Source organism: Rana temporaria, chromosome 1 (genome assembly GCF_905171775.1).
Source record: "Rana temporaria chromosome 1, aRanTem1.1, whole genome shotgun sequence".
Lineage (NCBI taxonomy): Eukaryota > Metazoa > Chordata > Amphibia > Anura > Ranidae > Rana > Rana temporaria.
The window spans coordinates 359,144,282-359,207,687 of record NC_053489.1 but is presented as its reverse complement, the minus strand read 5'-3'; the positions used below and the strand labels follow the sequence as shown (position 1 = coordinate 359,207,687).

General features: G+C 45.8%; 1 protein-coding gene across 1 annotated transcript; it reads left to right on the top strand.

Annotated features, from left to right (window-relative positions):
• Nucleotides 1-7,835: 7,835 nt before the first annotated feature.
• Nucleotides 7,836-43,394, top strand: NCLN (nicalin). Its single transcript, XM_040321739.1, has 15 exons — nt 7,836-8,220; nt 14,480-14,670; nt 15,918-16,062; nt 16,172-16,266; nt 19,044-19,124; nt 19,436-19,539; nt 21,581-21,669; nt 22,170-22,309; nt 22,556-22,734; nt 27,616-27,703; nt 30,069-30,107; nt 31,994-32,157; nt 37,946-37,999; nt 39,647-39,725; nt 42,924-43,394. The coding sequence occupies exons 1-15, from the start codon at nt 8,046-8,048 to the stop codon at nt 42,981-42,983; spliced, it is 1,683 nt and encodes a 560-aa protein (XP_040177673.1). The 5' UTR covers nt 7,836-8,045; the 3' UTR covers nt 42,984-43,394.
• The last annotated feature ends 20,012 nt before the right edge of the window (nt 43,395-63,406 follow it).

Sequence of the window (63,406 nt, the reverse complement as noted above, 5' to 3'; positions counted from 1 at the left end):
ATAGATCTTTTAGTGTGGGTCTTTTCAGCCTGGCGTAGTGAGACTCCATTCAGAACTTGCTGTCTGGATAAAAGGACCATCCCGCTGCTGCCAACCAATGTAACGGCTACCCACGTAGTGAGAGGGTATCAGCCATTGGAGACGTCCTTTTCCCTGGCAATTTGCGATATGCAAGTACCGCCGGTATATCCCTATCCACGAGATCCAGAGAGAGAGAGAGGCAGGTTCAGCTGTAAAATGAGCAGAATAATAATCCAATAGAATGCCCTTTCAAGAACGAGACGAGGCTACGTTTTGAAGGGTCAAGTAGGACTGAGAGTTTAATGGTACATTTTTCTGGTTTATATCTGGTTACAAGCTGTTACAGGAACAATGAAACTCTCCGCCCCCCCCTCCTCACACTCACAGATAATCCTATCAGCATACACCTGACAGGAGACTGCTACTTGTAGTACAATACTCAAAAGAGAGTCAATTAGCTGAAGAAAGGGACATTAGAAAAGAGTCACTCTACAATTAACCCTTTGTATGCCTCACTACATGATGATTATAGATGTCCAGGCAGAATACATAGTTCTGTTACAGCAAAGTTTCAAAAGCTTTACTAGAATAATTCAGTATCATGAGAAACACAAGTGCAGTCTTTTCCTAACATCCCTGGGGTAGATTTGCACATTTCTTACACAGCGCAGCTCAATTGCGCAGCGCAGCTCAATTGCGCTGCGCCGGCGCAATCGTGCGAGATTGCCACCTGATTCAGGATGCCTTTGTGTGTAAATTTGCGCCTGCGTAAGGTAAATTTGAGGGCGCAAGCCTGCGCAATTGAAAGTGGGTGTGCCCCTATGCAAATGATGGTCTGACCATTCAGCAGTGGCTTGCGCCCGGCGCATCCTCGACGGAGCATGCGCAGATCGAACGCTTCCGTGTGCGCATGCGTGCAACTGCGCCTGTCCTACTTCCTGGGCTACGCCGGCATACCTGCTTGCACTGAGCAAATAAATAGGGGCAGACATGCGCAGGTCCTGTGCAAAATTACATCCTGCTTTTTTCACCCCCCCTGAGCAAGGTAATTTTGCCCCTTATTTGCAATGGCACCTCCTCAGAGGGTAAAAAAGAGGAAAAATAACTTTAATTCCTCTGAGATGGAGATCATGCTGGCGGCACTCACTAGGCATACTGATGCCCTGTATGGTGCCCAGCGCAAACACACCACCATAGCCCAAAGGAGGGCAATCTATGATGCCATAACGCTGGACATCAATGCGCTCGGGAATGAGGAGAGGACCTGGGACGAGATACAAAAAAAATTGAATGACATGCGGCGTCGGGTCCGGGATAAACTTGTGCTAATACGCAAACATGCCAGGGGCACGGGAGGAGGACCAGCCTGCCCATTGCGATTGAATGCGGAGGAGGAGGTGATCGCCCAAAGTTTATCGCTGGAGCAGGTGGAGGGAGTCCTAGGCTATGATTCCACTGTTGGGGACTTGGGGACAGGTAAGTGTGTTTTATCTCATATTTGCTGTGTATCATGGGAGGGGGTAGAAGGGAACATGTGACAAGTGTGTGGCTCCACCAACATGTGTCATCCACAGATGTTGAGGATGAAGCTGGGCCGTCGTCGGCTGCAGGGCGACCCACGCCATCCCCACATCATCATGGGGTCCAGTCAGACCCCATGCAGATACTGGGCATGTTGGCGGAGGAGGAGAGCGCCCATAGGCCATCTATGGAGGAGGAAGTGTTGGAGGAGTCTATTGACCTCCACCAGGAGGACTCCATATACCTCCAGGAGGATCCCACCATCCCTGACCTCCCCACCACCTCCCCGACCATCACGTCATCGCCCTCCAGTGTCCCTCCCACCATTGTCGCCCCCTCCAGTGTCCCTCCCACCATTGTCGCCCCCTCCAGTGTCCCTCCCACCATTGTCGCCCCCTCCAGTGTGGCCCCCTCCAGTGTCGCCCCCACCAGTGTGGCCCCCTCCCCTTCTTCTCCCTCTGTCCGTGCCCCAGCCTCTCCTCCCAGGAAGGCTCTCTCGAAAACGAGGGGTGTCCCCTCAGGCCTCCGCTGCAGGAGGAACAGGGCCGGCAGACACGCCATATAGGGGCCATGGTGGGAGATTTGAGGCGGGTGGCGGACAGCCTGGCCTCCTCCTCCTCCTCAGTACAGCAGGCCCTCACCCTGCATGCGGAGCTGGGGAAAAAAGACTCTGAGAGCTTGCAGGAAGTCAGCTCCAACTGTCTGGACATGGTCACCTGCATGGTGGAGCAGCAGGGCACCACAGCTTTGCTGACAGCGGAGGTGAGCAGGTTGGCAGGGGCGGTTGAGGCCAACACTGCCGCTGTGCGGGAGGAGGGGAGACTTACCCGGCGGCACCAGCTGAACAATACCACCCGGCAGCTTTGGATGCTGGCCCAAACAAATTGTGTGCTCACCCGCCTGGCCAACGCCATGGAGGGCAGGCAGGCGCCACCTGCCAGGAGTGAGCAAGTAGGGGATGATGCTCCTCCCCCCTCCATCCCCATCCGATGCTCCATCCCCACCCCATGCTCCATCCTCAGACCAGGCTCCATCCTCAGACCAGGCTCCATCCTCAGCCCAGGCTCCACCACGCCGACTGAGGAGCCAGAGCCGGGGCACCCTTGGCACCAGGATGTCCAAAAGAAAAAAAAAATTTTTCCTGCGGATCTTTTTTTTTTTTTAAATATCGATTTGTGCTCAGATTAGGAGCTTTTTATATTTAGTTGTCTTATGCTCATATTATGAGCTTTTTTTTTAATTTGTATAATGCTCAGATTATGAGCTTTTTTTTTAGTTTGTATAATGCTCAGATTATGAGCTTTTTTTTATTTATTTTATGCTCAAAGTTTGAGCTTTTTTTTTATTTTGTAGTCCCTACACACGGTATACCTCAGTGTGACTGGTGTGTGAATGGGGGGGGGGTGTCACTCCTGTTGGAAAAGGGGTGTCACCCTCTGCCATGTGAAAGGTGTATGAATGGACAGCAACATAATTGGGGCCTTGGCGCAGCGTTTCTGCTCCCTAATACCATGCGGTATCCTTGGGTCTAATCCAATTTTGGGTGCATGTGGGGTGTGTGTGCTAGGGACCACAGTGGTGTGCACGCGTGCATTCCACTTGTGACATGATTAATGTGTGTGTTTAACGTGCAAAGATACGTTCCACGAGACCACTCCTGATTGCTCTTCCCTCAGTAGACTGGGTAGAGTTTCTTGGGGGGGGATTGTGTGGTTCGGGGCTCAGGTCATCACGTATGTCAATCTCCAGGCCCTTTCTCTCGGCAAAGTTGTGCAGAATGCAACATGCACCGATGATCTTGCATACAAAGTTTGGGGAATACAACAGGGTACCCCCAGACTTATCCCGGCATCGGAAACGGGACTTCAGGAGGCCAAAGGTGCGTTCCACCACTGCACGGGTACGTGCGTGTGCAGCATTGTATCTTTCCTCTCCTGGGGTTTGGGGGTTCCGGAATGGAGTCATAAGATGAGGTCCCAGTGCATATGCCGCGTCACCTGGAAGGGAAAAGACAGGAGGATGTTAGTCATGCATGTGCCCCTCGTGATGTCTGCATCATGGGGGGGGGGGGGACAGTCATACCTGACACCCATGTCACTCACCAACCAGCCAGCTGTCCCCATACACGTTCTGTTCAAATTCTGTTGGGATGGGGCTCTGACGGTATATGAAGCTGTCATGACAGGACCCGGGTGTTTGGCACAGACGTGCCATATGAGGCCATGGGCATCCACTATCACCTGGACATTGATTGAATGCCAATGCTTCCTATTGCAGTATATATGCTCTATGTCACGGGGGGGGCCGTAGTGCCACATGGGTGCAATCAATGGCCCCCACGGTGCATGGGAATCTTGCAATTTGGTAGAAATCTGTCACTGCCCTCTGCCGCTGGACCTCCTGGGTGGGTTTGATGAAGTGGTGGGACATGCGTCTCAGGATTGCGGGGACAACCTGGTGCACACATCTGCTCATGGAGGATTGTGACATCCCAGCCACAATTCCACCTGTGCGCTGAAAAGATCCACTTGCCAGGAAATGCAGTGTTGCCACTACCTTGACCAGTGGCTCCACTGCATGTCCACGATGTGTCTGGCTGGTGATGTCATCATGCAGGATTGTGGCTAATTCCAGGATGACTTCATGGCTGAATCTAAACATGCGATACACCTCCGAATCCCCCATGTCAAAGATGTTCCTGCGCACTCGGTATATCCTCTCCCGTGCCCTCCTACGAGTCGGTTCACTCAGTAGTATTGCTAGAACCATGGCTGCCCCTGGCATGTTGGCACACAGATGTGAGGTCCTGCAAGTGTGGGTGCTCTGCTTGTTCAGCTCGTCCGTATTGGTGCTGCTGTAGTTGCTCTCCAGCTGACCTGTGGACGTCTGTTGCTAACTTGCCCCTGCTTTTATAAGGAGCAAGTTTGCCCTGGCCGAACAGCTTGCGCGCTTTGTGCACAAACTGCGCCTCACACGCGCAGGTTTTTGAATCAGCGTTAGTTCCTCATTTGCATATTTGCTGAGGGAAAACAATGAGCAAGTTGCACCCTGCGCAAAAATGCACATTACATGCGCCGGGGCAGAGAAACTACGTCCGTAGGAAGAAGCCTAATTTCAGGCTTAGCTCTTTTTCTGGGTCACCCGCATAGTTGCGTGGGCGCAAATCCGTACTTACGCGGCGCATATCGAGAATGCGTGGGCGCAAGTTGTACCTGAATCTACCCCCCTATGTCTAAAAGTGATCTTGCGCTAAAAGTGTAAAGTCAATACATGCAAACTGCAAAACGGTGCAAATATGTGATAAGGTGCTATCTATGTAATACCAAATGGCTCATGTATAAAAATGAAATATATAATAGATAATAAATAAATAAATAAATAAACAATGCGCTTAAATATGTTGACCCATAAACAGATACTGATGCAATAATCAAGAGTGATCAAATATATATAAAGTGTCACTGTGCAGATCAGACAAAAGTGCAGAAAATGACGAAAAGTGCAAAGCTGCAAAAAACGTGCAAAAGGTGCAAAAAATGCAAAAAGTGCTAAACGTGCAGGAGTGTACCAATGTACACAATATGAATGGTTCAATAATGCAATGTGCAAAAATATGTGAATGAGAGTCAAGTTAATAAACGTCGCCAATTAATCAATAATGGGACGAATCCTCCAATGTCTCCAAATTCTTGATGATGGTGTTTCTTTAATTGTGTTATTGAACCATGGTGTCTCTCCTTCACCAGTCTCTCAGAACTCTCACCTTACAGATATAAAAAACAGGCACATCAATTGTTTATCTTCCACTACTTTCTGATGTTAAGTTACCAGGATTAATATATCACTACTTCTCTCCTTTATGCCCTACGTACAGGGATAAGCAATTAGTGGACCTCCAGATGTTGCCAAACTACAAGTCCCATGAGGCATAGCGAGACTCTGACAGCATCAAGCATGACACCCAGAGGCAGAGGCATGATGGGACTTGTAGTTTGGCAACAGCTGGAGGTCCGCTAATTGCTTATCCCCGCCTACGATCTCTCCGTTATGTAGCAAATCACTGGAAGAGGGGAGGGGGGAGAGAGGGGGAGAGAACTCCAACCTGTGTCCAGGGAAAATCAAGGAGGAGAGAAGGCTCCGATAGTGTAGTAATTTTAGATAAAATGTATTTAACACACATACATGTAGGCTCTTACAATAAATAAAACAATAGCAAGCCTGTTAGGGTAAACTGCAGCGTTGTCCGCTGTCTTACTGTTCCCTCCGCTCCTTCTGGTATGCGCTGGCCTCAATCTCCCTACGGCGAGCGGAGGGAACAGTATGACAGCGGACAACGCTGCAGTTTACCCTTACAGGCATGCCATTGTTTTATTTTTTGTAAGAGTCTGGGTGTAGGCGCCGGCATCCTTACTAAGGGAAACAGGAAGTGAAGTCTTACAGCTTCACAGTCTGTTTCCTACTGCGCATGTGTGAGTCACGCTGTGCTTTCTGGATGGTCCCTGCTGTCTTCTGGGACCTGTGTGTCTCTCAGAAGGCGGGGGGGAGAGACCAGACATTACGTAGGATTTGACAGGTATACGCTCCCCCCTGAAAGGTGCCAAATGTGGCACCGGAGGGGGTTTGGAATCAGATGCACAGAAGTTCCACTTATGAGTGTGTAGCGCCTTTCAGTACAGGTGCTATGTCAAATTTAGTTGGGGGGTGAGAGAGTTACCTTGCTCTCATCCGTGTTGATCTGTTAAATTGGGTTTCTGTCAGCCCTGGGCTGTCCTGTGGTGTCAGAGTGTGTTCCAAAGATACCTTCCCATCTTTGGATAGCAGGTGGCGCCAGAGGGGTCCAGGCAGAGCGCCTTTCTCCAGCAGCCAATGAGAGGAGTGTTTCCCTCTCGGGGGAAAGTATTTCTGTGACAGGCGCCATTTTTGGGGGGTTCTTCGCCCGTTCCTGGTTTCAGGTGCGGCACCCATATTTAGGGTGTGCGCACATCACGGGCCCCAGCGATATGGCCTACCAGGCCGGGGCGCACGTGCCACGCGGAGTTCCTGACTCTGGGCCCTTATGGCCCGGAGCAACTGATGCTGCCAAGGGGCCCCAGTGACTTACTGGGTCCCCCACCTCTTATGAAGAATATCCCAAGCGAGTTGTGCTGTTCGGTGGGGAGTCGGTCTGAGGTGAACCCGGAGGCAGGTGATCCAATAGGGCTTAGACAATCCATCGGGGATCTGGGTGACCGGACACTGACAGGTTGTATGCTGCGAACTGTCAGTCGGTGGCCCCAAGCTATCAAGTCTACCTGAGGAAGATTCAGGCAAAATTTTGTTTACTGGGAGGATTCGCTCTATCGTCCATGTTCATGAGCATTGGGCCTGTGGCAGAGGTCTCACTGCAAATCGAAATCTTACTAGAGCAAAGTCGGTGGCAGAGACTTGTTCCTTCCCAAAAGTTCTAAGTGACGCCTTGGCTGCCAGGCCTGTGAGAGGGACCTGTCCAGGGGCACTACACCCAGTGACAGGTTCCCTCCCACACTTGCTCTTAGTTTCGGAGCTCCGCCCTCCACTGCGAGTGACAGCCCCCTCCCATACAGTTCACAGTACAAGAGCTCCGCCCTATCATTGGTGAGTGACAGGTTCCCTCCCACATTTGCTCTTAGTTTCCGAGCTCCGCCCTCCACTGCGAGTCACAGCCCCCTCCCATACAGTTCACAGTACAAGAGCTCCGCCCTATCCTTGCCCTAACCTTGGTGAGTGACAGCTCCCCTCCCACACTGCTCCTAGTTTCCGAGCTCCAACCTTTCCTGGGACTAATAGCCCTCTCATGCAGTTCACTGTTCCCGAGCTCCGCCCTCTACTGTTAGTGACAGGCCCCTCTCATACGGTTGTATTATAGGGCGGAGCTCTTGTACTGAGAAATCTCAGTACAAGAGCTCCGCCCTATTATTGGTGAGTGACAGGTTCCCTCCCACACTGCTCCTAGTTTCCGAGATCCGCCCTCTACTGCGAGTCACAGCCCCCTCTCATACCGTTCACAGTACAAGAGCTCCGCCCTATCCTTGCCCTAACCTTGGTGAGTGACAGCTCCCCTCCCACACTGCTCTTAGTTTCCGAGCTCCGCCCCCTACTGCGAGTGACAGCCCCCCTCTCATACAGTTCACAGTACCCGAGCTCCGCCCTCTTATGTGAGTGACGGCTCCCCTCCCAAATCAGCTCTCATTACCAGAGCTCCACCCTATCCTGGTGAGTAACAACCCCCATGTACTGTGCCCTCGAAAACAAAGACCCAGCCTTTAGCTGCCCGTTTGCTGCCTGCGCAACTTTTGATTGGGTGTCTTTCAATGGCTCGTAGGCCCTCTCTGTTAGGTGTCCTTGTAGTGCCTGCTGGTCCCCAGCTGCTGAGGAAGCTGTAGGCATTGCGGATCCGCCATTGCTTCGGTTCCCGGACGTCCCTGCGAGTGTCACGCCGGAGCTCCCCCACATTCCCCTTGGCAGCTCTTCCATAGACCGGCAGCATGTTGGAGGAAGCAGGAGAGGTGTTTGATAACATGCTGAAAGCGTCATTCCCGCTTACCATCATCGTCTTCATCCCCGCCGTGCTGCTCCTCGTGTCCCCGCTGCAGGCCGAGGCTGCCCATGAGTTCACCGTGTACCGCATGCAGCAGTACGACCTGCAGGGACAGAGCTACGGTCAGTGACAGCTCATAGGCCTTCACTGCCACCTACGAGCCTGACAAGCACCACGTCAGCATATACTCATTCATATTATTGTACTAGGACATAAAGCCTAACTCATGTGGGGGGTTTAGTTTTGGATAGTGGAGGGAATTACGGTTTGTGTTACGTTTTTAATTCTGTCTGTGACCCCAGTGGGGACATTTCTATTACTTCCTGCCCCTATAATGCCATTACTGGGGAAAAAAAGGTGTGGGCAGCTAAAAAAAGAAGTTAACTTTCACCAAAATGTTCTAATCTCTGTTCCCATTTCCTGTCAAGAAATGACAGAGCCTATCTCCCCTCCCCCTCCAAGAGGCTCTAGATCTTGGCGGTTCCTTTCACCTTGGGAATGAAAACACGATGGCTGGGGTTGCTAGTTTCAAAATCTATTCACAGGGATGGCTAAAAATCAGTTCTTTATAATCCAGTGGTCATGATACAGTATAGAATTGTTATGTTGTGGAGATAGTACCTAGTTTACATGAAATTACACAGCTGTGTGTGTTGATCTGTAGAAGGGTATAGGGCAGTAATGGTGAAGCTTGGCACCCTAGATGTTTCCCATTTCCCATGATGCTCATCTATACCGCAGAGTGCATGAGCATCATGGGAAATGTAGTTCCAAAACATCCAGTATGCCAAGGTTCGCCATCACTGGTACAGGGACTTGTGTGTTGGTCTTAACACTCTTCCCATTAACATGCACTCTAAACCCTGGTACACACTACTATATAAACACAAGGGGTGCAACGGATCAGAAAACATGCGGTTCGGAATGTTCACCGGATCATTTTTTGGATCGCCATTCGCCACCATATATAGTCCCCACTGTACTGTCCACAGACATCTCCCCCACTGTACTGTCCGCAGACATCTCCCCCACTGTACTGTCCGCAGACATCTCCCCCACTGTACTGTCCGCAGACATCTCCCCCACTGTACTGTCCGCAGACATCTCCCCCACTGTACTGTCCGCAGACATCTCCCCCACTGTACTGTCCGCAGACATCTCCCCCACTGTACTGTCCGCAGACATCTCCCCCACTGTACTGTCCGCAGACATCTCCCCCACTGTACTGTCCGCAGACATCTCCCCCACTGTACTGTCCGCAGACATCTCCCCCACTGTACTGTCCGCAGACATCTCCCCCACTGTACTGTCCGCAGACATCTCCCCCACTGTACTGTCCGCAGACATCTCCCCCACTGTACTGTCCGCAGACATCTCCCCCACTGTACTGTCCGCAGACATCTCCCCCACTGTACTGTCCGCAGACATCTCCCCCACTGTACTGTCCGCAGACATCTCCCCCACTGTACTGTCCGCAGACATCTCCCCCACTGTACTGTCCGCAGACATCTCCCCCACTGTACTGTCCGCAGACATCTCCCCCACTGTACTGTCCGCAGACATCTCCCCCACTGTACTGTCCGCAGACATCTCCCCCACTGTACTGTCCGCAGACATCTCCCCCACTGTACTGTCCGCAGACATCTCCCCCACTGTACTGTCCGCAGACATCTCCCCCACTGTACTGTCCGCAGACATCTCCCCCACTGTACTGTCCGCAGACATCTCCCCCACTGTACTGTCCGCAGACATCTCCCCCACTGTACTGTGCGCAGACATCTCCCCCCCCCACTGTACTGTGCGCAGACATCTCCCCCTCCCCCCCCACTGTACTGTGCGCAGACATCTCCCCCTCCCCCCCCACTGTACTGTGCGCAGACATCTCCCCCCCCCCCCCCACTGTACTGTGCGCAGACATCTCCCCCTCCCCCCCCACTGTACTGTGCGCAGACATCTCCCCCTCCCCCCCCCACTGTACTGTGCGCAGACATCTCCCCCTCCCCCCCACTGTACTGTGCGCAGACATCTCCCCCTCCCCCCCCACTGTACTGTGCGCAGACATCTCCCCCTCCCCCCCCACTGTACTGTGCGCAGACATCTCCCCCTCCCCCCCACTGTACTGTGCGCAGACATCTCCCCCCCCCCCCCCACTGTACTGTGCGCAGACATCTCCCCCCCCCCCCCCCACTGTACTGTGCGCAGACATCTCCCCCCCCCCCCCCCCCACTGTACTGTCCACAGACATCCCACTGCACTGCACTGAAGATTGTCTGCTTGCATGCTTAGTCTTACCAGAAATACAAGAGAAGCAGGTAGACCCGGACGTCATCGCGCTGCTCTGGGTAGCTCACCTAGGCCGCCGCCGTGTGTACCAAGACGGAGCTAGGCTGAAGCCGTGGCCTTTCCTAAACTCAATCCGCGGATCGTGTGGTGTGCCGATCCGAACACGTTGATCTGTTCGGATCACTGATCAATGACGATCCGTTGCACCACTAATAAACACTGAGAGCACAGAGGAGCTGCTGCACTAACTATGTGATGTTAGTACAACAATCTCTCCTGCTGTGTTTTTGGTTCTGACGGGGACCAGAACACTCCGGTCAGGGCTCTCAGCCATTGGCTAAGAGCGCTCTGATCGGGAGCAGATTGGTAGACCTTATTCGGTCATGACCCTTCCACAGAAGCCACCTGAAAGGCTGACTTCTGTTGGACCAGCTGCAGTACACATGGGCCGAATGTCAGCCGTTTTTTATTGAACTTAAGGCCACATTCACTATAATGACAGGTCGCCAGTGGCCGCAGTTATTCGCAGCTCTCTGCACAGCCGCATTCCGTGTGGTGATCACTGCAGGACACACACAAAGTGCCTCCAGCCGCAGTCATCGCAGGTAATTGCTGGCTGTGTGGAAAGCAGTGAATAGCTGCACCTGCCGGCGACCTGTCGTTATAGTGGACAGGGTCAGCAGCTGCGGAATCTCTGCTTCCTGCTGCTACTGTTCGCACCGACCCTAATCACTGGTGCAAATGTAACCTTTGGCTCCATTCACGTTTGAGCGTTCCATGAACACGCAAAAGAAAAAATGCCCTTGTGGTGCCATTCAATGTTAATGGCACCCCAAATGTGCCATGCAGATGAGTGTTTTCATGCAAAGATAAGTGCCTGAAAAGGTAAAGAAGAGGCTGCTCTATGCGTATAGCACAAATGTGCGTTCGCAATGCACCAGGTGTAAATCTAGCCTTGGCATTCATTCACAAATGCGGCCATTATTGCTACCCCTCTGAAAAATGATCCGCAGTGGATCACATTTTAGACTGCTTTTGACAGGTGGTGTGGAGGTGATATGTCATCTCCTGTGTTAACCCTCTTAATGCCAAAAATACCACCCATGTGAACAAGCCCTTAGATTCTTACGCTTATGACAAGAGGCAGAAGTCCTCGTTAATTTGGAGAATGGTTGGTTAGGGAAGCATATGGGATATCTGCTGGTGCTCATACACAATGGGGATAGTTACCTGATTGATCCAAAAGCAGCCAGGTGGGGAGACGGATGTCTTTTCTGGTGTCTTAAGGCTGGGTTCACACTGATACTACATTATGGTCATACGACTGTCATCCTACTTTGCTCTGCGACATACGTCTAACATCCATCCGACTTAAATGAACAGGACACTACTTTGACCCAACTTTGATAGTCTGACTTGTCCTTCGACCAATCAAACCAATCCCAGTGCGACATAAATTCCCCTTTCCTGCCGCTGTAATCACCATGTCGCATGTCTGATGTTTAGGACAAGGATCCTACTTTCATCCGACTTCAATGATATTCAGTAGGATCAAAGTAGTGCAGGAACCTTTTTTTTAAAGTTGGACCGACTTGTGTCGGACCAGTTAAGACATCTATCATAGGAAACCATTGATTTACAAATGTCATAAGACATGAGCTTTCAAAGTCGGAGCGTATGTCGTACCAGTGGGATCTCGGGCTCCGTTCTCATCTAAGCGATCGGAATCGGCACAATTCAAAATAGCGGCAAATTGCAGGGTGCCCAAGCGATCCCCGTCACTTCGAATGGCACCCCAATCATAGCACGATTTTTGTAGCGAGTGTCGCCCAAGGAATCGCGGTAAAATCAGGCAAACAATTACGGGGATGCCTGTCATCCAAAGGAAGTTCTTGTACTTCATTTGGGCGACAGGCCTCCTATGATTCTGTTTGCACTAAGTTACAATTCGTCAGCGGGAATTGCAACAAAATTAGTACACAGGTTTCCCCCGAAATTATCCAAAGGAACAAACACAAAAAATGTTCTTGTACGATACCAGATCGAACGATTTTCATTTAATCTGTACAGTATTTGTATTTCCAGATGAAAACAATTTGTGACATCACTTCCGAATTTTTATTCTCCTACCAGAATTTTCGAACTGTAGTAACCACTTTTTTGATATGATACGATCATGCAAAAAAAAAAATTGATGATTATTCGTCCGATAATCTCATTGTCTGTGCCAGGCTTAACAAAAGTCGCATAAAAGGAGCTTAAGGGCAGCCTAATAATAAAAGATATACAGTAAAACCTTGGATTGCGAGCATAATTAATTCCAGGAACATGCCTGTAATCCAAAGCACTTGTATATCAAAGCAAATTTTCCCATAAGAAATAATGGAAACTCAAATGATTCGTTTCACAACCATTTATTCAGAGGTCCTTCAGTCTATAATCCACATAAAAAGATTATAGCAATGTGATAAGTTGTGTGACGATAAAATATCCATCCACAAATAGAAGCCTCCACAAGGTGATTAGAAGCAAAATCCAGCAGGAGCTCCAGAGTATTAAAGAGAAGAGAGGCGCCTCTAAGTGTAGCAATAAGTTGCTAAATGTTGTACCTTCATTAAATGTAACCATATTGCTACACTTAGAGGCACCTCTCTTCTCTTTTATACTCCGTTGTGACATGACGCTACTTGTATATCAAGACAAAATGTATTAAAAAAAAATGTTGCTAGTCTTGCAAAACGCTCTCAAACCAAGGTTTTACTGTAGCTTTTTATTTTTTTTAGCAATTATACTACTGCTGTATATTGTGACAGGTCAGGAATATATTCACACAAATGTGTAAAATTACTAAAAGGTCAGTTGAAGTAGACTTTCCAGAAGATCAACCATTTACACCCCCATATCTTTCTCTTGGTAGTCAGTTTTAGCCAAGACAAAAGTCAAAGGTTTTTGACATTTCCAGTGCTGCAGTGATGTACTGCTTGCTGCTGAGGTGCTTCATGGCTGCTAAATACTGGATATAAGTGCAGTCTTGCCTTGTAGACAAGGGCTACATTTGTTTTCTAAACACTGGATATAATCATTCAAAGTCTTCAAGTTACTAAACCCTAGACATTTATCCCACCTTGAAATGATTGTGCATGCCACCAGGGATTGAACAGTAAACAATTAAAAAAAATAGACCTAGTAATACATCATTAAATGTATTCCCTAGCTAATGTGACTAGATTTCTTCTATACAGCCCAACGATACCCAAATTGGGGGCTGGGCTAATGCCGCGTACACACGATCGGTTCGTCTGATGAAAATGGACTGTTTTCATCAGACGAACCGATCGTGTGTGGGCCCCATTGTTGTTTTTCCCATCGGTGAAAAAACTTAGAACCTGTTTTAAAATTATCTGATGGTTAAAAAACCGATAGGAAAAAAACAATCGTCAGTGGGGAAATCCATTGGTTAAAAATCCATGCATGCTCAGAATCAAGTCGACACATGCTCGGAAGCATTGAACTTCATTTTTCTCAGCACGTTGTGTTTTACGTCACCGCGTTCTGACACGATTGTTTTTTTAACTGATGGTGTGTAGGCGCGACGGATCATCAGTCAGCTTCATCGGATATCTGATGGAAAAATCCATCAGACCGTTTTCATCGGATGAACCGATCGTGTGTACAGGGCATTAGTCGTATATCCTGGTGATGTTGCTTCAGCTATTACACACCCTCCCTTCCAAGCCATTCAGATTGGAGTGCATCTTTAGTCGGAGATCTGTACCGTTTGCCACAGCGCACTCGATGCATTTGAATCATTAATCTTTTATTGCTTTATTAGAGCTGAGTCTTCCAAGTTCAGATGTAACATGATAAAGAAGAATAAAGATAAAGAATTAAAGTTCAATCTCTTTTCAGATTTCTAATAATTGTTAAATTCAGAATCCAAGTTCACTGATGAGGAGTGGCTGTTCGATCATATTCATAAATTCTGTAATCTTCTCTCTGATGGTTCTTATATTTGTGCAAGGAAGGAAATACTACCAGTTTTCTAATAGTTGAAGCTGTAAATTTTTATATGTGTTTTTTTTTTTTTTTTTTGTGTAGGAACTCGCAATGCGGTACTAAACACAGAGGCCCGTACAGTAGAGGCAGACCTGCTCAGTCGGCGATGTGTGATTATGCGCTTAGTAGACTTCTCCTATCAACAGTATCAGAAAGCACTTCGTCAGTCAGCGGGGGCAGTGGTGATAATCCTGCCTCAAGAAATGGCAGCCTTGCCACAAGATATTGTGCAGGTGAGAAAATTCCCAAGTCTCCTTGTCAAATTGTGCTGCATTATATATACACTTCAATACAGGGTACCCCTCCCCCCCCCTTTCTTGCCCAGACCAGCTTTCAGCACTGTCACACTTTGAATGACTATTGCGCGATCATGCAACACTGCACCCACCCAAACAAAATTTTTATTTTGTTCCCAAAATAGAGCTTTCTTTTTGTGGTATTTGATCACCACTGGAACAAACAAAAAAAAAAAAGACCAAAAATTTTGGGGAAAAAAATAAAGTTTTGCTTTGTTTCTGTAAATAAGTACGTTTTTCTCCTCTCCAGCGCAGACCCCCCCCCCCCCATTGAGAACAGCTGATCAGCTCTCCTCTACCCTCCTATGTCTGTCAGCACGAGTGGAGGAAAAGAAGCCGATACACGGCTCTGCCTATTTATGCTGTGATTGGACGCAGCTGGTCACACATGGTAAAGATCCTACGTCGGAGGCTCTTTACCAAGATCGGTGATGTGTCACACCTCGCCAACAATCGCAGTGCTGCACGCCCCCTCTTAGCTTGTCCTGCATATGGTTCTAAACCAGGGGTCTCAACCTGTGGCCCTCCAGCTGTTGCAAAACGACAAGTTCCATCATGCCTCTGCCTGTGGGAGTCATGCTTGTAAACCTGTCAGCAATGCCTCATGGGACTTGTAGTTTCCCAACAGCTGGAGGGCCGCCAGTTTGAGACCCCTGTTCTAAACCCTCACTTTTTTTAAATTAAAATCACAAACCTTTTATACTTACCTGCTTTGTGCAATGCTGTTGCAAAAAGCAGCCACAATACTCTTCTGCTGCATCTACTGAAACAGACAGTGGGATTCGCTGTGCAGGAAAGAACCTGTAAGAGCCCTGCTGTTTTCTATGGGAAGATCGAATGAAAATGGACAGCATGTCCGTTTTCATCCGATCCGCTGGACAGATGGTGAATTTATCGCTACCTGTCTGTTTTTAGTGGATATTATCGGTTGGCAGCCTGAAAAACTGACATTTCGTATGAAAGGGGTCTTAGTCTGCAAATAAACAGGTAGAATTTATGTAGGAGAATTTGTTTAATCTCTGTGTATCACCTGAGGCTATTCACTTCACTGGGTACAGGAAAGGGTTTACAACCACTTTAAGAATATAGTTCTGTAGAGTTTGAGAGCATGGGGAAATTCATCTTTTGTTCTAGACCTTATTGCATATGGTTCTTATGTCTTTCATGTCCTCATTGTTTTGCAGCAATTCATGGATATTGAGCCTGAAATGCTTTCTATGGAGACTCAAGTCCCAGTATATTTTGCAGTGGAGGATGCAGAGCTCATATCTATATACGAACAAACTCTTGCAGCTTCTGCAAATACGGGCACCTCTTCTGCTGCTGAAGGTAACACTGTTTTTAAGATGAAGTATTCATGTAAAATGTTTTATACAAGATAAACAGACAGATTTTTACATATTATACAATTCTTTTTCTCCCCCCCCCCCCCATACAGTGCTTCTCCATACAGCCACTGCCAATGGCTTCCAAATGGTGACTAGTGGAGCCCAGAGTAAGGCTGTTAGTGATTGGCTTGTAACCAGTGTGGAGGTAAGCTATTTAAAACTAATAATTAATTTTAAATTCCAAAAGTATATATAATTCATATTTTACTGTTGTGTATGAAATATTTAAAGGTCTTAAAACTCCCATGTTAAAGTATACCTGACACAAACCTTAAGAGGGATATGATCAACATGTATAAATACAAAATTGGTCCATATAGTGAACTTAGTGTTGTTCACTCTAAAGTCATTACAGAGGACAAGGGGGCGCTATCTTCATCCAGAGGAAAAAAGATTTAGGCTGGGTTCACACTGGAGAACACGATGACTCATGGCAGGGGTCGGGTGCATCTTCAGTCACTGTTTCAGATCAGATTTTTTTTCCCCGTTTTTTCGGCTGAATTTGGACCTAAAACTGACCAAAAAACGCACCGGAATCCTGTGCAGTTCGCACCGGGGCCGCTGCGGAGATGTGTGAACCGGCCGGCTCCATAGAGCGCCAGTCGCAATCCCTTTCTATGTAGGGAAACCCGCATCCAATTTGCAATAGTGTGAACCCAGCCTTCATCTTCAAATATGGCAAGGCTTCTTCACAGTAAAAGCTGTGAAGATGGGAAATAGACTCCCTCAAAAGCTGGTTCTGGCCAGCTTAGTAGATTGCTTTAAAAAAGGCCTGGATTATTTCCTAAATGTACATAATATAACTGGATACTATCTGGATGATCAGAAAGGAGCAATTTGGTTCATGCTTTTCTTTTTTGCCTTCCTCTGGATGAATTGATGGCATAGGATTGTGTATTATTGCTTATTAGTTTTTCTAAATGATGGGTGCTCCATCTCATAAAAGAGCAATAGCGGTGGTGAGAAAGTTGCGACAGGACCAAGTTCAGGTTTTAACAGTCAAGAACATAAATCTTCTAATGAGAGAATTATTTAGGCTGCCATTGTCCAAATGTAATAATAAATCCGGTAAGCCTGGGGAAAAAAGGGGGGGGGGGGCATGCATTTACCACTGTTGGCTCAATATAGATCTCCTTGTGACTCCTATTCAATACTTATGTCTTTGAGCCATTGCCTTGTATTTAGTGCATGGTGCTTTTGTTACTAAAAACATCAGTAGCTATAGTGTTTTCTCTCTTCTTTCCACCTTTACTACCCTCCTCCCTTCATCCCATTACAGTGTTGTATCACTATTGGCATGACAAAAGTAGAATGACAAATTGCAGGAATGGTGCTGTATTTTGTTGTAATACTGACAAGTTTTATGTACACCATACTTTTCCTGTCAGGACTTCAAAAATGTAAAACAAAGTTATGACAAAAAAAAATAAAGGGGCTTGCAACACAAGTGGTATCCAGGGATGCTTTGCAGGTGGTGTTATATTGTTTCTGTGGTGGGGATTTTCTGAACCATTATTGTCACTTTGCTTTGATCTGCACAAATGCTGGCCATAGGTCTCAGGAGTGAAAGCAGTAATGTGACCGTGGAGGTTTTTTTTTTTTTTCAAATAGTATGGTATTGTATAGTGGTGGGCAGTTTGCTCTAAAGACATTAGGCTGCATTCACACTATAGCATTTTGATCTGCCCGCAATCTTAAAGTGCTAATGTGTGAATGACAAATTGTGGCACTCGCATTTGAGATGCAATTCATTTGAATGACACCTCAAATCGTGGTGCGGGTCTGCTGCGATTGTCGCTCGATAATTTGCGCTGCAATCCGCATTGCGGGAAGCATGTCACCCTAACATAGCTCCTGAAATTGTTTTGGGCGACATGCCTCCCGCGATGCAGTTTGCCGTGATTGCAGCCTGAATTGTCGCACAACAATCGTGGCAGACCCGCACCGCAATTTGAGGTGTCTTTCAAATGGCATCTCAAATGCAAGTCCCGCGATTTGTCATATACACATCGGTGCTGTCAAATGTGCCCGCTAGGGGTGCACCGAATGTTTTTTTTTTTTTTTTTTTGGTGCTGAAACTGATAATGGAAAAATACACTAGGCTGAAAATTGCCGATACCGAATATGACTACGATAATAGTATTAGCAAAATTTCCATGCGGTGCACCTCTAGCAGACATGGTACAGGAGGTGGTCAGAGACTGGGGACAGGAGGTGGTCAGACTGGGGACTGGGTACAGGAGGTGGTTGGGGACTGGGTACAGGAGGTGGTCAGAGACTGGGTACAGGAGGTGGTCAGACTGGCGACTGGGTACAGGAGGTGGTCAGACTGGGGACATGATGGAAGAGATAAATGCAGCCTCACCAGTGCCTGTCAGATGCAGCCTCGCCAGTGCCCATCATGTAGCCTGGCAGTTCCCTCCCTCCTCGCGGCGATCTCAGTGTGTCACGGAGCTTAACTACACAGGCCATAGTAACAATGTCCCGCCTCCTGTGATCATGTCACACTGATTCAATGTCCCATCATTGGATTAGTGTGCCGCCTGTCACAGGAGGCGGGACATTGTTACTGTGGCCTGTGTAGTTAAGCTCTGTGACACACTGAGATCGCCGTGAGGAGGGAGGGAAGGCGGAGAGGACTGCGGCGCACCGCGCCCGAAATACACCCACGTAATGGGCAGCACCCGCCCCATTTTCGGCTCAATTATCGTCAATCATCTTTCGGCGAAATGCTTTGGCGGCCAAAATTTTGGTGCATCCCCAGTGCCCACGATTCAAATGCTGTAGTGTGAATGCAGCCTGAGCCATGAAATTAGCATTGTCCACTCCACATGGCAAAAACTCCAGTTATCTACCTGGTATTGTAAAGTATTATTTTTATATTATTATTAATTCATTGATCTCTTGTCTTTATTTATGCAGGGACGTTTGACTGGTCTTGGCTCAGAAGACCTTCCTACCATTGCCATTGTTGCTCACTATGATTCATATGGAGTTGCTCCGGTAATTCTCACACACCCATGCATTCTAATGTAGTGTACAAGACATTCTGTATGTGATCTAATTTTTACTGCAATATTAATGCAATATTGCGTGTTTAAGTGAAATTGGAGAAAATGGATAAATACACATACATATATGCATATCATCTCGGGTGAAGCACAAAACTCTAAAGCTCCCTTTTTCAAATCCTTTTATAGTTCCCTGGCTATGCTTTCATAGCAAACCTGTGAACATTTTAGAAGTATAGTTTTTTTTAAACATTTTAGAAACAGTTATGCTGTCGCAACTGATAACACTTTTATTCTATGCAGTGGCTGTCATATGGGGCCGATTCCAATGGAAGCGGGGTGGCTATCCTTCTAGAGCTGGCACGTCTCTTCTCACGACTCTACACTTACAAGCGAACACATGCCAGGTCAGATTCCCAAACATAGCACTCTTGACCTAGTCGTACCAGCCCTGCAACATGTTTGTTTCTCTCTGGCTGGGCCTGAATGAAGCAAGGCCTTAACCACAATCCATATCATGCTTGTAGTTGAACAAATGCTTTTTTTTGCAGAGTTTTAAGCCATTGTTTCTTGCATTGGCTACATTTTCTGTCATTTGAAGGTGTACATTTTTACCTTCCTCACTTCTGTACTGTTTTTTTTTTTTTAGGGACATGGAAAAAGTTTGTGTGTGTGTGTGTGTGTGTGTGTGTGTTTTTTTTTTTTTTTTTTATTTTTTATTTTTTTTGATAAGCCTGTAAATAAGTGGTTCAAATAGCCTATTTTTCTGTAAATACTATGTGTGCGCTTGTCTCCTAATATCCCAGTGGTGTAAAGGTCCAATGTACACCAATTAACTGTTTAAAGAATGTAATATACTGCAGTGGAGCAGTGTATAGACGGTGGTCTAGTGTATGTAATATGCAGCACGGCATACAGAATGCAGTGGTCTTGACTATTTAACATGAAGCAAAATGTACAGAGTGCAGTGATTATGATTAAGCTCCAGTGGGCGGAGCAAAACGTCATGGGGGGTGCCATTGGTGGAGACTCATGGGCTGAGGGGAGTGTGGCACTTGTGCATCAGTCTACGATATGAGATATAAGTATAGCACGATGTGCAAAGTGCAGTGGTCCAGATTATGTCACATGCATTACAATATAAATAGCGCAGTGATCAGGAGTATCTAAAGTGCAGATTACAGTGGTTTATAATATGTACCACACACTGAGGCATACAGAGTGTATGAAATCTCTGTACATATGTATGTGCTTGTATACTATGTATTTGTACAAAGTTTAATGGTCCAAAGTAGGGAACTTACAATGCAGCATACAAATGGCATACAGCATGGTGGGCAATAGTCTTCTTTACATTGGTGGTTAGTAGAAAGGTGTCCCCATATTTTGGTGGAAGAATGTTCCTACAGATGGCCAAAGATAACTTTTTATCTAGTTGTTGCTTGCATAAAAGGTGACTCCCCACTAGTCCATGGCTGCTGAGTGACTAGTAACCTCTGCATCTATGCAAGAATTATGCAGGCACCAACCATCACGTAATGGATCAATCCACCTGCACGTTTGGTGCATGGACAGGTGCAGTTGACTAATTTCTATAAATACCAATCAGTACCCTCATGTTGCATTATATGTATCCTCAGCAATATGGTGGCAGAGAAAGCCTTCGGGCTTTCACATTGAAGCCTGCAAGGCACGATTTTTCTAGTGCTGAACCGCCTGAAAAACTTGTCGGTGTGAAAGGGGCCTTAGAGACATAGTCAAAAGGCACCACTGAGCTAGTACAAAGAAGAACATGATCATAAATATCATTAATGAGAAGCACAACTAGAAGCTGGTATTTCTGCCAGCCTTGTTCACTTCACCACTGGTCAATTTGGCCACTCTCCAAAATGACTAAAGCCTGGTACACAACACTGTGAACAGTGCTCTCCACCATTGGCCGAGAGCGCTGATTGGGAGTCGGTTTCCAGCATGCTCGTCTAACAGCAGTCTGTTAGACAGGGTGGCATTCACACAGGCCGAATGATGCCAGACATTCAGCCCATGTGTACAAGGCTTTAGTAGTAAGGTCTGGGAGGGATGAGTATTTGCAAACTGAGTATTTGCATAATTTTGATTTTATTAGGATTTGAGCCTCCCTGGGTGCTCTAGAAGACAATAGAGGATATTTACTGACACCTAGAGGTGCCTGCCAAGTTATCACCGAGACAGTGTTTTAGAATAAGTACTTGAATTGCTCTGGAAGGAATCAAATGTTTTTTTTTGGACCTTTTGTATATGCAGTTGCACAAATCTGCTTTTTCCTTTTATTTACTGGATCACATAGTAACTGTCCAATTTGATATTGCCTGTGTTTTTTTATTTTATTTATACAATGTCCCTGTTTTTTGTGATTATTTTAATTGTTGGTGTCACCTGCCCTTAAATTCACATTTCTCCCATGCACAGTTACAATCTGCTGTTTTTCGCATCAGGAGGAGGGAAGTTTAATTATCAGGGAACAAAGAGATGGTTAGAGGATCATCTGGATCACACAGGTACTATAGCATGCTGACCTAGAAGCAGCATTGCAAATGCAACCACTGAAAATCAGTCAAAAGAAACCTGTCACAAGAGAATCCTGTGGACTGCTGTTGGCTGACCATCTCCTAAAAAGACTAGTTGAAATATTATTTATTATTTTTATACTAACGCATTTACGTTTTTAAAAGATCTGCACTAGTGCAGTAATTTTTTTTAAGGCCAAGTGTTCAGCCTGAGAGCCGGGAAACTGGCATTTTTAGAAGGAAGTCAGTAGTGGCAGCCCACATCTTTCTTTAGAGGTTCCCTGTAATGGCAGGGATTGTATGTGTTTGGCTTAGAACATTTTTATTTATTTTTTATAAAATATTTATTTTAGCTGATGGCAAACTTCTTCAATGTTCTGTTATCAGTTGCTTGTCTTTTCCACTTATATTTTGATAAGCAAATGTGGGAGGGGTTTTGGGACTGCATCCTAAATGTTTTGTTCTAATCCTTCTAATTTTATATATATTAGATTCTAGTCTACTTCAAGAAAATGTGGCCTTTATACTTTGCCTGGATACAATTGGAAGTGGAAATAGTTTGCACCTCCATGTTTCCAAGCCTCCCAAGGAGGGCACCTTGCAGCATGCTTTCCTCAACGAGCTGGAAACGGTAAATGACTAAAATTCAAAACAAGTGTACCTCTTAACCCGTTGGAAATAAGTTTACCGCTTTGCCATTATTCTGCCTAGAATTGTTTTTTCTGTACAAGCTTGAACTGAAACGACGCATATGATTGGTTGCTGTTAACAAAAGTGTGGGGGAACCAGGAGTGTGAACTATTGTGGGAGTGTGAAAAATGTTTTTTTCCATTCCTGCTAGAGTACTTTAATTTCTATACATTTATTTTTGGTAAAGATCATCTCCAATCAGTTTCCTGAAGTGAAATTTTCTATGGTTCATAAGAAGATCAACCTGGCAGAAGACACATTGGCCTGGGAGCATGAGCGATTTGCTATCCGAAGACTTCCCTCTTTCACCATCTCTCATCTAGATGGACATCGCAGTGGTCATCGTAACAGTGTCTTGGATCTCAGGTAAGATGGTCACCAACATTTTGGGAAAATAATGCCAACATTGTATTCTAAGAGAGTGTGTGCATGCTTGTTAATATGGTAGCATAGTACATTTCTTTTAAATGCTAATTGTCAGTTACTCCCCCCCGTTACAGAAAAAAAAGGGGGTCCTGTCTAGGGGGACAAAACACTGCTCCATCATAGATGCAATGCATTGTAAGCGTTTTTACCCTAGGTCAGGACAAATGATACTGGCAAGATACCCAGGTGGGTAAAAAGCCTGAAAAAAGGAATCTAAGGTATCGTCTACATTTATGAACTTGTAAAAGGTGCAATATTTTTGTACCTAGTTTTTGGATACACTTTATTTAAAAATGCATCTACTATTTATAAAGCTGTAATTAAACGAGGAACGTATTTTTTTTACTTTTCATCCATTAAGGGACACTGGAAGCCCTTAAACTTTGGGCTATGCTGCCACCAACATAAGGATTGGACACTGGCAAAAAACAAAAATACCCAGGATTTCCTCCCTTTAACAGCATGCCTCAGTATGTTGCTAGTGTCCTAAGAGAAAGTATTTTGTTTTCTGCAGCTCTGCTGTATTAAAAACAAACTTATGTTTTTGCTACCACCTTTTCCTTTTAATTTCTTTTTCTATATTATAGACTTGTCACTACATTGCTGCTGGAGCTTTGTCCTTTAAATTGCAGCTCTCTGATGCGGCCATCCTCGGTCTGGTTTTTGGAGTGCTGTAGGGCACTTTTCAGACTTTTTTCTGGAGAAATATAACTACAAAGTGCTTTTCAGGTCCAGAGCCATTGGTATTGCCCTCAACTCTTGCCCTGTCTCTGAGGACTCTCTTAATGAGTGGGTTGAGCAGCAGGAACTACCTCAATTACTTAGGTCACCATTCTTCCTTGTTCCTGCTGGTTTTACTGTAGAAAGTGGTAATGCTGTGGTACATCATATGCTGGGTGGTGTGTTTGTGTGCACATGGTCTGTGCTCTTTCCCACCATACAGCATCAGGGAAGCATCTCCTAATGTGGCAGAGAATCAAGTGGAGCTTCATTACAGCTTCCCTCCCTACAGTGACCTTGGTCACCTTTTGGCCATTCGACCCTCGCCTGCTACCAGCTGTCTGAGTTTCATGAGTACCTGAGGCCCTGCCTCTCACCTGCAACCTATAGGTTTCAATATTTCTGATTCTGGACACAGGGGACAGTGTACTGGGTTCCCCAGCTCACATTCTGCTAACATCTACAGTGCTTCTCGCAGTGCATGTACTGACTGCAAATATCTTCAGCCTGCTTTTTACAGTCTGTTCTGTCCTTGGAGATCTATTTTGGACTGTTTGGGTGTTTCTGGAGCCTCTTGGCTGAGATTTTTACCATAGTCATGCATGGCATTGGCTGACTCTGGTCGTAGAGGACACATGCATGTTCCCAAGCCCCCTCCTGACAATTCTGTATCTGATTTGCCCACATCCTTGGAGACGTCCGAGCCATAAATGAATCGGAAACTCTGAGTCCCTCCAGTCAACTGGTGGGATTTAACTAAAAAAAAAAAAAAAAAATTGCAATCTACAGCTCTCATCACTCTCAGCGTGACAGTGCTTTGTCACGCCTGGTGTGTTTGTTCTGGGCAGACAAGAAGAAACGCATCTCGTGGGGCAGCGTACTGTGATGTCACCACCCACTGAGGGTAGGCTAAACACACAGAAGCAGGAAGACGTGTGGCACACACCCCCCCCCCCCCCCCCAGGAAAAAAAAATTGACCACACTGCTTGGGTCTAAGCACTTTATTTGTGAGTAACTTGATTGGTTTTAATAAAAAGATACTTTTTTTTTTTTTTTTTTTTTTTTTTACACTAAGTCTTTCCTCCTCTTTGTGCTTTCCATGATGAGGCTTTTTTATCTTTGTCCATTAAAGAAGAAAAAAATATATTAAAGATCTACATCTGCATATATATCTTTCCAGTTCAGTGCTGTTTGACCATCTTATTTCATAGGAGGTCATTGGTATCCAATGTGTGTGGTGCAGCTGGGGGCCCTTGATTTGTAGATTCGTCAGCACTATGATTGATGCAAAAGATTTGGGTTTTTCTTCTCTTCTTCACATGTGATATTTTACAGGACACTGATATGGATTATGGACTTTTATGTAATTCACTTCATTGATTTGGATAATTTTTATTATTTATTCACTATATCACATATTCCAGATTTATTTTTTGTTATGATGATTGTTATATCTGTAGTTAGATATGTTCTAATGTTGGCGTATTTTGCAGCTAGATATAGATACAATGGGTTTAGGGTTATCTGCTAGGTAGAGTGCAGAATTGGTTAACAAATGGGGAATTTGCCCCATTTTGTACCTCAAAGCTCTAAATGTCTTTGTTCGAGTCCCGAATTTACACATGGAATCTACCAAAATGTTATCGGCGCCTTTCTTTACCATGAAGACTTTCGGATAAGATGCTTGCCTATATGTCCCCATTTTTCCAGTGCATCAGCAATTCCTACGTCATGACCCTACGTTTTGCCCTCTCGATTGCATCTTGGGTATTTACCAAGCTGCTGGCCACAGTACTAGTCCTGCATTCTCATGACACTTTCCTTGTGAGATACTTGGACAACATTACATTAACTGTCTACGTTTTACAGTGTTATGCTTTTGCATGAGAGTCCTAGGTCTGATAGTAGCCTCTATTTATTCAGTCTCATTTCCCCAGTTTCACTCTAGACCTCTACAATGCTAAATTCTGTTGTCATGGGACTAGTCAGTCCGGTCAGTTGATAGACTGATTTGTCTATCAATTAAGACCAGGTTATCCTTGGTCTGGCGGTTCAGCAATCTGGCTCTGTAGTAGAAGTCCTTCCTTCCCATTTTTTGTAAGATCCTCACAATGGATGCCAGACTGTAAGGCTCAGGAGGAGCTTTGTTGGAGCAGGGGACTAGGTTGTCTTTGGGGGGTGTATCGTGTCTCAATCAACCTTCTGGAACATCGTGTGCATTGGTTGTTGCTTTTAGCATTGGACCCTTCTACTCTACAGTCAGCCATCTGATCCTGATTTAGATGAACAATGCCACAGCAGTAATGTGCATCGAATCATGTCCTGGGCAGAACTTCACACTGCACCCTTGACAGCCAGGACCCAGAGGAGTGATCTCTGCATCCAGAGGTGCAGAGATCTCCTTGCAAAATAATGGATGCATGGCATCAGTACACCCTTATCTTTGCCTTTCTGCCACTGAAACTTTCCCTCATCTGCTTCACAGGATCGAGGTGGAGGGCTTTCTGGTTATCCTCTTTGCTCCAGACTCATTTAGGTGAATGAGGTACGCTGACCTGGTAAGGTTTCTGCATGATGTTCCGTGGTCTTTGCCAGGATCGTCAGGATCTTATGCCCCAGGGATACATTTACATTTCTACTTCATGTTTGCTGGCAGTTGAGGTCCATATAAATGATATTTTCAAATCTAAAAGCCAGGAAATCTACTTTTTCTCCAGTGTGTTTTATCAGATGTGAAAGACTTCCTTAATGGGGTTGTAAAGGTAGAGGGCTTTTTACCTTCTAGTGTTACTAAACCCACAACAATAAAATCAGTCTGTATAAGCGGTAAAGCATGCTTGTTATACTCACTGTGGAACCTAAGGGGCTAATCCTCTGCATTGTGTAAAACAAAAACAAAAAAAGGTTGTTTTGATCCTGTTTTCTCTGTTCCTCCCCCTACTTTCACAGTCCCCAAACCATCTCCTGATAGAACAGAGACAAAGCTGCACATGCCAAGTTTTGGTGTCTATTGCTAGAGGTTTTTTTTCTTTCTTTTTGTGGGCGAGTGCATGTGATCAGCATAGGGCTCATAGGACAGTGAGAGTAGAATGAAAACTCCTCCTACAAGCTTTAATCAGACACTGATAGAAGTCACAGGGCTGCTCTGACTGCTGATTAAAAAAGGTATTTAGCAGTTTATATTTACTAAAACTATTGCATTTCCATGTTTTGTGTACTGTGGAGCCCCAATATAGTAATCGCAGGATCCTGGGTTTAGTAGCACTTGCATGCTCTGCATTAAGGTAATAAACCTTCTGTGCACAGGATTGCACTACTTCAGCCTGGACATTGTTCTTCTGTCCCTTTTTTTTGTTCAGCTTTAGTTTATGAAAAGGAAATCTCCCTCCACTGTCTGGACATGGTTCGAGCTGTATGAATTCGCCACGGCTTCTTTCAAGAACTCTAATTTCCCTTTTTGTCATCCCATATAGACCCCATAAGGGTGAACCAACTTTTTGTTTCACCCTCTATAGGTGGCTTCAGCAGATTATTATCCAAGTTTTTTAGTATTTTCAGGTACAATCAACTGATTCTAAGATCTGCAAAGCCACTACAAGCTTCTACCAGGTGAACATTTGTAGTCTCTTCTGATACCAACCTTTTCGGGCATAGGGTCATTTGGGGGTCCCCAGTTTTTTTTTTTTGTTTTTTTTTTTCTCTTGGGCCTGTTGGCATTTGTTTGCTGTGATAACCAACCCCTCTTGAGTGGACTACTGTTGGACATCATGAAGAATAAATACTACCTGTGTCCATCAATACAGGTCTTGCACATCTGTGATCATGCTTTTAGTACTGCATGGCTAAATAACTGAGACATGCTGGTAGTAGGAGGGGTTATACTGGGCTCTCCTACATCTTTTTTTTTTTTTTGTTTGCCAGTGTCTGGTCCTGGTCCAAAGGTTAAAGACTCAATAGACTCCAAAAAAAAAAGATTTTATGGTGAATATGAATCCTAATTTTACTTTGTAACAAGATAGTGTTTTAATTCAGGCATTGTATATTTTACAAGGATCCAAGGCTTTATAATTTTAAATACATTGGTTTATTTGCTTTTGTAGGTGGAAAGTCGACACAGATATCCTGGCACGCAACACTCGTATTCTTGCTGAGGCTTTAACCCGTGTCATTTATAATCTAACTGACAAGGTATGCTGTTTTCAAACCTGTTATGATTTATATATTTTTTCATGCAAGTTATTTATCCATATGTAAAGTGGTGGTAAACCCTAGTATTTGTATTTTTACCTACAGGTAAGCTTGTAATAAAGCTTAATGAAATCCATCTTTCCAACTAGTACATCCTGACCAAACTGAGTTTATAGCAGGGAGTGAGGCCAGAGTCCATTCCAACAGGGCAATCCAGCTGATCCATTGGGTGAATTCGCAAGACACCAGTCCAACTTGCCATCTACTATCTACTGATACTGAGAAGGCTTTTGATGGGGTGGACTGGTTGTATCTACAAGCTGCTTAAATAAATAGGGGCCTCGTATATCTCTCAGAAGTTTGGGTCAAGGTGAATGGATCTCTCTCTCTGGCTGCTTTCCAATTCGGAATGGGACGAGGCAGGGATGCCCCCCCTGTCCCCACTCATATTTTTCCCTTATCCTCGAGCCTTTGAATATGATTCGTTTGAATCCTAACAAGGGAACACAAGCTGTCGACATATGTTGATCTATTTTATGTGGATGATCTGTTAATTTCCCTCACCAAAATTATGGCTGAGCTACAGACATTCCATTGACTTTTGAAATTTCAAAATTAACTATAGCAAATTGGAGATTATTGCCATCCCCTCTGAACTGCGTACCTTGTTACAAGCCTTTTTTCTTCACTTGGTGCCGCTCTTCCTTAAAATATTTAGGAATTCATCTCCCAGCCCAATTTTTCAAATTATACCCTAGTAACTACGCCCCCTTGCTTTCTACAATCTGATCAGACTTGCTAAAATAGGTACTGTACTACTTTCTCTCGGATGGGCCGAATCAGTATTTTAAAAATGAATGTGTTGCCGCGGATTCTTTTCCATCTACAGATGATGATCTATATCATTGCCCAGATCCTTCTTCTCGGTCCTCCACACTATGCAATTCTCCAAGCGGTCAGGGGGATTGGGGCTGCCTTCCCTCCGTAAATATTATGAGGCAATAGCCTTGCAGCAGACATTGGACTGGCATCATGTGCACACTAAAGTATGGGTCCCCTTTGAGAAATTCTTGGCAGGCTGCAACCTGTTCCACTCTCCTTGGTTCTCTAGAGAGCATCGTGGTTTTTCAGATTTTACGTTCCCTGTCACTACCCATGTACTAATATGAGATACTCTTAATGCTCAGGGGCTGTTGTCTTCTCCAGTATCTCCCATTGCTCCTTTGGGTGGCTTCCCCTGGTTCACTCCTGGGGAACATCTGTATGTTTTCATACATGGGCAAGGGATTGAGAGGTGTGCTGTGGAACGTTCATACAAGAACAAGGTCTGGTCTCCTTGGATTGGCTCTGTGACCAATCTGGTTGCTTCCTGCTGGATGACTGGCGCTTTAGACAGTTGTACCATTTTGTCTGCAGCTTACCTCAGGCCATCGGACCTCCCTGACTCCGTTTGAGAAACAATGCATGTCGGCTGCCCCAATTTCAATGCTATTCTTTATTAGATGCTGCAGTCAGCAGAGTCTAGGGGCAAGCCGGCCTGTATACGGGAGTGGGAGAGAGACTTGCAGCATACCTTAACAGAGGATCAACTTGACCATCTGTTTTGATCCCTGTTCACTGGAAAACGGCTCATGTTCCTGGGCGAGGAGTGGGTGGCAATGTGTAAGGGCCGACATGAAAAGTTCTATGGCATTTGGACCACTTGGATACATTACACTTCTAGTGCCTCACAGACCCCACAGCCATCGGCCTCTGGGTCCTCTTCATCTCTATAGTCGGAACTGATTTGGCTTAGTTCTGTTAAAGATTGTGGCAGACTTGCTCAGATTCATGGAATTTTTCTGAAATTCTCATTCATTCTCTTTTATAGTGCTGGTTGCTTTTGTTTTGGTATTTATTTTCTTTCTTTATTACTTTTATGCTTGACCTGCTCCCTCCTCCTCCTTTTATTTTTGTAAGCTAAAAGTTTTGTGAAAATCAAACTAGACTACTTAAAAATAAATATAAAAAAACTAAATAAAGCTTACCTGTAGGCAAAATGAATATCTCCTAAACGTGCACAGTTTAGGAGATGTTCTTGCGAGCAGCAGCCAGTGATGTCACCAGTGCATGCGCTCTGAAGGAACGGCATACGCATGCCATTCCTTCAGAGCTGTGTGCTGCGGCCGACATGTCATTGCAGCTTGGCCAATCGGATGCCCAGAGTCCCCAAACCCAGAAGGAAAACTAAGTTAAGATGGAAGCCCTAGCAGTGGTGACAGCGCACTGCTGGAGGGCTTCATTTTAAGGTAAGTCTTAATGTGCTAGTATTTTTTATTTGTTATCACTTTTGGTTGATTTATTTTGTTTTTTTCGTTTGTTACAGGGTGCCCCAGCTGACCTACAGATTTTTACACAGCAGATGGTAAGTTGGTAATGGTAATTTTAGCATTATCTGTGTCTTCCTCATAAAAGCAGATTTTTTTTTTTTTGTTTATTTTTACTGAGCCATAGTGTTTATGATCAATATTGAAGGACAACGATGTAATGTTTAAAGCCTAGCTCCATGTTACAAACTATTTCCTTCACTAACATATGTGCCTACTGGGCATGCTGTATGGGGATTGTATGTAGCTTCAGCTACATACAGTATACAGCACTGTGTTCTGGCAGTGGGTTGGGGTGACTTTCATGTCCCATTCTCAAAATAAAATCGAGTCTGGTTGAGCAGTGCTCAGCCTTTCACAGGAAGCTTAGTATGAATGAATGCAAAGCTTCCTCTGGTTGGCTGATGTCACAATCTCCAGATAAAGCTTTGTATTCATTCTTGGAATACGCATCTTTCTGTGAATGGCTGAGCAGTGCTCAGCCTGACTCGAAAAAAGACTTAACCCAAGCTGGACAGGTCGCCAGAAATCATTAAGGCCCTGTTCCTATCAGAGGATACCTGCAGCAGGAGATTAGTTTGTTCTGCCCACCTACAGAGCAGGTTCTGAGATGCACTCTGTTGCATGGAACTCTCCCCATGTCCAGAAGCTGCCAGTTGGGAAGAACTAGCCTGCAGGAGTCCCCCTTTAGAGGATTAGTGTAAATCGGACCAGAACCCATGGCACTGTGCGACACAGGAACCAGAGTACCTCTCCTAACGCCAACACATTGGTAGACCAAGAGACCTAACCAACAAAGAGGAAACACCTGTTCTGCATTTCTTAATGCAGCTCTCGGGACTATTATTTTACAGAGAGGAACACCTACAGAGATAAAAGGAGACATCTTTTCAGCCTTTTGATGGGGAAACTGAGTAACCAAGTTAGGAACTACCTGATTAATAGGGGTATAAACATTAATCTGCTTAGGAACTGGATCAGCAACTGCAGAGTAAGGAGCTGTGGTAGACAGAGAAGAAATCGGAGAAAGACAGATGCCTCTAACAAGAATGTCCCTTCACACCTAAGATTCCAGCAGAAGATGAGTGATGGGTAACTCCCTGTCTAAGGACAAAAGTCTTGGAGGTTGCCATGCTGTGGTTTCTTCCACCAAAGGCATACTCTGTACAGCCAATGACCTTGCATACCCCACAGGATAAGGTTGGTGGCCAGGCAGGGACAATGTTCCTAAGGTCACACTGACGCATGAAGTGGAGCCAAACTCCATAGGTTGAGGAGGCCCCAGGAGGCAGGGGATAGTCTGTTAATCTGTACCGTGGCACAGGGGAGAAGGGGAGCAGCTGAAGAGAGTGCAAGAGCCAGGGGATTCGCTAGTGAACCTTAAAGGGCACTCTCTGAACCCGAGTCCATGAAAGATAAACTTCCCAAGGACCTGCAAGAATTAGTGACTATCCTGCTTGGGAAAAGTGGGGGTGAACCTTCATGCTGAAGACCTCTTTGAGGGCTTACCAGGTTTCTTGCTTCCACCTTGCAAGCTGCCTGTAAATTGGGCTTAGGTCTGGGTGTAAAGGGACACAGAGTGTACACACCACTCCAAGCAACCCATAGTGAAATCATATGCTGGAACCACCTGGGTACCAGCCCAGGTCATAACTAGTCTAGATAGATGATGAAAGGGGTGGCACTCCAAGTTGGATTAAAACAAAACGTCTTTATTTATCAAATCCAGCTAAAATGACAAATGCACACAGTTTTTTTGAATAAAGAAGGAGTGGATCACGCTTTCGTTTATGCATGGAGCAACGATAATTGCTTGTTAACATTCAGCAAAATATACGTTGAGTGTACTTTTAAAATAAATATTGTATGCAGTGTACTTTGATTGAACTATGTCAATAGAATGTTGCTTTTTTTTTCCTTGTAGCAAGTCCAGAAGGAACAGCTAGATGCACTGATGCAGTGGTTGACCAGTCAGCCACGGGCTGCACAGCTAGTAGATAAAGAGAACACTGTAATCAGCACTCTGGAATATTATATGAGCCGATACTTGAAGGATGTGAAACTTTATCACGTGAAGGCTGACAAAAGGTAAGAAGTGTGGATTCGTTTTGCTGGTTATCTCTAATCTCTGCATGCCTTCTCAGAATCTATTTATAGTAATTCTGTCATCACATAAAATATATTTGTGGGGTCCTTGTCTAAATTGAATCTAGCAACCCACTGCTCAAATTTCAGCAGGAATATGCAGAAATTTGAGCCATAGATATCCCTGTTGACATCACCTGGCTCAATAACAATGATTGAGCTGGTTTGAAAATGATCAGCTAACAGATTTAGTCGCTGTTCTAGCATTCGGACAGTTGCTGAGGCTGTGTGACTACAAAAGCTAGCAGTGCAGATTACTCCATCAATGCTGTTTTAGCTTGAATGGCGGAACCAGTTTTTTTCTTTTTTTTCTTTTGTTCTGCCCACATTGGCAAGCTTTGTGCAGTGTAAGGCCCTGTTCACATATAGTGCAGTGACCTGTTTTTTACTGCAGCACTGGTTGAAGGTAGGTCACTGCAAGGACAAACTGAGAACAATTTGTTTTCTCTGTGTCTTTTTCACACTCCAATGCATCCTGGAGGTGCTGTGCCATGAGCTGCAATAAAATGCAGACTGTCCAGTAGTGCAACACGTGAATAAAGTTGACACAGAAAAAAAAAATGCGTGAAAGGCGCACCACCCCTAATGCTGACTCGCTGCAGCCCGTACGGAGTACTGATGATGTGATAAAGGGCGCTCCCAATACAATTACTAGGAAAAAAAAATATATATATATATATAATGTTTATAATTGCTCAAAACAAATCTGTCATAAAAAGGTCAAAATTTGAAATCTTTTTGGATGATTCTGCTCCAATTACCATGTGAAAAATGTAATTTCTTGTTCCATATAAAATTTGTGACCTTTCGCAATGACAAAATGCGCTCACCAGATGGCTCTGGCCAACAACTGACCATAAAGCATGAAGTAACTCTTCAATCCCTGGAAACAATTCAACGATCTCCTCCCAAATGATTGTTCACATGTGTGCTGAACCAGGTCGAATGAGCCTAGGAACAGCCAGATCAAATCCTTAGTATCTATCCTCCGCTTCAATCGTCCACATCTGCAAAGCAAGCTCCGCCAAATAGTGCCAGGGAAGGCAGATATAGTGTAGTATCGCTTGTTGTTAAACATGTCACTTAGAATTTTTTCAGCAAGGGAGTGCAGCAGCATGTAAGGAACAACCTAGTGTGGTGAAAGTCCGTTCAGACAGTGCAATCTGACCAGCAGTGTATGCTGTGCATTAGGCAACCTCTCAGCGAAAGTGACGTAAAGTGCATGTCAGACCTGGCTTCTATGCATTTCGTGTTCCAGCACGCGTCATCAGGAAGTGGGTCTGACACTAATGTTTGTAACTTAAATAGTGGACCAACCCCCATGATTGGTCCAATCCAAACATTGATTAAAACCTAAAATCCCTCTTAAAATGTTAAATGTTTGCTAATGTGATCAAATCACTTCCACAAATTTTAAAACTGTTTAATACATTTAAAATATCATTGAGGACAACAACATTAGCAAAACATTTTTTTTTAAAAAGATTACCAAAATAAACGCAGCTTATTTACAGGACCTTTTCTTATGAGAGTGGAACACGTCAATCCCAATACCACCTACATTCTTCTAAAAATTATACAAATGAGGATCTATAAAAAAACTTTCCAATACAATAGCTAGAGTATACATTTGTAACACAAATACCCCAAATGTAACCTTATCAAGATAGTAAATAGCACAGGGGGACATCTAGTGGTCAGATTTGAGTATGCAAGAACTATGTCCTAAATAGAGGAAACCAAACAATTTGATCAGAACAAACAGTTACATGTTGTGCCAAGAAAAAATGTAATAAAAGATTCCAAAGCAGAACCATAAACCCTATTGGGTTATGGATGTGTGTGATCATACATCTGCATGGAAATTAAAAAGTCAAATATTGGCCAAATGCATGCAGACATGCTTTAAAATGGGTACAATGCTAAGGCTAAAATCGATTGATCTCTCTACTAATAATCTGTGAGAAAACAATTCAGGTCTATGTCTGTTGAGGCCAGCTGGCGCAAGAGAGCCTATTTCAAAAATCCACTTGGTTTCGGCTTGCAACACCTGAATTTTCATGTAACCACCTCTCCAGTGTGGTAAAATCCTTGTCAATCCCATAGAATTTTAAAAGTGCTGGATTTTGGTTATGGTGGCTCCTGAAGTGATTGAAGACACCATTTCCTAAATCTGATTTTAATATTATTTAGGTGCTCATAAATCCTTTTGTAAAGACCTCTTATGGTCCTGCCCACATAGAGTAAACCGCATGGGCAGGATAGGAGATACACCACATATTTTGTGTTGCAAGAAATACTTTTTTATCCACAATGTACTCCTTTCCATTATAACCAAAAAAAGCTTGTTTTCCTTTTCTTATCTGCAGTGGTTTGGCAGGAGATACATCTCCCACACCTATAAAACCCAGTAGTTCCAAAAAAAGTTTTCTTTCTCAATTATGGGGGTCCACTATATTTTTGGCAATCATGTTCCTTAGACCGAGAGCTCTCCTATAGAGAAAAGAAGGCTTTTGTGGCAAGATTTTCTTTAAAGTGTCATCTTTTAGGATAGGCCAGAATTTTTTGGAAGGATTTTCCCATCTGTTTATAGTCTAGATTAAATCCAGTGACAAAGGCTGACTGGTATTTGATTTGCTTTTTTTTTATTTTTCTTATCCAATAATTCTTCTTTATTTTTATAGAATACATCCATTCTGACCTTCTCTAGGTCGTAGTGTCTGTATCCTTTCTCCAGGAACCTATTCAATAGGATTTCTGATTGGACCCAATAGTCGTCATCCAAGTCGCAGTTTCTTCTGATTCTGACGAATTGGCACTTGGGGATGGCCTTAATCCATCCTGGATTGTGGCAACTTCTAGTGGAAATATACCCATTTTTGTCCAACTGTTTAAAAAAAGTTTTTGTGTATATCCTATTCTCCTTAAATATCTCCAAATATTGAATTTTCTCATAACTAAATTTTTTTTGTCAATTTGATGTTATAGCGATTGCTGTTCATATGGGACATGAATCCTTCTAAATCTTACAGGGTAACCTCCATATGAAAAACACATCATCAATGTATCTTTTGTGGAGTTTTAGTTGTGGCCTCTCCCCCGTCAAAATGTATTCATCCTCCAATTTATTTAGAAAGATGTTAGCCACACTGGGGGCATACTTGGCCCCCCATGGCAACACCTTTTACCTGATTGAAGCAATCCCCACCATACCAGAAGAAATTGTTGGACATGGCCATCTCTAGCCCCTCCACCAAAAACCTGGTCTGGGAAGATCTCAGGTTAGTGTGTTTATGCAGGGACCATTTGATTGCGTCCAATGCATCAACTTGCCTTATGTTGGTGTTGAGGGACTCCACATCCGCTGTCACTGGGAAGGATGCCCCATCTACACAAACAGCCTTTGGCTGCCAAGGGTTGGAAGAAAGTGTCAAGATATTCTCCAATCCGGGAATATAGAGAATTAATGCCGCTGATCACGGGTCTACCCGGTGGTGAGACCGGGTTTTTATGGATTTTAGGCAATTGGTACATAACGGGGATTTTTGGGGCGCTGAAATTTAATGGAGTGCTGCCCACACACTAAACCACAGCACTTATGGAGATATTATCATAGATGCCTATTTGTATGTCAGATAATCGTTCCAACCCCACACAGCTCTCAGCTTAATCACTCACGGAAGTTATTAAAGGAGAATTCCAGCCTGAGCTAGTTTGGCTGGGCTCCTCCTTGGGGTCACAGGGGTGCAATTCAGCTCTCCACCTCGGATTTATTAGAAACAAGCTATTGGTAGTGTTATGGCTCAGTTCTCGTGCAGAGGCGGCGGAGGACAGATTCTGCATTCACCTAGGTAAGTATGATTAGGGAAATAAAGAAAAAACATACTTCTCTTTTAATCTGACTGCTTTTGCAGTATCTCAAAGTGAGTACACCCCTCACATTCTTGTAAATATTTTATTATAGCTTTTCATGTGACAACACTGAAGAAATTACACTTTGCTACAATGTAAAGTGTTGAGTGTATAGCTTGTATAACAGTGTAAATTTGCTGTCCCCTCAAAATAACTCAACACACAGCCATTAATGTCTAAACCGCTGACAACAAAACCAAGTACACCCCTAAGTGAAAATTTCCCTCCCCGGTGTCGTGTGACTCAGTGTTACAACGTCTGAGGTGTGAATGGGGAGTAGGTGTGTTAAATTTGGTGTTATCGCTCTCCTTCTCTCATACTGGCCACTGGAAGTTCAACATGGCACCTTATGGCAAAGAATTCTCTGAGGATCTGAAAAAAAGAATTGTTGCTCTACATAAAAATGGCCTAGGCCAGTGATGGCGAACCTTGGCACCCCAGATGTTTTGGAACTACATTTCCCATGATGCTCCAGTACACTGCGGAGTGCATGAGCATCATGGGAAATGTAGTTCCAAAACATCTGGGGTGCCAAGGTTCACCGTCACTGGCCTAGGCTATAAGAAGATTTCTAAGACCCTGAAACTGAGCTGCAGCACGGTGACCAAGACCATACAGAGGTTTAACAGGACAGGTTCCACTCAGAACATGATCTTTTTGGCTCGCCATGGTCTATCAAAGAAGTTGAGTGCACGTGCTTAGCGTCATATCCAAAGGTTGCCTTTCGGAAATGGTCGTATTAGTGCTGCCAGCATTGCTTCAGAGGTTGAAAGAGTGGGGGGTCAGCTGTCAGTGCGCAGACTATACGCTGCACACTGCATCAAATTTGGTCTGCATGGTTGTCGTCCTAGAAGGAAGCTGCTTCTAAAGATGATGCAAAACAAAGCCAGCAAACTGTTTGCTGAAGACAAGCAGACTAAGGACATGAAATACTGGAACCATGTCCTGTGGTCTGATGAGACCAAGATAAACTTATTTGGTTCAGATGGTGTCAAGTGTTTGTGGCGCCAACCAGGTGAGGAGTACAAAGACAAGTGTGTCTTGCCTACAGTCAAGCATGGTGGTGGGAGTGTCATGGTCTGGGGCTGCATGAGTGCTGCCGGCACTGGGGAGCTACAGTTCATTGCGGGAACCATGAATGCCAACATGTACTGTGACATACTGAAGCAGAGCATGATCTTCCTCCCTCCCGAGATTGGGCCGCAGGGCAGTTTTCCATCATAACAACCCCCAAACACGCCTCCAGGACAACCATTGTCTTGCTAAAGAAGCTGAGGGTAAAGGTGATGGAATGGCCAAGCATGTTTCCAGAACTAAACCCTGTGGAGCATCCTCAAACGAAAGGTGGAGGAGTGCAAGGTCTCCAAGATCCACCAGCTCTGTGATGTCATGGAGGAGTGGAAGAGGACTCCAGAGGCACCCTGTGAAGCTCTAGGGAACTCCATGCCCAAGAGAGTTAAGGCAGTGCTGGAAAATAATGGTGGACACACAAAATATTAACACTTTGGGCCCAATTTGGACATTTTCACATGGGGTGTACACACTCCATGTACACAATCTTTAAACAGCAGTTTAGAGATTAATGGCTGTGTTTGAGTTATTTCGAGGGGACAGAAAATTTACACTGTTATACAAGCTGTACACTCACTACTTTACAATGCAGTGACATTTCTTCAGTGTTGTCACATGAAAATATATTTACAAAAATGTAAGGGGTGTACTCACTTTTGTGAGATATTGTATATTCTACATATTTAAAGAGCAACCTATAATATGGACGGCATATATTTATCAAGTTTTTCATTTTTTTTTCCGGCAGAGACCCTGAATTTGTGTTCTATGACCAGCTAAAGCAAACCATGAATGCATACCGGTGAGCCTCCTTGTTTTATAATTTAAGATTTGTCAAAGCCATTTGAGTTATTTTTATTTTTTAATGCATTCTTTATTTTCGAAAGACGAAAAAAATCATCAGGCAACAATACAATTTATACAGTCTAGAAATGATGACTGTGATACAGGTTACACTTTATAGTAAAAACTTTGCAGTTTAAAGACATTCCAGTGACAGATTAAACAAAAGTGTTAGTGGTGGCAGTGTAAACCTGGCTTAGATGCCATGACAGCAAAGCCATGACAGCAAAGCCATTACGGTGGGCCCCAGAAGCTTAATCGTAATGGATCATACTGTTTCCTCGAGTTAGATTTTTTTTATTTATTTTTTAATGGTGAACTGGATGGCAGGAAGTGTAGGGAGTTGCTACTCTAGATGGGGCGGAAAGCACAAGGAACTCGGAATTAGGAGCCCTTTCACACTGTGTCACCCATAGCCACCCGCTATCTTTACCGCCGACGCTGTGGGCAGATTTGCGGCGCATTTCGGCCACTAGCAGAGCGCATTTAACCCCCCCCCCCCCCGCGTTAGTGGCCGAGACAGGGTTAAAACTGCCCGCAGTGCCCCATTGCTTTCAATGGGCAGCAGCGGAGGAGCACCGCTCCTTCTCCGCTATAAAGCTAGCAGGACTTTTTTTTTACCATTCTGCTAGCGCAACTCTCCAGTGTGAAAGCTCCTCGGGCTTTCACACTGGAGTGAATGGGGACAGATTATTAAGGGCGTATTGCAGGCACTATTTTTAACGATATAGCGCCTGCAATACGCTCCAGTGTGAAAGGGGTCTAAAGGGGGAAAGAAATAAGGATTGATCTTACATTGGGCCAGGTTAAGATAGGAGGGTGGTGAGTCTATGTAAGGCTTGGGGGTTGTAGAGCGAGTAGAAAGGAGGAGTGCCAGACAGAGGGAGCTAGGATAAGTGAGGAAAAAATTGGGGATGGGAGAATTGGAGTGGGGTGAGAGAGAGCAGAGAGAAAGAAAATATAGTTTGGCAGGCCATAGGTCTGATTGCCCCAGCCACACATTCAAGGTGAATAGGGGAAACCTCCCCGCTGTGTCTTTGTATTCCGACAGCAGGGAGTCTTCCCTGCTGTCAGAATACGCCGATCAGTGCTGCGATCTACAGCATGCAGAAATTTTTGATTTAGATCAACTTTTGTTCGACTGCAGTGTCCATTAATAGATTGAAATTCTGCCGTTCCCCACTGAAGTGGTTGCATTTTGTTCCAAGTATGGCCAGCTTTAAGGGTTGGAAAGTAAGCAGGTAGATGGAAAAGTAAATTAATGTGTGGTGGGGAAGGCACCCATTCATGGTTATTTAGGGTGGGACAAGGGTAAGCTGTTTGTATTTCTCAGTGATAGAAGTCAATAGTTCATAGTAAAACCATATGGCTCAGAACTTTGGAGTACATTGCTTTGAGGGAGCTAGTAAGGGCTTTCATTAATGTAATTATTCATTTTTAATATCTATAATCTTTTTGGCGGTTTATGGTTGAGTTTAAAGCAAAGTTAGACATGTAATGTTTATACAATCCTTTTAATGTATGATTGGGATATGGAGTATTTCAAATGTCTAGACATTGCATAACCAAAAAATAAAGTAGTAACTGGTCATTTATACCTTTTTAGGGTGAAGCCAGCAATTTTTGATCTTCTCTTAGCTCTGTGCATTGCAGCATACCTTGGCCTTTCATATTTTGCAGTTCAGGTATGGAATACAACCTTATTCTTTGGTAGCCGCATATACTGTATATACAGTGGGTATAGAAAAGAATCACCTTTTTGTTGCTTTGCAGCCTGCAATTAAGAGATACAGTTTATTTTTTATTCAGCTGTATTTACTAGTGCAACTTACAACATCCAAGTGAAATATAGAACCCCAACATGTCAGACCTGCAACTCTTCTTCGCAGAAGTTCTCAAGTTCAGTTTAATTTGATGGTGACCATTTGTGGACTGCAGTTTTCAAGTCATTCCACAGATTCCCAATGGGGTTTAATTTTGGTCAATGGTCAATTTTTTTGGTGTGCGTTGAGCCATTGTCATGTTGGAAGGTAAACCTTCCCAATGACCACTTTCTGGCATAGGGCAGCAGATTTTCCTCAAGAATTTGATGGTATTTTGCCCCATCCATTCTTCCTTCTATCCTGACAAATGCTCCAGTCCCTGCTGCAAAGAAGAGAAACACCCCCATAACAGGATATTGCCACCAAAATGTGATTATTTTAAGGAGGGGTGGTTCATTTCTATACCCTTCTTTTATATTCTTCTATGTATTCTTGTGTGTGTGTGTGTGTAATAAATATATATACACCCCCTGCTAACCCATGATGTGATTGGACAATGATTGTGGCTGAAACCTGCTGATCGGCTGTGGCCAAACACAGCACATAGTTCTGTGTTGACAAACTGTGTGCACAGACAGCGATCGGTTTGTTTTCTTCTTTCTGAATTCAGGGAGAAGATCTGTTAGTAAAATCAACACACATTACACTTTTTAGGCATACAGTTAACCCCTTGGTTGTGGCTGTGCCATTAGTACAATGTACAGTAGTATCACTGTATTGGTGTCACTACTGATTTTCGTGTCAGTCGGTTGGTGTCCCTCCCAGCCAGTGGCAGTTAGCGCTAGATTGCCTGCCACACTATAAGTTGCTGATCACCGCTATTACCAGTATAGTGTCTGTATGGATCAGTATCTTGATCACGGTCAACACTATACTAGTGTACCCAAAAGCTCAGTTTGGTTTTTATCGAAGACATGTAGCGGAATACATTTTGGCATTCATTTATGAAGAAATTTTACTTAATTGAATATTTTTTTTAATGAAGTAGGAAAGGCTGTTTGTTTTTTTTCAAAATGTTCAGTGTCACAGTGCGAAGTAGCAAAAAATGCCCTATTTCTGAATGGGGTAAAACCTTCCGGAGGTCAAAGATGTTTGGATTCACAGATTTTAGTTGTCATACAAATGCATGAGGCCACATGCCAAGGGGATGTGTTTCACCTTAACATACACCAAATTTGCATACAGATCTTGGACACGTGTGATGGACAAAACTGAACATGGATAAGGATGCATAAACATTAACTGATAAACAATGTGCTCAAAGTAAGATCAGCTAGCAGTACAAAAATTACTTTGCAAAACTACTCCAACTCTTGGAGAGATGATCACCTGGTGGTGGGTTGACTGGAAAAGGTGCGGTCTACCATGGTGGTAAGTTTTTAGATCTGCACAATGAGGCAGTACATGGTAATGTCATAAGCTGTCATTTACAATAGATCCTTTGACTAAGGATTTTCAGATGAAATATTAACCATGCTGTATCTACTCCCCTTTATTTTACTTTACTTTTAACTTTTCTTAGATGATAAACTATACAAGCCGGACGTATTTTAGGGGAGTACTGCACACCACAGAAGGACTGGCATACGTTCTCTCTCCACTCCCTTCTAAATGGAGGGTGTCTTCATTGTTCCTCAGGGAACTTCAGGTGGTGGGACCTGCTTCAACTTTTCTGCAAAAGAGATATGCATTTTTCGATGACCTGGGGTTAAAAGCTCCTAGAATGCAGTATAGAGAGATACAGCGGGTAAAATAAGTATTAAATACGTCACCATTTTTCTAGGTAAAAATATTTCTAAAGGTGCTATTGACATGAAATGTTCACCTCATGTCGGTAACAACCCATGCAATCTATATATACAAAGAAACCAAAACAAATAAGTTCAGAAATTAAGTTGTGTAATAAAATGCAATGACACATGGAAAAAGTATTGACACGCCAACTGAAATGTATTTAATACCACAAAATCCTTTGTAATGCCAGCTTCAAGACACCTCCTGTATGAAACTAGTCGTATGCATTGCTCAGGTGTGATTTTGGCCCATTCTACCACACAATCTTCAAATCTTGAGGCTGGTTTCACACTTGTGCGAAATTGGATGCGGATTTTTCCACATCCAATTCGCATGACAGAAGACTGTGACTGGCTGTTAATGAAGCAGGTTCACACAGCCCTGTTGCGGCCACTGTCCACACTGGAAAAGGGTCCTATATGTCTTTTGGCTCAGTTTCGGGCAAAAATTCTGACCTGAAACAGAGAACAGGGACACACTGGACCCCCTTCTGTGAGCTGTGGCGGCAGCTAGTGTGAACCTGGCCTGAAAGTTCTGTGGGCCTCTTCTATCAACTCTTAACTTTGGTTCCTTTCATAGATTTTCTATTGGATTTAAGTCAGGTGATTGGCTGGGCCACTTTAAGAAATATTTATTTAGAAAAATGGTGATGTGTTCAATATTTATTTTACCCACTGCAGGGAGTATAGAGCGTATATGATTTTGGAGTGTTGGTTTAACAAGATCACAGGTGTTCCTTAAAGTGATTGTAAAGGCAGAAGTTTTTTTTTTTTTTATCTTGATGCATTAAGATGAAAAGCTTTCTGTGTGCAGCGGCCCCCCTAACACTTACCTGAGGTCCAGCGATGTCCACGAGTGTCTCAGCTCTCCAAAATTCTCCCTCCTGATTGGCACTGCAGCTGCACCATTAGCTGCTGTCAATCAGCCAGCTAGCCAATCAGAGATGGGGGTGAGGCTGGGTCAGGGCTCCATGTTTGAATGCATACAGGGAGCTGTGACTCGACTCTGGTGCACCCATAACAAGCTGCTTGCTGTGGGGACACTGAACAGGAGGGAGGGACCAGGAGAACAGAAGAGGGACCTGAGAAGAGGAGGATCCAGGCTGCTCTGTTCAAATACACTGCAACAGGGCAGGTAAGTGGAACATGTTTGTTATTTTTATAGGAAAATAAATTGAGACTTTACAATCACTTTAAGTAGATAAGGATTTCAAAATTGTTAAATTACTGTTATACTAATCAGATCATTTTTTATTTTTTTTTCCAGAATTTTGGCGTTCTTTACAAACTGGTCCAAAGAGTTTCATGGAAGCCCAAACAGGCCTGAGAACACATTCCTAAGCTATGGTTGACTCTCTAAAAGCCTGGTGGTCCAGTATTTTATTTCTCTTCCGCACTGGAGTTTGAAGGTCAACATAAACTCTGTTGCATGGATATCAACTGTATCATCACTCCTTTCTTTACTAAACTGCATAGAACATGATGGAATATGCTCACCAGACCTGGTGGCGCTGTGTTGCAGTTTACGTCCATGTGAAATGGACCAATCATTGCGGGTACTCAGGATGAATATAATGTGGTTTAAATATTTATACCAGGGAATCCCCCCACCATTTGCCTTTATTTTGGTTTTGTTTTAAATCATGCACTGACTCCCTCCCTGTTAATTCCTTGGTCATTAATGTTTAATTAAAACGGATTGATGGATAATATTAAAGGATGAAAAAAAAAATGGTAATGGTGTTGATTTTGTAATGTGGATTTTAACATATAAAGCATTACCTTGCCACACTCCTCATCTCACTCATCGCAAAAAACAGTGAAACTGGCAACTACAGGACCTGCATTGGTTTGTGAGGTTGAGGGATAGTCAAGCTCCACATCAGAAAAAGTGAAATCCATTAGCACAGTGCACCTATGATCGCGACACTCAATGCATGCACAAACATTTTGTTATTAAAGAAACCCCATCACCAGATCTTACTTTATCATATATCCCAGGACACAGAGTTAGGCTAATATTCATTACCTACTGTGTTCTACGCCATCTCTAAGTGAATGGACACTGGCAGACTTCTAAGACAGGAAGTCTGCCCCTGTGTAACCCCTACCATACAGGATGTACTTCCATTCTTAACCGGTGGGTCGGCACGTTTTGTTGAGCTCTCTGAGCTCCATGTCTTCTTTTTTTTTTTTTTTTTTTTTTTAATCAAACAAAACGTGTTTATTGAGCACAAAAAGTAAACACACATACATGATTCAGAGCAAAAGGGGTATATACAGACCAAAAAGACTGCAAGGTTCAGCATACATAAAAGCAACATATATATAACAGACCGGGAGAAATAAAATAAAAATAAAGAAAAAACATTGGGGAACCACTCTCAGTTGCAAGGATTACACCCCCCACTCCCACCGTGAGAAACAAGGCAAGAGTACCCGTCATAAAGCCTAAAACAATCGGTCATAAACCAAATCCACTGGGGCTAGTCCGGGGACATTCAACCATGGGGCCCACATGCTATCAAATTTACCTCTAGCCCCCCTGCGCTGGTAAATCAACTTTTCTAAGCGGAGTGTGTCATCCATTCCTGAAGAGCAGGGGGCTCCGTGGATTTCCAGTGCCTCAAGATCAACTTTCGAGCCTGGAAGAGAGCCCTCGCCACAGCTTGTTTATATACATCCTCTAGCGGCAGCGCATCAAGTATGCCCAACAAACAATGTTTAGGATCAGCAGGGATAGTTGTCTGAAAGACTCTAGTAAGGGTATCCAGGACCTGTGACCAATAAAGATGGAGCTTCGGGCACCTCCAAAGGAGATGGAACAAATCTCCATGATCCCTACTGCATCTGGTACAATCGGCATCTGCCCTCACCCCCATGCGAGCCAATCTAGCTGGGGTATAATGCACCCGCAAAAGAATCTATAGTTGCGAAACCTGCTGAGCAACATTAAGAGAACACAGGGGAACAGCCTGTAAGGCCTCCTTCCACTGCTCCTCCTCGAAAGCGCCAACATCACGCTCCCACCGTTCCACTACCTTAAGAGGAAAGTCCCTATGACAAAGGTTAAGGAGCATTGTGTAGCTGTAGGAGATAAAGCCCTTGTAAGTGTCAATATCAAACATGTAATTGAAGATAGGGGTGGAATCCAAGGACCACTGGCCCCCCTCCCCCTGGGCCCCAATCGCATGCCGAAGCTGCAGGTAATAAAAATACATTGTGGTAGGGAGTTGGAAGGCCTCCTTAAGCTCCGAGAAGGGCCTCAACTTTCCCTCTCGGAAAATGTGGGACATATGAGATACTCCAAACTGTAGCCACTTGGAGCCATAGGGCAATTTCTCCAGTTCCGGGTAGCAATTATTATCCCATATGGGACTATACTTAGTGAACCCCTGCATAGTTCTGACCTTATTCCAGATTTTTTGCATAAGTACATAAGTGGGGAATAATTTATTAGACTTACTAAAACGCAGGGCCTCAAGACCATCCGCCACCCCCGACCCTGTGGTGAATCGAAGGAGCGCCGGCGTGGAATCCAGCAGATTCAGAAGCACTTCCGTCTGGGGACTAACTGCCCTTGAAATGTGTTGTAGTTGTGCGGCTAAGTAATAAAGCCAGGGATTGGGCAACGCCAGTCCTCCAGCATCTTTTGGGCGCTGCAACTGCTCCAGCTTTATCCTGGCCGGTTTTGACTGCCAGAGAAGGGACCGAAAAATCGAGTTTATAATACGAAATTTACATAAGGGGATGACCATCGGGGTGTTGTGAAGGACGTAAAGCAATTGCGGCATCATAATCATTTTTATAAGGTTTGTCCGACCCGCAAGGGACAACTTGAGCTTACTCCAAATTTTAACACTATCCCGGCAGCGGTTAATCAAGGGGGTCAAATTAAGTCCAATATAGTCTAGGGGTTTGGGGGGTCACCTGTATACCCAAATACCTGAAGGAACTTGCAAGCGGAATATCCCATAAGGTCAGCACTGACGGGTCCGGTGTCTCATCCAGCAACATCAGTGACGACTTGGTCCAGTTAATCACCAGACCAGAATACACCCCAAACTCCCTTATCACCCTCATCGCCTCCCGAAGGGAAATAGAAGTATCACCCAGGAACAACATTGTGTCATCCGCATACATCATTATTTTCTCATGTAGTTCTCCGTACTTAAACCCCTGTATGGCTGTATTAGAGCGGACCATGGCAGTCAAAGGCTCAATGGCCAGCGCAAACAGAAGAGGGGACAGGGGGCAGCCCTGTCTCGTTCCTCTGTGCAGTTCAAACCCTGGTGACAACTGGCCTCCCTCCCTGATGTGAGCCACTGGTGAGCAATAAAGCAATTGAACCCATGAAATAAATCCATCCCCAAATCCGAATTTGCGCATAACCGCCCAGAGATAGGCCCATTCGACGCTATCAAACGCCTTGTGGGCGTCTAGTGACAGTAGTGCTCGGTCCCCCCCGTTATCTGCCCGGGACTGGATGTTGAGAAAAAGCCGGCGCAGATTGATGGCCGTTGATTTTTGGGGCATGAATCCAGATTGATCCGAATGGATAATCGTGGCAATCACCTTATTAAGACGCATCGCCAGGACCTTCGCCAAGATCTTGACATCAGTTTGCAAAAGGGATATAGGGCGGTATGAGCCCGGGTCAAGGGGGTCTTTATGAGGTTTTAATAATAGCACAATCGTAGCCCTGGACATAGATTGGGGGAGCTCCCCTCTCTCCATGGCCTCATTAAACACCTTCAGTAACCTGGGTAGTATGGAATCTGCATATTGTTTATTAACTTCTATAGGTATCCCATCGTCACCCGCGGCCTTAGAGTTAGGGAACGCACCGGTTGCCAACTGCAACTCCCCCAATGTTAAAGGAGCATCCAGTAGCATCCTAGATGAAGAGGACATCTGGGGAAGCTGCACCGCATCAAGGTACCGGTGTAGGGCGTCCGTCGTGTAGGCCTGCTTAGACCCATAGAGAGACGAATAGTAATCTACTAAGGTGGACATTATCTGAGGGGGAGAATTAGTTACCCGCCCAGTGTTTAGTGCACAACGCCCCAATAGAAGGGGACACTTGATGGGCATGAGCAATCTTAGCTAGGAGGCGACCCGTATGCTCCCCCTCCTCATAAAAGGCCAGCTTATTAAAAAATCTCTTCCTCTCTGCCGCCGAGGCAGTGACATGGCCCAAGGCCACCTGGGCCGCCAGCCACGCCTCCCTATTATGATCTGAGGGGTCCGCCACAAACGTTCTCTCCGTGTCACCTGCCAACCGCTCCATGTCCTCCCTCTGAGCTCCAGTGTGTCGCTTGATTGCCTGTACCTCCCTAATGAAGACTCCCCTAAGCATTGCCTTAAAGGCATCCCAGGTGATACCAGTATCCACCGCTCCCCCCTCGTGAATCCCCCAGAAGTCTGCAATTTGTGTCCCAATCTGCTCGTGGGAGGGGAAGAGCTGAAGCCAAAAAGCATTCAGCTTCCACGGGGCACGGTCCAGAGTCGAAGGCAAACGAGCCTCCAACTGCACCACAAGCGGGGAGTGGTCTGACACACTCCGCGGAGCATATGCGACTTCCGCCACATATCGTTCTGCCGCGAATGAGCAGATACATAGATCAATACGGGATAATGAATGATGGCTCTTAGAAAAACAAGAAAACTGTTTCAACTCTGGGTGTTTCGCCCTCCACGGATCCCTCCAACCCACCTCATCCACAAATTTCTTCAGTGCAGTACGTTTGGTCCCTCGCCTAGCTGTAACCGGCGGGTGTTTGTCCAAGACCGGGTCTGTGTAGCAGTTAAAATCCCCCATAACATATAGGGGGACTTCTGGGTATTTAACCTGAAATTCCAGTAGTGCCCTAAGGGTCAAATTATTATAAGGCGGTGGGATATAAACAAAGGCAAGAATACATGTAAGTGAATATAAACGACACATTAAGAAAATGTACCTCCCCTCAGTGTCTATTACGGAATCAATTTCCTCGTAATCAAGAGAGCTGTGAACCAGTACACTCACACCTCTAGAAAAGGAGGTGTGAGTGGAGTGGTATGCCCTCCCCACCCACCGAAATCCCAGCCAGGCAACAGAGTCAGCAACCAGGTGTGTCTCCTGTAAGGCACAAATGGCAGGCAAATGTTTACGCAGCAAAGTGGACACCATGGTACGCTTCAAATGATCATTGAGTCCTCTAACATTCCAAGAAAGTAGCGGTACAGTAGCCATCTACAAAAATGTTCGCAGGTAAATTACTAGGTAGTGAGCTACCTTAGGCAACAGGGGGAGCAGTCCCACAGATCCGTGCTGCCAGTTCAGGAGAGGCTCGAATGCCGTGTCAGTCCAAAAGAGAACATTCATGTATGCATAGTTCGATCGTTCCAGTGCTCTGAAAAAACAAAAACAAAAATACATGCTCAACTAGCACAACGGTGCTCCAAACTGTTGCAGTGTGGCATCACAGAGAGGTAAAGCGGCCCGAGGAGGCCCAACATTATGTAGATCCCTCACCACCTGTATGCCTCCACACTGACTTAACCTGAACATCTTCTGCCAAATTACGGGCAACGTATCCTTGATACCATTTACATGGCTGCTTTGCGCAGCAAGAAAAAACGAAAAGAAAAAAAGTCCAATCATGGGTAACCATCCAGGAAATACCATGGATAAACACAGTTCCGATCTCGCATTTTAAAGGAACAGTATATCGATGTATTTTTCCAGCAGCCCACTCGCCCCGTAAGAAAAAAAAAAGAAGAACTTAAGGGTGTATAATCGCAAGCACCGAGGTGACTTGGTACTCAATCTTCATCAGCCACCGGTTCCCGGGCCTGCCTGAGAGCATTCTCATTTGCATCCAGCCACTCTGAGGCATCCTTTGCATTTTCAAAGAAGTGGGCACGACCTCCGGAGGTGATACGGAGTTTTGCAGGATACAACATTGCATAGGTGGCTTGTAGCCTTTGCAGGCGCTTTTTGACATCAGAAAATCGTGATCTGCTCCGCTGAACCGCGGCCGAGAAATCCGGATAGAAGGAGATCCGTGTCCCATTAAATTGCACGTTCCTGCGTTCCCTCGCTAGCCGCAGAATAATTTCTCTGTCTCGATAGTTCAATAACCTTGCCAGCAGCGGACGCGGAGGGTGGCCCGGCGGTAATGGTCTAGTAGGGACTCTATGGGCGCGCTCCACTGCATACAAATGGGTAAATGCTTCCTTGCCAAAAACAGTGAGTAGCCATTGCTCTATGAATTGAGTCGGATCCCGCCCCTCCACCTTCTCAGGCATCCCTACAATTCGCACATTATTGCGTCTCATGCGATTTTCAAAATCTTCTGCACGCAGGTCAATGGCTTTAGCCAAGCGGGTAGTGTCCTGAGACTCTCTGATCATGGCTGGCAGTTTATCCTCAATGTCACTGATCCGACCCTCTGCTGCCGTCGTTCTTTCCCTTATTTTCTGCAGGTCCTGCCTGACCAAGCTGACCTTTTCCTCCAATCTCCCAAAGCGGGTTTGCAAGTGATTAACTGAGGCCGTGCACTTGTTAATGGCTTTCAGGATAACGGCTAAGGTCGGCTGCTCACCCTCCTCCTCAGTGGGCTCCGTCCCCTCCATCTCCTCAGTAGCGCTGCCTGTCTGCCCTAGTATGGCCGGCGCCTCCCACCCCGCCTCACCGTCCTCCACGTTCTCACCACCGCGTCCCTCTGCTGCATCCGACAGGGCCGAGAGGTCAGCCTTTTCAGCGCATAGTATCGCATGTCTTTGGGAGCTTCTCCGGACTTATCCTTAGCTGTTTTGTTTACTCCCTCCTTGGCCCTGTCTCCCCCTCGAGCCTTCTGTGCAGAGGACGGAGCGCCGCCATGTTGGAAATCCGACTTCGAGCCTTCTCTTCTGTTTCCTCGGGTCATCATAGCCTGTTATCCACCGACAAGGCACTCGGGGTATGCAGCAAGGATTCCGGGCGTCACTCGGGCCAGAACCGGGCGAAATACACCGCTGGAAATCGGATCAATGCAGGGTAATATGCGGGAGCTCTGTGCTAAAGCGTCTGCTCACATGCCGTGCTGGCCACGCCCCCCCGAGCTCCATGTCTTTAGTCCCAAAAATGACAGATTGGATCGTTAAAAAAAAAAAGCTCTTATGCTTAAATAAATGGTAACAGAGCCTTGCAAAGACGACGCAAGGATCCTGTAAGGTTTTGCCTGTATCGTGACCTTTTGGCGCTGAACCCTGCGTAGTGGAATCCTGGACACTGCAGAGCTGAGGCATTCCTGCAGGATGCTGTACAGGTCCAAGGCAGTGGACCCTAAAACATGAAAAGGTACCCATTCCTTGAAGGTCCCCAAGTGACGGAACCTGCCGTGATGAGGTGAAGATTGAGCTCTTATGCCGCGTACACACGATCATTTCTCTTCCGTTCATGGACAGACACAGCAGCATTTGCCTTAGGGTTATATTCCTTTCCCTTCAGGAGAGACTTGGCAGAAAAAACAGCACTTCAAGTGTTAAAACACTTCTCTCGGTACAGCACCTCCCAGGGGGCGGGTCCCCCGGGTACATCCCACTCTCTTGCATCATGCAGCCTCAGTTTTATTCTGCCTCGCGTTAGAAGACATGGCCCTTCTGGAGCCCATGTGCTCTGGAGTTTTTTTGCGATTTTTTTTTTTTTTATTTGGATTTTTCCTGCATTTTTGGATCCTGGGATCTACAATCAACTGCCGACTGGGTGACAGGCTGGATCTTGATCCTTGTAGACCCCCATGTTCGGCCATCGAGCGTGTTCCGGCCTTTAGCTAGGCCGTCCACGACATGTCCCGTTGCCCCAGGGGTGGCCGGTGAGCTATATGCTACAGGGCACACATATGATCGGTCTCTATGGCCTTGTTACAGTGTGCTGGGCCGACAGCCCGTGGTTGCAGGATGGGTAAGTAGTATCCCCTTGCCTTGGCAGGGTGGTTCAGCTGGTGCATTCCTGGGGAGGTCGATTGAGGGTTCGCCCTGCTTTCCTCTCCCTCTTTCCCCATTCTGGGTGGCGGCTGTGAAGTGGGGGGTCCGCCTGGGGGCGCTCTGCTACTGCCGGGGGGCTGTGCTGCTGTGAGGTGCTATTTTTTTATTGCATTATGGGCTGTGTGTGCTGTACTGTACTGTGTTCTGCTTTGTGTTACTGGGGTTTTAAAACGCATGTATGGCCGCCATTTTACCGGGGTCACGGTTCTATGTATCGGCGGACATTTTCTTGTAGCCCCCATGCTGTTTTTCTGCATGTCGGCGGCCATCTTGGAAAAGTTTTTGGCCTCTAGTGCCCGAAATAACGTCGCAAAAGCCTGCAGAATCTTCCTGAGGGAACGGCACAGCACGGACAGTGCTCTCAGCCCTTTAGCAGCGCTGCGCTCTGGTCGGGGTGGTGAGTCTCCTGGGGGGTCCTGTTGCAGCTGGGAGGGTGACCTGTGGGTCCTGTCTTGCAGTACTAAGGCGGCATATATAGGTGGGTCAGCATGGAGTCTGAACCGGAGGCTTCTACGCCAACCATGCCAGAGTTAACCCTTAGTGCCCCTACTCCTGCGACCTTGGTGGATGCTATGGCGGCAGTCCTTGAGGCGTTTGTTGCCAGGATTGAAGCGGCAAGTGGCCAGAAGGGGGGTAAAAAGCGCCCCCTCCCTGCGCCTGCTTCTGGGGATGTCTCTGACACGGAATCGGGCCCTGCTGTTGCATCTGGCCCTGGTTCCGTTATGTCAGATGATTCTGGCTTCGCCCACGGACAGTGGGGATGACTCTGCTTCAGGGTCAGCGCATGATAAGGAATTTGTTGGAGCTCTTACTGCGGTGCGGGATACTCAAACTTGAGGATTAGGCGGAGGCATCAGACATGCCGGTCCCTTTTGGGTTCCGCAAGCCACCCGCACCGCAAAAGTGTTTCCTTGTGTTCCATATCTGGACAAATTGTTTTACAAGGAATGTGATCAGCTGCAGAAAGTTTTTGCTGTTCCAAAATACTTTTGCGGTCCGTTACCCACTTTTTTAAGAAATGCTCCTCAAAACGGGTATCTCCTCCGTCAGTGGACCCCCCTGAGTCCAGACAGAGCAATGCTACCATGTTACCTGTTGAAGGGGCTCCCGCTTTTAAGGACCCCGCAGATAGGAGAACTGAGGCTGTGGCCCGCTCCATGTTCACTGTGGTGGCGTCGGCGGTGAGACCAGTTTTGGCTGGGGCTCTAGTGTCGCAGACACTTACCGAACGGGCAAAGTCCTTGCTGCAGGAGCTGGAGGCGCAGAATGTCTCTAAAACCTGTGTGGACCTGGCCGACCAGTTGGTGCAGGGCCTAAAGTTTGTCTGCGAGTCGGCCCTGGATACGCTCCCATTGCTCTCCAGGGCCTCCGCCTACGCGGTGGTGCTACGCCGCCTCGTGTGGCTGAAGTGTTGGTCTGCGGACCATCTTTAAAAAAGGCCTTGGTGGACTTACCCTTTAAGGGTGAGCGGCTTTTTGGGGCGTCCCTGGATGACATCATAAAGGATGCCACAGGCGGTAAGAGCACTCTGCTCCCGCAATCTGGGATGGGTAAGGAGCCTCGCCGGATGCAAGGGCCCTCCTTTACTACCCCCAAGCGTTTTTTTCACCGGCCAAGTGCGGCAGGAAAACATTTCCATGGTGCTAAGGCGCCCGCAGAAGGGCAGAAGCGCCCCTGGTACCGTAAGCCTGCGGATAAGCCTGCCTCTGCGTGAAGGTCTGCCCCCGCCCACATCTCGGGTGGGGGGCCAACTTCACGGCTCGTTGAGGTCTCTTCTTTCCGACGGTTGGGTTTGGGAAGTAGTTTCCTCGGGGTACAAGATAGTTGTTTTTCTCTTGTCCACCAAACAGATTTTTTTTCCCTCCAACCTCAGGCTTCCTCCGGATCGCAGGAAGGATCTGTCAGGGGCTGTCCAGGATCTGCTGGTCAGAGGAGTGGTTGTACCGGTTCCCTCAACAGAGCGGTTTCAGGGGTTTTACTCCCAATCTGTTTGTAGTCCCCAAGAAGGAAGGGGTCCGTCCAAGCCTGGACCTCAAGGCCCTCAATTGCTTTGTCAAAGTACAAAAATTCAGGATGGAGTCGATCCGCTCAGTAGTAGCAGCGCTCCATCAGGGGGATTTTCTGGCACCCAGAAATAGGCGTTGCTTCACTTTTGCATGAGAGTGCTGGGTCTGATGGTGGCCTCTTTCGAGGCAGTGCAGTATGCTCATTTTCACACTCGAGTGTTGCAAAAAGAGATTCTGTCACGTTGGGACAAGCTTCCTTTGTCTCTGATTTTTGTTTCTGATTTACCAGATTTGGGTGAGTTGACTGGTCAAGTCATCCCTAGTGTGGTGGCTGACATCTCCGGTTCTTCGGACCGGAAAATCGTTTCTGCCGTGCCATTGGACAGTGGTCACGATGGATGCCAGCCTCTCCGGCTGGGGGGTGTCTGGGGTGTCCAGTCAGCCCAGGGGCGCTGGATTCAGGAGGAGTCCCGCCTACCAATCAATGTACTGGAGCTACGAGCGATCAAGTTGTCTCTCCAAGTGGTCTACAGGACCGACCGGTCAGGATCCAGTCCGACAACGGCCGTGGCATACGTCATCAGGGAGGCACACGGACCTCGCATGCAGCGACGGAAGTCGCGCGCATCCTCCGGTGGGCCGAAAGGTACGTTCCGGCTCTGTCGGCCGTATACATTCCGGGGGTGCTGAACTGGCAAGCCGACTACCTAAGTCGCCAAACGCTAGACCAAGGAGAATGGTCGTTACACCCGGAGGTGTTTCAGAGCCTATGCCAAAAAATGGGGCACTCCAGACGTGGACCTTCTGGCATCCCGTCTCAATCGGAAGGTGTCACGGTTTGTGGCTAGGTCAAGGGAACCGTGGGCGGATGCACTGGTGGCACCATGGGGTCACTATCGCCTAATCTACGCCTTCCCTCCTCTGAAGCTTCTTCCTCGCCTGCTGCACAGAGTGGAAGCCGAGGGGATACCAACAATCCTGATCGCTCCGGATTGGCCGCGCCGTCCCTGGTACGCGGACCTGGTGTGTCTGGTGGCAGACGTCCCTTGGCGTCTACCCCGGAGACAAGATCTTCCGTCGCAGGGTTCGATCTTTCATCCTGCTTTACAGTCGCTGGCTTTAACGGCGTGGCTGTTGAGAGCCAGGTGCTGAAGGACCGAGGCCTGTCGGGCTTGGTGATCTCTACCATGCTACGAGCACGGAAGTCTACTTCACAAAAGATTTACCATCGTACGTGGAAGGCCTACATCTCTGTGTGAAGAGATGAAATGGCACCCCTGTACATACGTGATGTCCCGGATTCTGCTGTTCTTACAGCGTGGAGTGGATCAGGCTCTCGCCTTAAGTACGGTTAAGAGTCAGATTTCTGCTCTAGCTGTCTACTTTCAGCGACCCTTAGCGGCGCACTCTCTGGTGCGTACATTTGTGCAGGGGGTTCGGCATGTGGCACCTCCTGTGCGCCCTCCACTGCCTCCATGAGACTTGAATTTAGTCCTTTCGATGCTTCAAGAGGCTCCGTTTGAAGACATTCGGAAGATTCCCTTGTTGACTCTGTCCCAGAAGGTGTTTTTTCTGGTGGCAATTCTCTCGGTCAGACAGGTATCTGAACTGGCGGCCTTGTCCTGCAAGGCTTCTTACTTGGTCATCCATAAGGATAAGGTGGTGCTGCGGCTGCAGCCGGCATTCCTTCCAAAGGTTGTTTCGGCTTTTCACATTGAGAACATCATTTTGCCATCCTTATGTCCTCGGCCGAAAAACCCGAAAGAGGCCACTTTGCATTCCTTGGACGTGGTTCGGGCCCTACGGGTGTACTTGTCGGCTACGGCTCCGTTTCGGAAGTCGGATTCACTGTTCGTGACGGTAGCTGGTCCTAAGATGGGTCTGGCGGTCTCGTCGGCCACCATTTCTAGGTGGATCAGACAGGTTGTGCTCCAGGCCTTATGCCCTAAAGGGGCAGGCGCCTCCCTTTCAGATTACGGCGCATTCGACCAGGGCGATTGGTGCCTCTTGGGCTTTCCGCCATCAAGCGTCTGCGTTACAGGTGTGTAAGGCAGCGACCTGGTCGTCAATCCACACCTTCTCAAAGTTTTACAAGGTGGATGTGAGTGCATCTTCGGATGTCTCCTTTGGCGGCAAGGTTTTACAGGCGGCAGTTTAAGGTTGAAGTTCCTCCGTTGAGGAACTCTGGTTTGCTGTGTTTTTCCCCCCACCCCCCACCCCTCAAAAATTTTTGGCACTGCTTTGGGCCGTCCCTAAGGTCGATGCTGCTGCTGTGTCCGTCCATGAACGGAAGAGAAAATAGGATTTTTGTACTCACCGTAAAATTAATTTCTCTGAGTTCATGGATGGACACAGCACCCACCCCTCCTTTGTTTGTACTGCTTGTTTACGAACTGAGGCTGCATGATGCAAGAGAGTGGGATTTACCTGGGGGACCCGGCCCCTGGGAGGTGCTGTACTGAGAGAAGTGTTTTAACACTTGAAGTGCTGTTTTTTCTGCCTAGTCTCCTGAAGGGAAAGGAATATAACCCTAAGGTCAATGCTGCTGTGTCCTTCCATGAACTCAGAGAAATGGATTTTACGGTGAGTACAAAAGTCCTATTTTTTTTTCAGCATGAAAAAATCCTTTGTTTTTCAGCATGTCCTAAAAAAGGACGTTTTCCCAACTTCATCATTAAAACGACGTTGCCTACACGCCATTGTTTTTAAAAAATTATCTAGCAAAGCGTGGTGACGTACAACACGTACAACGGCACTATAAAGGGGAAGTTCCATTCGCCTTTGGGCTGCTTTAGCTGATTCCGTGTTAGTAAAAGCCGATTTGCGCTTTTCTGTCTGTTACAGCGTGATGAATGTGCTTACTCCATTATGAACGGTAGTTTTACCAGAACGAGCGATCCCGTCTCATAACTTGCTTCTGAGCATGCGTGGGTTTTTTACGTCATTTTAGTCCACACACGATCATTTTTTACAACCCGAAAAACGACATTGTTTAAAACGACATAAAAAAATGCAGCATGTTCGAATTTTTTTTATTTATTTTTTTATTTTATTTTTCAGAACCTGAAAAATGATGTGCCCACACACGAACATTTTAAATGCCTTTTTTTTTTCATGCTGAAAAATTATCGTGTGTATGCGGCGTTGGTTTCCAAGGCTGCTCTGCGCCTACACGGGTAAGTAAACCCCTAATTTACTTATTGTGGTGTGCCCCAGTGATTGTAACACTCAGTCAAGCTAGCTAGAGGCTGGACACGTGTGTGTGTGTGGTGACCACGGGGGAGTTTTGGGCTAGCTGTGGGTGTTTGCAAAGAGTGCCCTTCCTCGCACAAGTGTTCGTGCCTGTTTGGCAGCCATGGCGTACGTGGCTTCGCCACAGCCATTGCACACGCACACAGATCCGCGCATATTGGTGCGCCAAGATTTGTGTCATGTTTTCAGCGATTCTTATTTTCCTTACCCAGGTCACAAGAGTCACCGGGTGTTGGCAGGCTAAAGTGCTTAGCGGGATTGTTCCATGGGGCTTGGTGAGCCCCATTAAACGGTCTACCTTCTGGGGTGTGTAAATGCTAAACCCAGGTACTTCTTTTTTGAAGACATTGTAAGCCACAAAAGAACGGGACTAACATTACAGGGAAGGGCACATCTGTCGCCCGCTCCTAAGGAGCCTAGTCTAACCCTTTGAGTTGCATCCCCTGAAAGACCAGATGTTTTCTGGGCAATCTGAGCCATTGTGCCTATGGTCAACGCTGCTGCTTCAGCCTTTATCACCAGGGATGATCTATCCTTGGCCCTAGCCAGGTTAGAGGACAGGATTGCTGGCATGATTACCTCCATCTCGCAGGGTGTTAAGCATGACAGGTCCCCATCCCGTGAGCGTTCTATCTTGGAGCTGGGATGGTTTGAAGATGGGAAAGAGCTAATGCCAAGGATCCTGTGCAGGCCATCCTCAGAAATACGTGATTGGGAGAATTCTCTCTTTTCTACAGTCGGCTGTGGAAATCTGATTTCAGGGAGTACAATCGGAGGTCAGATTTCAGCCCTGTCGGTTTTCTTCCAAAGGCCTTTAGCCTTGCATTCGCTGGTCCGAACCTTTATGCAGGGGGCAACTGGTTTGCTTCCCCCCATTGGGTCACTTATGTATCCTTAGGCTCAAATTGTTGTTTCTGTAACAGACAGCGCCAAATTGAAGTCCCATCAAGGAAATTCCATTAGTCTTGCTGTCACACAAACTAGCCTTCCTGATGGCCATCACCTCGGCTAGAAGGGTGTCGGAATTGGCGGCCCTTTCATGTAGGGAACCATACCTAATTCTTCACTACGACAAGATGGTATTGCGTCCTATTCCATCCTTTTTGCCAAAGGTGGTGTCGGGCTTACATTTGAATCAGGACATTGTTTTGCCTTCTTTTTTTCCCCCCCCTCTCTGCCTCGTTCTGCTGAAGAGAGACGACTGCATTCCTTGGATGTCGCCTCTGCAGTAAGTTTATTTGTCTAGATCCGCGGATCAGACTACATTTGGGATTTGGGTTTACTAGAAGGACCCAAGAAGGGACAGGCAGCTTCCATTGCTAATTGGGTCCATTAGTTGGTCATTCAGGCCTACGGTCCCTTCAAGGTAAGAGCTCATTCTAGCAGGGATGTAGGAACCTCCTGGGCTTCTCGCCATTGGGTATCTGGCTCAGGTTTGTAAGGCTGCTACCTGATCTTCAGCGCATACGTTCACAAGATTTTATCTGGTAGATGTTGGCGCAGCCAAAGGTTCGGCTTTCGGCCATAGTGTACTACAGGCTGCCGTTTAACATCTGCTGGCTATTTTTGTTTGGCAGGGTGTCTCCCTCACCTCAAAGCTATTGCTCTGGGATGTTCCAGTAGGTAATGAATATTAGCCTCACTGTCCTGTGGATTGTTTTTTTTTTTTTGTCGTCATACTTGCCTGTAAAAAAATTTTTCTTTGACTATAACACAGGAAACTGAGGTCCCTCCCCTCTTTTGAGCTTTTGAGGATTCAGTGCTTGCTACAAAACTGAAGTACTTCCTGTATGGGAGGGGTTACATAGGGGCAGACTTCCTGTCTAAGACTTTTGTCTACCAGCCTCCAGTCATCTAGAGATGGTGTAAAACCCAGTAGGTAATGAATATTAGCCTAACTCTTTGTCTTGTGATGTATTCAAAGAAAACGATTTTACAGGTAAATATGACAGAAAAAAATCCTATTTTTAAAATGAAGACCTCACAGCAGTAGACAATAAGCATTTGCCTGTTTCCCCACTTATTTTCCCCATGTTGCAACCTGTGAATCTTTAGTAGTAACATGACCATTTCCTGGAAATGTTGATGCCTTTCTGTGCCATCCACTGCTCCTGCCCACCCCTTTCTCTGCCAACATGTTGCTCTGCAGGCTACACTTATCTGCCTACAAAGCAGCAAACATTAGGATTATTAGGCAAGATCAGTTATTTATCTTTTGTGCAACCATAAATTAAACACATTACTAAAACGGGAGCGCAAAATCTGGTGCAGCTCTGCTTAACTACTTCAGCCCTGGAGGATTTCGCTGCACAATTACCGCGCCATTTTTTGTGATTCCGCACTGCGTCGCTTTAATTGACAATTGCACGGTCGGTCGATCGATCGATGTGACTCCCAAACAAAATTGATGTCTTTTTTTTCCCCCCCCACACAAATAGAGCTTTCTTTTTGTGGTATTTGATCACCTTTTTATTGTGTTTTTGTTTTTTTATTGTGACTGCGACATTATGGCGGACACTTTTGACGCTATTTCGGGACAATTGCTTTCAGGTTTTGTGTCGTCAAAGCTTAGTTGAACAAGCTGAAGTTAGAAACTGATTGGCTACCTTGCACAGCTGCACCAGATTTTGCATTCTCCAGTTTTAGTAAATGAACTCCAGTGTCATTAGTGTGGAGGAGGTATCACTTCTAGCATTTTTCAGAACTCTGCTCTATGTGAGAGCCGCTCTGTCCTTTGGGGTTAAAGAGAGCTTGTTCAGAGAGCCTCAAACACAAATATGATAGGGGAATACTATAGTGCAGGGGTGGCAAACACAAGGCCCGCGGGACCTTGTAATGTGGCCCGCACAGCAGCCACCTCATTTTGCCAGGTTTCAGCGCGGCCAGTCTGAGCAGGCATTACAATGTAGAACGAGCGGAGGCGGAGACAGGGCGGAGGAGGAGGCGGGCACCAGAGCGGCATTCTAAGCCGTCTTGGCTGCAGAAAGGGAGACGGAGACCAGAGTGGCAGCCTGAGATGCAGCGTTGGAGGCGGAGACGGAGAGGCACATAAGGGGAATATGTAATCATTACATATTCCCCTTACTCTGTGCCTCTCCGCCCCCGCCTCCAATGCTGCGTCTCATGCTGCCACTCTGGTCTCCGCCTCCGCCATGTCTCAGCCTCTGCCTCCCTTCTGTAGCCAAGACAGCTTGCAATACCGCTCTGGTGCCCGCTGCCTCTGCTCGTTCTGCAGGCATGACGGCTTACAATGCCGATCTGGTGCCTGCCTCCTTCTCCGCCCTGTCTCCGCCTCCGCTCCTTCTGCAGGCATGACGGCTTGCAATGCCGATCTGGTGCCCGCCTCCTTCTCTGCCCTGCCTCCGCAGGCATGATGGTTTGCAATGCTGATCTGGTGCCCGCCTCCTTCTCCGCCTCCACCACCGCCCGTCTCCACCGCCTCCCCAGTCCTTCCAGCCAGCGATGCCGGCTTTTTTTTGCATGCCACTGAATGTTGTGGCAGAGATTGCTGGCAGTTTTGCACTAGCAAAGTGTGCTGCTATTTTACAGTTATCGTAAAAAAACAAAACAAAGTACTGATAACACAGGAGATCCGCCCACAGAGGGATGGTACCACTATAGCCCAATAAAAAAAAAAGGTACTATAGCCCAATGCAAAGGGAGGGAGCAGCCTACACAGGGAGGTACCAGAGCTGGTCCAGGTAGGAAGGTAGGATAGAGTAGAGTACTTTCTTCAAGACGGGGATGGACCAGGGGCTAGCCACTAGGATTCTGAGAGTTCAGGTGGCGGCCTTGTCTTATTTTTTAGATAGACGCCTATCCCTGGATCCCCTAATTATAAGGTTCCTAACAGCCAGAGATAGGATGTCCCCAGTATGGATTTCTAGGGTTCCGCCCTGGGATCTTTCGATTGTTTTGGATCAGTTGACCAAGGCTTCGTTTGAGCCAATTGGCAGTATCCCTATTAGGTTACTCACCTTTAAGTTTTCCTTCCTTTTGGCGGTCACGACTGCCAAGAGGATAGGTGATATGCAGGCGCTCTCTATTAAAGAGCCATTTTTTTGTTTATTTGAGTCAGGACCCCCTGTACCTTCCTAAAGTAGTGACCAAGTTTCACAGGTCACAGGAGATAGTTCTCCCTTCTTTTTGTTCAAATCCCCAGAATGAGAAGGAAGCTTCCTTTCATTGTCTGGATGTGAGACGTTGTTTATTAGTTTATTTAGAGATGGTTAGTGAGTTTAGACACTCTACCCATCTATTAGTTAATTTTTCAGGCCAGAAAAGAGGCCATCAGGCCTCCAAGGCCTCCATTTCTAGGTGGATAAGGCAGACGATTTCCCTAGCCTATATTCAAGCCCGTAAGGCAGTTGCAAAAGTTAAAGCACACTCCACGCGGTCACTGGCAACCTCCTGGGCAGAAAGGGCCGGAACTTCGGTGGAGCAGATCTGCAAAGCGGCGACGTGGTCAAGCCAGAACACGTTCCTAAGACACTATATAGTTTAACTACTGTCACCTTAGGACTTGACATTCGGTAGAAAGGTCCTGCAAGCAGTGGTCCCGCCCTAAGTTAGGCCTGAAGCTACTTGCTTCTCTCTCAGGGTGCCATCCTGGAAGACGACTTGAGAAAGTACCAGTTATACTTACTGGTAGCTGGATTTCTGGGAAGTCTTACAGGACGGCAGGCCTACTTCCCACCCTTGTGATACATTATTGGTTTGTAGTTTTATGTTTTTTTTCCCGTGCAACTGGTGGGTTCATACTTTATCTAAAACTGAGGAGCACGGGGAGGGGCGGGGTTTTTAACCTCTTTTTTGATTGTGTTTCCTGTCAGGTGGAGCCAGTCATCTCTCGGGGTGCCGTCCTGTAAGACTTCCCAGAAATCCAGCTACCGGTAAGTGTAACTGGTACTTTTTTTTTTTATTATTTAAAAAAAATAAGACAACAGTAAAGTTAGCCCAATTTTTTTATATATTGTGAAAGATAATGTTACGCCAAGTAAATTGATACCCAACATGTCACGCTTCAAAATTGCATCCGCTCGTGGAATGGCGACAAACTTTTACCCTTTAAAATCTCTGTAGGCGACGTTTAAAAGATTCTACAGGTTCTATGTTTTGAGTTACAGAGGAGGTCTAGGGCTAGAATTGTTGCTCTCGCTCTACCAATCGCGGTGATACCTCACATGTGTGGTTTAAACACCGCTTTCATATGCAAGCGCTACTCACGTATGCATTGGCTTCTGCACGCGAGCGAGTTCCGGACTCCTAACTTTTTTAGCTGGCTCCTAGATTCCAAGCAAATTTGTCAAGCCCTGATGTACAGGACCCAGACTTATCACTCAGACCCTGAGTTTTAGGTTGGTAGCCCACCATGAGCATGATACATTTTGTAAACTCAAAATACTAGCAGTCCTCAGGTCCTTTTTAACCTCTTGCCAATCATGCACTGTAGTTTATTGCTACGGTACGGGCCGGCTGCGCAGAATCGCATAAATATATACTAGATTTAGCATTTCCATGTAGAGGGCCCGTGCCTGCCTGCCCACCTGGCTCTGCTGCCACTGGCTTCAGCATATGCCAATACCAACCAATGATTTTTGGCCAGAGGCCTGATTATTGTCTGGCCTAAATGTATGAAGAAATTTGATTTTAGGATTTTTTTTAATGGATATGTTGTATAACAGAAAGTAATAAATATTGTGTTATTTTTTTTTTTTCTTTTTTCAAACGAATGCTTTTTTTTGTTTATAGCCCATAACATAAAAAACCCAGGGGCGATCACATGCCACCAAAAAAAAGCTCTATTTGTGGAAAAAATATTGTATAAACATCTATTGAGTACAGCTTGCATGACAGCTTGTGCAATTGCACCCAAATTCTGACACTTCTCTCCTACATGTAAACATCTTTTTTTTTTTTTTTTGCTAGAAAATTACACAGAACTCCCAAATATTTATATATATATATATATATATATATATATATATATATATATATATATATATATATATATATATATATATATTTAGCAGACACCCTAGGGCAGTGATGGCGAACCTTGGCACCCCAGATGTTTTGGAACTACATTTCCCATGATGCTCAACTATACTGCAGAGTGCATGAGCATCATGGGAAATGTAGTTCCAAAACATCTGGAGTGCCAAGGTTCGCCATCACTGCCCTAGGGAATAAAAGGGCGGTCATTGCAACTTTTTTTGTCACACAGTATTTGCGTGGTCATTTTTCAAACACATTTTTTTTGGGGCGGGGGAAAGAAGCGGTAAAGTTAGTTTTTTTGGTATAATGTGAAAGATGATGTTACATCGAGTAAAAAGGTACCTCACATATCGCGCTTTAAAATTGCACACACTCCTGGTATATCGCCAAACTTCGGTACTTAAAAATCTCCATAGGCGATGGTTTACAATTTTTTTGTTTTTTTACAGGTCACCTGTTGAGAGGAGGTCTAGTGCTAGAATTATTGCTCTCACTCTAACTTTCGCGATGATACCTCACCTGTGTGGTTTGAACGTCATTTACATATGCAGGCGGGAGGGGGGATGTCCACTCCCGTTGCAGCTAAAAACATTCAGCTGCTATGATTGTTCTTATTGTGCTCAGAATCGCCGGCTCTAAAAACAAAACTATACCTGAATGATGCCTCAGATATCCCCACTAAAACAGAGGACGCCATATGACGTTTGACAGTATGGAAGTGATTAAGTAGCGCAGTGCCAAAAATGGCCTGGTTATGAAGGGGTTAAAGTGGAACTCCACCCAACAGGGGAAGCTCCGCTTGTTTGCACCCTCCACTGCCACATTTGCCACTTTTTGGGGGGGGGGGAGTGGATACCTGGTTTTGACTTCCGGGTAAGATCGGCAATCTACGACAATTCTGGATCCTCCTCCTTCCCCTGGCTGCCTTCTGGGACACACACAGGTCTTGGAAGATGGCAGAACCATTCAGACAACGAAGTGCAAGTGGCAAATGTGCAGTGGGAAACAGGCTGTGAGGCCGCAAAGCTTCACTTCCTGTTTCCTTTAGTGAAGTTGCCAGCACTTGCACCCTAAGCCGATTGCCAATATTGTGGGATCCCTAGACAGGCAAGTGTCCCTGTATTAAAAGTAAGCAGCTACAGCATTTGTAATTTTTTTTATTTATTTTTTTACACAGATTTGAATCTGACACGGGAGATAAAAGGCAGTTGTCATTGCTGAACTCTCCTTGTAACCATCCTAGTTATCTGGCTGTCATTCTGACCTTCTTGTTTTGGTATTGTGAAATAATTACTCAGGACTTTGAACCTTTCCTGATGTGTTTTCTTGCTTCAGATCAATGACTCAATGGGTGGAAGTCCACTGTTCAGCATAAAAGGCAGACAACTGGTCTTTATCGAATGTAGAAAAAAAAAAAAAACAACTTCAATATTCATTTCATGATGTAGTTTACTTTAAACACTACTTGAAGACTTCTGTGGCA

Bases quoted from the DNA above. Each gene is read 5' to 3' on its own strand.
- NCLN (XM_040321739.1), top strand. From the start codon at position 8,046: ATGTTGGAGGAAGCAGGAGAGGTGTTTGATAACATGCTGAAAGCGTCA. The intron at 32,158-37,945 runs GTAAGAAGTGTG...TTTTTCCGGCAG, and splicing joins CACGTGAAGGCTGACAAAAG to AGACCCTGAATTTGTGTTCT. The intron at 39,726-42,923 runs GTATGGAATACA...TTTTTTTTCCAG, and splicing joins TTTCATATTTTGCAGTTCAG to AATTTTGGCGTTCTTTACAA.